This window comes from Henckelia pumila, chromosome 3 (genome assembly GCF_033568475.1).
Source record: "Henckelia pumila isolate YLH828 chromosome 3, ASM3356847v2, whole genome shotgun sequence".
Classification (NCBI taxonomy): Eukaryota; Viridiplantae; Streptophyta; class Magnoliopsida; order Lamiales; family Gesneriaceae; genus Henckelia; species Henckelia pumila.
In genome coordinates this window covers 159,873,138-159,944,970 of record NC_133122.1, presented here as the reverse complement: position 1 = coordinate 159,944,970, position 71,833 = coordinate 159,873,138, and the positions used below count along the sequence as shown (strand labels likewise).

Here is a 71,833-nt window from a genome sequence, read left to right as displayed (position 1 = left end):
TGTACCAAAAATAATTAATTTCATAAAATCTGATTTAACGGATAAAATCTATAAATTTTCCAAAAATTCAAATTTATCCAAAAATCAATTTTAAAATTTTCGGACTCGAACAATTCGATCCGACGCCTCGTGGACCAATCAAAAACAATTTTCGATCGGACCAAAAATAGAATTTTAACATATTAAAATTTTAATTAAAAATTAAAAATTAAATTTTCCCGGGCCGCCCGGGACGATCCCGGGCAGCCCGCGCCCCAAAAGGGGCTCGGGCAGGGCAGCGATCGTCGCTGCCCTAAGATTGTTTGTACATAGAGTCATCAAAGCCCTTAGCCACAAGTTGGCTCACCGGGCACCTACTCTTTCACTGACTGAGATTGCCAGCGGGTATTCATGCTTATATATTGCATTTATGCGTCATGATTGTATGTTATTACATTAATATATTATGCGGCATGTGCATATCATATTGAGTCTGTGTTTCCTTGAGATGAGTCGTATAGGGTCGCTCAGCCCTTTTGATGGGACGTTGTGACACTGAGGGTCCTGTCAACCGATGGATTGCGCTGACTCTAGTGATCAGAGGACATTTTAGATCTGCGTATATTTAGAAGTGGGTGGATGTACCCAGTGGTTTGATTCCCCGATTGGTATTGCTCATATTCTAGGCACCAGTCTGAGCAGTTTGGATTTGTATATCCCAGATATGGATACCCAGACATTGTACTTGTGCATAAATCATATTTTTATGTTTACCCGTACTAGCGTGCTGAGCTTTAATGCTCACGTCCATTGTTTTCTGTGTTTTCTGAACACCCCATTCGACGGGGCAGTTGCAGGTGTTCGACCAAGATTTGGGACTAGGTGGTGAACAAGAGCTGCAAGAGCAGTAGCTAGGTTATTGAATTATTTGAATTGGAGTGTATATTGGTTTTATTTAGCAGGTTGTATTCTGTCGGTTTAGCATTTATTTACATTGTGCAGTGTATCTCTAATTATTGTTTATTGCAAGCTTATTTAAAGCTTAAATCTCTTATTAATAGTGGATCCGAGTTGGGTCCACTACATTTAATGTGAAAAAATACGGAAAATTTTTATTTAAAAAAACATATGACGTGATGATGAGTGCTATAAAATCAGGCATTTCGTAAATTACAAATATTCTATGTGCAAATGTAGACAACATGAATATCCATAAGGTAAGACCAAAACTTCTTAACCTATTGCAAAACTCGAACCAAAATGTATTCAATCTTAAAATTGACATATTAAAACATGAATCAGATACAATGTGCATGACATAAATGGAATGCAAAAACTTAATGAGCATGCTATGGAGGTTCTCGAACAACCGTGTTATGCAATCCTCTCGCTCTCTTGACTACTCTGCCCCTTGACCGTCGTCTAAATCTTACTTCATCGCTATCATTTGTACCATCCAAACACAGTGAGCCTAAAGGCTCAACAAGAATATTCAAGTACTTATAATACATAATAAAATCTTATAACATGCGTAGGAAATGACCATAATATAAAGGCATAAATTTCTTTGCTTTGAATGATCAAATATGATACAAAGGTTGTAACCATCAAAAGTGCACATGCTTAAAGGTCCATCATCATGTAAGTAGTCTTGAAACCTAGGTATATCATTTGGTACAACCCACTCTAGCCAAAGTCAATACCCATACCATTCATGCTTGTTGGAAAGACCCTACCCGAAGCTTTTCCCAAGCACCAGTCCTGAATGACACCACAAGTACACATAAACATCATAAAATAATATTTTCATGATCATTATTTTCATGATTGAAAAAAATTCATGCTTACACATGTTCCATAACTTTTCATAAAACATCATTTCTTCATACTTATAATAACTTTCATGGATTGAAAAACTTAGACCATCATGCATTGCTTATAGATAGCGATCCATGTAAGTCATTCCATATATTCTCGATGACACTACATGCACCATGTACACAAAACCATGCTAGAACCCTTACGTGCATGCCTTAGGACATATTGTTAGGATCGATTTCGGACTACTCTTATGTGTCTTCAGTGAGCATTTCGCTTGACAAAATTCTTATATGAGAGTAGTTTTTGTTAAACAACTAACTCTATTCCTTCTCACGTGTCAATGTTAATTGGTCAAAAAATATATGTGCGGAAAGAGACCAAATAACATATTGAACGATGATAAATATGGCTTGATAGAAATATAAATAACACAGAGATGTTTAGGGATGTTCGAAGATAAAACTCCTACACGTCACCCCTTCTTCCAAAAGTGAAGGATTCACTAGAAGACTTTTACTTATACAACTTCTTGTATACAACCCACTCCAATCGTAAGACATACCCTTTTCCTATATCGAAACTCCTAGAACACAAAAAAGTTAAGACACCCCGTCCTAACAATAAAATTACAATGATAAATGAATCCATAGGCTCAAACATTAGATAAACTCCTTATAAACAAATAAGTAGTTGAGAGTTTATTATTGGCCCTTGACGATCCTCAGAGATCAGATGAATGACTTGTATATGCGGGCACGTTGAGCAGATTAGATAATTTTTTTTATGAATGCTCAAGAAGCTTTTTATCTTCGTGTATCTTGCTGTTGTATATGTTGTAAGATGTTTTCTCTCTACTTGACTCCGTCAATTTTTTCTGAAGCTTTCACATGCATTTATATATGCATATTTTCAACGTTCATGTTTGTAATAAATGCATGTCTTCTCTGCCTCTAGATCTTCAATAAGTATTTATGAGGACTTTAAGGTTTCTTGTTCTTCAATAAAAATGTATGGATCTTGCAACGGTCTATATATTTGAAATATATCTTGAATCAATCAATTCCTCAGTATTTTTGATATTTTAACAGGATATATGAACTGGTCTTGAACTGTATCTATATAATGTTCGACTTGATTGTTTAGTCTTGGAATGTTCGCATTTCGACTGCTCGCATCCTGACTGCTCCGAAATATTTTTTCATGTTTTGTCAACTACCAAAACTTATCCCAAAAATTTCTTCCTTTTTGGATTTTTTTACAAAACTAAGCAGTTGTTAAATTTTCAAGAAATTCCCCCTTAATGTGATGCACAATGACTTCAACTATTTTTCTTGAGAATCCTCTTCATTTCTTGCCTTTCAAATATTTTTCTTATGTCTCCTCAATTTTTGAAATTTCATTGAAAGATATCAATATCCTCAATTTCTGCAATTTCATTGAAAGATATCAATATAAATCTTCATGTACTCTAATCAGTCTGAGAGGATCGATTTGGAATTGTTCTCATTCGAATTTATTGAGTAGTTTACTCAACATCTTCTTAAATGAGAGCAGTTGCTGTTTAAAAACTAACTTTATTCCTTCTCATGTGTCGATGTTAATCAGCCAACAAATATATGTGCGGAAGGAGGCCAAGTAACAGATAGAATTGTAATAAATATGGCTTGACAGAAAAATAAATAACAGTGAGTTTTTTATGGATGTTCGAAGACAAAACTCCTACGTTGACCCCTTCTTCCACTTAAAGAAGGATTCACTAGAAGAATTTGGTTTATACGATGTCTTGTATACAACCCACTATAGTGACCCTGCATTGAATTACCTACTAACTGGAAACTATGGCATGCATTTAATCTTAATTAAACATTATTACTTACAGAGTAAAACATGCAGAAACATAACCCATAATTTACATATCAACTTAGTACACAAGTTCAAAGCTTAAACTCAGTAGTGATACAACCATATCGAATAACTTAATATAAACTGTCATAAAACATTATACAGCTATATCGAATTCTGCTGTATAAAATATCCATTGATAGCTCCTGTCCCCTAGTCCTGCCTCGAACTCCCAGCTCCGTCCATCCTGCGACCTGCCCTATGGAATGGGATGTTCAAGATAACACTAGGACATGAGCGATTAACGCCTAGTACATAAACATGAGTAGACATATAAATATGATGCATGCACTCGTGATGACGGGTAATAAGTCATCTGAAAGTCATGCTAATAACCAGCGCCAATGATTGTTGTGACCGCTCAGATCAAACCTCGGGGTACAAAAACACTCGTCTAAAACCCCCCACTATAACGGTACATCCAGTTCTAGAATATCTCCTAGAACCCCCTGCTATAGTGGTACATCCGGCTCTACACTAAATAAAAGTATAACAAAGAAATAGGCTCAACGTGTATGCACACATGAAATATGAATATGGAAACCAGTAAACCATACATCATGCCACATAATAATGCAACCGAAATGCAACATATAAACATGTATGGCAATCTCAGTCAATGTGTACGTACCTCTAAGCTAGTTCGAGTCTAGTAGGACCTAGTTCCAAGCCTATAATCAAAATTTCACCGTATCACTACACAAGTTCTATAAGCCTTAACTAAGCTAATAAATACTCCCAAAACTTAATAAGATTCTCGGACCATACCTTCGTCCGTAGTAAGCCCTTTGGAGTTGCTCGTTCTGGAGGACTATAACAACACCTTTGTTATTCCAAAATCTCTCTAATAATCGATACGGCCCTCAAGTGTATACCTCACACTATATTTAACTGAATAAGAATCGAATTCGAATGACTCCTATTTATAGTTCAAAGTTCGGCCACGATTGGAACCACCAATCTCAGGATCGGAGCTTCCGATCCAGCTGGATACATGCATGCGTGACACGTCGAGATCGAAAATTCCAAACTGGGATCGGAGCTTCCGATCTGGTGCATGTTCGACACTTGTCAAAACTTGTGGTTGAGTCATAGAGCATTGCTGGAAGCTGGAGATCGGAGCTTCCAATCCTGCCTTAGTTCCGAAGTAATCTGGATCCATTTTGGTGCTTCCGATCTACCGGGAGCTTCCGATCCTGTCCATGCTTGGAAGTCTAATTCGTGCTCTGGAAGCCCAATTAAGCCCTTGATTTTGTTAAATACTAACCTTTAATCATGTTTATCATATTATTATCTTAAAATGGGTTCTGGTTACTACACCCACTCGGAACGTAGGACTTATCCTTGCCTAGATCGAAACTCCTAGAACACCACAAAGTTAAGGCACCTCGTCCTAGCAAACAAAATACAATAATGAATGAATCCGCAGACTCAAACAATAAATCAACTCCTCTTAATCAAATAAGCAATAGAGAGTTGATTCCATGCCCTTGATGATCCTCAGAGATCAGATATATGGATTCTGTAAGTGGGAACTTTGAGCAGATTTGATATATCTTTCATGATTTCTCAAGCATCTTGTATCTTTGTGTATATTGCTGCTATTTTCTTGTAGATTATCTTTTGTGTATATCTCTGTATAGCTCGTTGACATCCCATTTTTAATTTGAATATCTTCACTCATATATATATATATATATATATATATATATATATATATATATATATATTATATATATATATATATATAACGTTCTTCAATAGAAATATCTAGATCTTGCAATGATCTTTTATTTGAAATATATCTTTGAATATATATTCCAATATCTGATTAAATCATATCCTTAGCAGTCTTGATTTTTGGACTGGTTATGTGAACTGGTTTTGAACTATAATGACTTATTGAACTGCTTGTAGTTGGACTGCTTGTGTCTTAACTTCTTGTGTTTTGACTGGACTGCATGCATCTCGACTGGTTGTATTTCAACTGCTTGCATTTTGACTGATTCGAAATATTTCTTCATGTTTTGTCAAATACTAAAACATTATCCCAAAAATTCTCCCTTTTTGGTCTTTGACTAAACTGGACAGTTCTTTTTTCCTTAGAAATATTTTCTTTGAATACCAGAGTCTTTTCTTAATTATTCTTCAAGAAATTTCCCCTAAATCATGATACGCAAGAACTTCAACTGCTTTTCTTTAAAAATCCTTGTATTTCAAGATATTTAATATGTCTCTTCGATATGCAAATACATTAAAATTATCAATATAACTCTTCACATACTCTAAATCATTCTATAAATAGACACCATTTGCACATCCTTAATTATCATTTAGCAAGTTCATAACTAGTAAGGTTATCATGAAAAAAATTCTTAAGGAGTGTAAGCAGTTATTGCTGAGAAAATTTTATCTCTTAGAGCAAAGTTGAGAATGCTACAGGTTCACAAAGTCACGTCTTATTCATCAGCTATAGCTGGAAGGCTGACAAGAATTGAAGCAAAACTCAAGCCACGACTTGAAGTTTCTAGATTTGAAGACATTTTTACTCTAAAGAGTTTTTTTCTCTTGACTCATATGAAATAACTTCAAGCCCTAGAAAAATTATCTCTCCCTCATAATTTTCAAGATATGTTCCAAAGGAAAGTTGGCCACAGGGATATATTTTTGAAAATTCACTGTAGATTCAGAAATATATTTTGTAAAAAATGATCTATGAATAAATAAATAAGTTATTTCTTTATTTTGTTGTCAATTATTTAAATGCAAGTTATGATGATTCTAATTGTTTTTTTTTTTTTGGAAACCTCCTTTTAATAAATGCAGTTCACGCTTTTTAATATGGCTCATCGATCTCCTAAAAATTCTCATTAATATCTATAACTCTTTATATTCTACCACCAAATCTATAAATTGATTCAAATTTCTTATATTCGAACATATCAACAAATTCTTTAGCACATAAGTCATGAAAGCAATCATCAAAGGATACAAAGCCATTGTTGATTTGAAAAAAAGTTCTCTCGAGGCCAAAATCAATATGATGAAGATGCATGAGATTATACCATTTCCACCTCCCATGGCTGATCAACTAGCTAAGAAAAGAACGAAGTATATGCAAAAAAATGGTTCTTCCAGTCTTGAAGACATCTTCTCAAAAGAATGTGTTTTTCATTTGAAGCTTATCAAGGAGCTTCAAGTACTGAAGAAAATCACCGATTCTTCCATCTATCAACAGTCAACATCTGAGGAACTGGTCACCAATATGTCATATAGGATGATGGCTGTTGATTGAGAGCCGTAACAATTAATTTTATGAATAAAATTTATATTTTGTGTTTGTATGATTTTATTTATTTATTTCAAAGCACAATATCAACCATTTAACGTATAATAAATTAGATATAAGGATAAGAAATCTTATTAATGTTTTTGGCATGTTGAAAAGATGCTTCGAAAAGAATTCCAACTCGCAATCTTCTTGAAGAAGTTTAGAAATTCCTTCTTTCTGCAGTCCCCCCTCAAAATGATCATTCTTCTTATTTTTCCTGCAAACACTATCACAATCTTGTCTATGGTACCCAATTTTATGTTGGTCCTTGATGGATTAGTGTAAGGGATCGTTACCTTGTGCCCGAAAACGCAGCGGAAATTTAAAAATTTATTAAAGAAATCGAACACTTGTGTAGCATTCAAAACATCAAACATCAATAGGGTGTTTAAGAAGTTTTTACATATCAATCTCAAAATATTGATTTATGGCTCCAACCAAGTTGTGAAAAACTTAGCTTTTGAAATGGTAGATACAATCTACAAGCTTTCAACATCACACCTTGCTCAAATGGATTCAAGCATCCAAGAACACACTTTGTTCGAAAATGGCCTCCTCTTCGAATTAGGTCCACGACTAATCAAACTAGATCCACCCTAAATATGCACTAGAATATTTAGAACATTTTTCATTGAGATTTTTCTTGCATTTTCTCTCAAAAGTGAAAGACAAAATTGGAGAGAATTTTTTTTTTTGAATTTCACGGCCATATGTATATATTGAGGAGGAATATTGATTATCAAATAATAATGGTCAAAGAATAATTAAGCAATTAAATCATGCATGGAAAATTGTATCCAATCTTTTAACCTTTCATATTCCCTCTCACATATATATTGTATGTATATATATATATATCAAATATTTACATACATGGCTCATGAACATAATATTTATTAAACTCAAACCCATTTAAGTTTAAATAAATAATTAAATCTAACTTGAACTCATTCAAGCCATATAATAATTATTCAACACTATTTCTATTTGGGCTCTACAAGACCCAATAGTGTTTAATTAATCCAACACTTGAATTAATATAATTATTTGGACTATAAAAAATCCACTAGTGTCAAACTAATTCAACTCTTGAATTAATTTAATTAAGTTCATAATAATATTTTTGAAAATCACCATTTTTAAAAAACTAATTATTTATTCAAGTCAACTTTTAATCTTGGAACACATTTACAAATTAAAAGTTAATTTTCCTTTTATTCTCTATTAGAATTCATACTTCTAATTTATTTTATTATAAACTCCTTTATAAATTGTTCAACACATTGAACTAATTTTAATCTCAACGGGATCTAGAAATCTAGTACTTGTGTGACCCTCAATGGTTCAATGATATAACTAACAATGGGTTCACATCTCCATGTGATTCGGGATCAATAAGTCCCTTATATGAGCATACCCTATATAGCTTCATTCTTATTTATCAACCCCTTGATAATAGAAACGTCAGAAAACTCAAGTCTGATGGTACCCAACCAGTCATGTTAAACGTCTAGCAGCACCGCTTACATGACTCCCTAGGTATTAAATAATAGTGCCTGCAAGAACCAATCAATTATGGTTAGCGTACAGTACGGTCCCTTCAACTCATATATCCCGACCGATTCGACAACCATTGGTTTATCGAGAGTTGTCATTGAATCGATAACTATGTGTCATGACGTAGTTGCATCGAAGGTGTAATTCAAAAACCCCTTTCTTAATTACCACCTACTTTGATCAGAGATTTCAATCTACATATGCATGAGAACACATTGGATATCCATACCCGAAGGTAAGCGGTGAATCCCCGACTACAATGCATCGACTCATATATGTTTCGACACAACACCCAACCTTGCCACCTGATGACCCCAGTTGAATCGGTAAACAAGTCAAAGTGAAGCGCTAGCATATATAGTCTCCATGTTGTCCTGGGTCATAAAGACTAATTGTGACGTCCCGTATTTTATAACATTTAATAAAAGAGTTGCGGAAAAAGAGTGAAAAAAATTTTCTTTACTAAAAATAATACAGGGAGTGCATCACACTAACTCCAAAAGAGTTTAAAATATAAATTTATAACAATAAAACTCGTGACTGAACGTTCACGAAGTCAAAGAAATATCGATGCAATCCTACAACAAATATCTTTAAAAATACGACATGCAAAACCTACTACTAATATTTAAATGGGATAAGGTAATGTGAGTTACTATAAACAAACTACTACATTAAATACATTTCAAATAATCGAGGAGCTTCCATAACAAATATCAAATTGAAATGAACATTTAAAAGACGAAACATTTGAATCCCTCTAAACTCAGAATTTAAAATATTGACAATGAAAATAGTAAAATCTTTACTTTTAAATATTGTGCATAAATATTGTAACAACATTATGTAAATAAAAATATGAATATTTTTCTTTAAAAACATCAGAGCTTCAGAACTTTCGTTCCATGCAGTGTCTTCGCCTCTTGGACTCTTTAGCCATGCTACTAAATCTTTTTAAATCAAAAATGCTAAACCATCTGCACCATTCAAGTATAGTGAGTCTAAAGGACTCAGCAAGATTAAAATATGCATATCGATATCATTATTGCTTCAAAATACTTTAAACTTAAAATAGCTTGAACATACATAACATGATACCTGGAACTTGAGGAACTTTAACGTAAACACCATGGAACTTTAAACTTAAAATCTTGAACATGAACTTCAAAACTCTTAAAAGATTCAAGGAACTTAAACATAGACATCAACTTACTTAACTTTAAATCTTGAAAATAGACTTTATGCATATTCTCAAAACTTTACCATTTCATTCTTAAATAAACATTTGCACTTAACATCTAATAAATAAAATCATGCAACTTGGACAAACATTAAATCGTGAACATAAATCATGAACATAACATAAAAACTTATCATTTTGAGTGATGAATTATGTGAAATTGTGGCAACCTTCATAATGGGCACATTCGTAGGTCCTGTTGATCAACAAGCATTTCTTTCTTTTCGGAGGCCCCTCCAGAGCTCATCCTGGAGTACCTAAACCGTACATTGAGCCATATGGCATTACGCCTCAAAAAATTCGTTCAATCATTTTCGGAGGCCCCTCCGGAGCTCATTCCGGAGTACCTAACCCGTACATTGAGCCATATTTGGAAAGGTCCCTCTGGAGCCCACACCGAAGTACCAGTCCCGTGCTGCCACCACAAAGACACATAAAAAATCAAAATATTTTCATGCATCAACATATCATACCATGTTTCATTTTAACATCATTCTTTCATGTCTCATCATTTTATCATTTCATCATAACATTCATTCATTATGAAGCATCATCATCATCGTAACTTCCTTCATAAACTTTCATTCATGAACATAAAACTTTACTCGATAACTTCATGCATGTCATAAATGATAAAAATCATACTTTAATATTGAATATAGGTTTCATGAATGAAACTTAAACATGTACATGCATCACATAACGTAATCGATTCCCGTAAGTTGTTATTTTCGTTCTTGACTTAAAACTTGAAATTTTTTGCATAAAAACTCTTAAATATATTTTAGAAGCCTTAAAAGATCATAATCATGAATTTAGGACCCTAAAATAACATTAAAAAATAAGGAATTCCGAAGGCAAGGCGTGGCCGTGCCACTTCTTTGGAGCGGGTGCGCATGCCCTGCGCAGATGTGTCTACTTTCTTGCACACAAACTCTATTTTACCATCAGAATTTAGAAAAGTGGTAAACATAAAAGTTGTCTCCCTTGCTCTTTTCTTTCTAATGCCAAAAGCCTCACCTTAATTGAATTTTTTAGTAAATAGTTATGCTCATTCGCCCGAGATGTGTCAATGCCAAAAATTCAAACCACTCGACACACTTCGGGGCAATTTTGGCCAATCTTTCAAAATGATTTTGACAAAACTTAAAACACAAAAGTTGTAGATAAATAAGTTATTTTTCAAATAAAATATGTCTCATATCATTTGGATTACTACACTAATTTTTATCTTCAAAATCATAACAAGTATTGGTAATCCAGTGCCACCAAATACAACTTCAACACTTCAAACATAAATCATCAAAACTCATTTTTTTGTAATTGAACATGGGTTAACTAACTTCAAACACTAAGATTTTAAATGATTTTGCTTCAGAACCTTTAAACCGTAACTACCATCAAAATTGCTCAACTTCTTCAAAATCTCAAAAATTCATTTTCTTTCAATTAAACATCAATTTCTCACCTTTAAAACTTTTAATAGCATCATAATCTTCAAAATAATCATTATTTTATACACATATATAAAAAAAACTTGCCAAGAACGACCACGCTTCACAATTTCAACACTTCACAACTTGATACTCGTAATTTTATGCTTATTCAAAATCATAAACCATTAAAACATGCACATCAACATACATTTTCATATTAAAATAATTATAATCTTGAATGAGTTTCAAAATCTTAAAATACTTGTTGAAAAACTTGCCTTAACCGTAGATGGAGTTTATCCGGATTCTTGGAAACGAGCTAACCTTGGCACGAGTGGACTTGGAAGCTTGAATTACCTTGGAAGATGAAGAACCGCAGGAGAAAAAGACTCCAAAGAAGAAGATAAGGAAAATGATAGAGGAATAGGGGAATTACGTGAGGTAGAGAGGAGACAAGAGAGTAATGGAGTGGGGTAGAGGGTAGATAGATGGAAATGATAGAAATTAATACGACAGGTGTGGTGTTGGCTACATAAAACATAGTCAGTTCAATACGCCTAAAATCGGATTATTGAGATATTCTCTACTCGAGGTTAAAAATAAAACTATGGCAATATTATACTCAAAATACTCGTAAGAATATTTTCTATGATCTCGTGCATAGGTTAGTCTCGTTCCTTCTCTCCAAAATTAATTCAATCGTGAAAAAATTTAAAAATCTTGTAAGGCATAAATATATATATTAGGTATATACCTAAGATCAAATAATTTAAATCATAACTCTACACTTCATAATTAAATTGCATAAAACAATTAAAATAATTTAACATAATAAATAAACGTATATTTAAACACATAAAATATCAACTTTAAAATTATTTATACAACACATAAAATCTTATCATTTAAATAATAAATAATAAAATAAAGTAACTTAAAATCCATTTATAATTCAATTAATAAATCATGAATAGATTTATGGATTTTTCGGGTATTACACTAATGGAGTACAACCATAAACTAGGAGATTTCCACTCGATAAATAAGAACCACTTGAAAAGTCCTTTAGGGAGGGTTGTTCAGTGCACTCTACAAGGAGCACTTATTTGCATGCTTGGACATCACCATGTTCCCTACCAATGAAACGTGGTAATCACATCGCAGATACTAGTCTCAAGCTCAAGCGACCTTTATCCTTATTTTTGGCGGCTGAATCGACTAGGAACAGTTTAGAATATATAGTATTCTAAATATGAGTTTCATGATAGTCATCACATGACCATCTCATATTCTTTCTACTATTTATATATTCAAGGCTTTATCTATGCAGTTAGCATGGGTATACAGATAAAGATGTGCAAAATTAAATAATTCAATTATTATTAAAACAAAAATTGTCATACAAGATTTATCTCAAGGACCATCGGCCAACACTTGGCTCGACGGGCACCTACTCTAACAATCTCCCAAATCCAACTACCCATATGATTCAAACCCATTGATTCACGATGCTTTTTGAACAATGGTCCTGATAAAGGCTTAGTTAGTGGATCAGCAACATTATCTGTGGAGGCTATTCTTTCTAACGACACCTCTCATCTTTCCACAATTTCCCGGATGATGTGGTATTTTCTCAGTACATGTTTGGATTTCTGATGAAACCTCGGTTCTTTCTCCTGAGCAACGACGCCCGTGTTTTCACAGTACACCGGGACTGGATCAACTCCATTAGGAATAACGTCCAACTCTTTGATGAAATTCCTTATCCAAACAGCTTCCTTTGCTGCATCGGATATAGCAATGTATTCGGCCTCAGTGGTGGAATCCACAGTGTTGTTTTGCTTGGAACTCTTCCAAGAGACAGCAGCACCATTGAGCATGAATACAAACCCTGAAGTTGACTTCGAATCATCAATATCTCTTTGGAAGCTAGAGTCGATATAGCCTTTCAATTTCAGTTCTCCACCCCCATAGACCAAGAACATATTCTTAGTCCTTCTCATGTACTTGAGGATGGCTTCACAGCTTTCCAGTGTGGAAGACCAGGGTTCGATTGATATCTACTTGCAAAACTCAGTGCAAATGCCATGTCAGGACGTGTAGATATCATCGCATACATGATAATACCAATAGCAGATGCATATGGAATGTGTGTCATCACCTCTATCTCGACATCATTCTTGGGAGACATGGACTTGGATAGAGGCACTCCATGACACATTGGTAGATGTCCTCTCTTGGTCTCTTCCATCGAGAACATCTTCACGATGGTACCAATGTATGCAGACTGGGTGAGACCAAGCAATCTTTTCGATCTATCCCGATAGATCTGTATTCTCAATACAAAATATGCTTCACCCAAGTACTTCATCGAGAACTTACTCGCTAATCATAATTTAGTTGATTGCAACATTCCTACATCATTCCCAATGAGTAGAATGTCATCAACATAAAGTACCAGGAATGTCACAGCACTCCCATTGACCTTTTTATACACACAGAGTTCCTCAGGATTCTTAGTAAATCCAAACTCTTTGATTGTACCATCAAATCTGAGGTTCCAGCTCCTATATCCCTGTTTGAAACCATAAATAGATCTCTGAAGTTTGCATATCTTATGCTCACTTCTGATAGATGTAAACCCTTGAGGGTGAGACAAGTAAATCTCTTCCTTAATATCTCCATTAAGAAAAGTCGTCTTCACATCCATCTGCCATATTTCATAGTCATACCATTCTGTTATGGCAAACATAATCCTTATATACTTGAACATTGCGACTGGAGAAAAAGTTTTCTCAAAGTCAACTCCTTGTTTTTTAGTATACCATTTTGCTAACAATCGTGCCTTGAAGGTCATCACCTTCCCATCCGCCCCATGTTTCCTCTTGTAAATCCATTTACACCATATAGGAACAATTCCCTCAGGTGGATCCACAAGATTCCACACTTGGTTCGAATACATAGAATTCATCTCAGATTCCATAGCTTCAAGCCACTTGGATGAATCCGCATCAGACAACGTTTTCTTGAAGGTCCTTGGATCACATCCATGGTCAGGCTCATCTTGGCCCTCTACAATAAGTATAGCATACCTCATAGGTGGACTCGATATCCTCTCGGATCTTATAGGAGCTTGTATCTCCTCTCTTGGTTGTTCGGGTATGGGCTCTAAAACTGAGTGTTTCTCGAACCTCTTCAAGTTCTATCATCTCCCATTTTCTATCCAATAGAAATTCCTTCTCCAAGAAGGTTGCATTCCTAGAAATAAACACCTTTGTTTCTTTGGGATGATAGAAATAATATCAAACCAAATTCCTTGGATATCCCACAAAGTAGCATAAAATGGATCGAGCATCCAATTTATCTCCCACTGTCTGCTTCACATAAGCAGGACACCCCAATATTCTAAGATAAGAATACCTAGGAGGCTTTCACATCCATATCTCATATGATGTCTTATCAACTGCCTTTGAATGGACATTGTTTACTGTTTCAAGTGCATATCCTCAAAAGGATGGCGGCAACTCCGTGAACCCCATCATATACCGAACCATGTCCATCAAAGTCCGGTTATGACATTATGAAACACCATTCAACTAAGGTGTAGGAGGCGGAGTCCACTACGAGATAATCACATTCTCCCTAAGATACTCTTGGAATTCAGCACTCAAGTACTCACCACCTCGATCCGATCAAAGTGCCTTGATGGTTCGTCCCAACTGGTTTTCTACTTTATTTCTGAATTTTTTGAAATTTTCGAAAGCTTCAGATTTATATTTCATCGAATACACATACTCATACCTTGAGAAATCATCAGTAAAGGTGATGAAGTAGGACTGTCCATGCTTAGGGGTAATGCTAAATGGACTACACATATCTGTATGGATCAAATCCAACAGTTCATTGGCTCGCTCCACATGGCCCTTAAAGGGAATTTTGGTCATCTTTTATTTTAGACTGGGTTTACAAGTAGTAAGAGAATTAATATCAGACATATCAAACATGTCTTCTCCCACTAGCTTGTTCATCCTTCTTAGGGAAATATGACCTAATGGAGCATGACACAAGTGTGTCGGATTCAGAGTATCTAGTTTTTGCTTGTGTGTTATTGATATTTCTTGGACATTATAACAATGGAATATCTTTAAATTTTAAATTATAGAGATCGTTTTCCAAAATGCATGTACCAATTAAACATTCATTCTTGCAAATATTGCAAACACTTTTGCCAAATAAACAAGAATATCCATCTTTATCAAGCATAAAAATGGAAACAATGTTTTTCACCAAATCTGGTACAAACAAAACATCTCTCAAAATTAATTTAAAATCATTGTTCAACAATAAGTAAACATCTCCCACAGCTTTGAAAGCAACTCTTTCCCCATTGCCCATCCTCAAGAAGGTCTCACCTTCTCTGAGTCTCCTACTTCTTGTCATCACCTGCAAATCATTACAGAGATGTAAGCCACAGCCGGTATCCAATACCCAAGAAGAAAAGTTAATTGAAATGTTTACTTCAATGTAGAACATACCCTTTCCAGAACCATTCTGGGAAAGATATTCCTTGCAGTTACTCCTCCAATATACAGGCTTCTTGTAGTAATGACAGACGTCAGTTTTCTTGTCAGCCTTAACTAGTGTGGCTGCCACAACGGGACTCAGAGCTTGCCTCTTCAAGGGCACGTTCTTCTTGGGATGATGGAAAAAACGCTTATTTCCCTTCCCACGTGGTCCTCTCTTCGCACCAGATGAGGAACCCACATAAATAACCGACTTCTCTTTCTTGATCGTGGAATCATACATAAAAAGCATGCTAACCAACTCCTCAAGGGTCGGATCTAACTTGTTCATGTTTAAGTTCACCACAAAAGGGTCAAACAAGATTGGCAGTGACAAGAGCAACATGTATGTGGTCAACTCGGCTGGTAACACAAAATCCATGCCAACGAGATTTTTCCACAAGCTCAATCATCCTTACACCATGCTCATGGACCGAAGTCCAATCTCGCATGCGCAAAGTGATCAGCTCCTTGACAGTCGCATGTCGAAGCGGGCTTGTTTGCTTACCAAAAAGTTATTTGAGATGCAAATGAATTTCAGCAGCATGCATTGCACCCTCAAAACGCCACTGCAGCTCATCATTCATAGAAGTCTGTATATAACACTTGGCTTTCAAGTCATGGTCACACCAATCCATGTAAGTCTGTAGCTCCTCAGGGCTACATCCAGTCGGAGCCTTTGCAGGGGGCGACTCATCAAGTTTATATGCAATCCTCTCCGAGTTCAAGATGATTTTCAGATTTCTAAGCCAAACGAGGTACTTTGGACCAGACAGTACATGTTTGTCGAGTATTGCAGATAACAGATTGCGAATTGATGACATGTCAAAAATTTTGTACTGAAAAATAATAACAGATAAATGTGAATGACTATTTTAAAATATTTATTAAGATATAAAGTATGAAATTTTACTTTATAAATTCTTGCTCCCACTGTTTTGACATTTTCACTACCCTCTAGTGAAAAACGGGAAACACATTTTCTCAGTAGGTACGTAAGGTCCAATTAGCCAATCATATTCCCGAATAATATCAGCCAATCACAATTCTTAAGAGGTAGTTTCCAATTGCATCTCTATGCAACCCTTGCGTAAACTTTTTTCTCACGCTTGATTAGGATCCAATAATATGGCGTCGTTCAACTTTACGTGTCAAGCCTTACCCATCGATATTGAACCTTACTGGACGATTTCCATGAGTTCCCCCAATAATATGAGCCGAATTCATGGGAGTTTCACGTAGTTCACATCACCATTTCAATGGATGTCACAGCTTTCCGGCATCCAAGCCCCCCCAATAATATGAGTCGAGCATTGAATACGGGTACAGTTCATCATGCACCAATTGTCGATGAAAGACAAGGAAATTATAAACAAATTTATAATTCCTCTTTTCGGGCTTAATATAAATTTTGAATCTAATTCAAAATGAGGGTTTTAATTTCAAAATGCTCTCATCATTAATTTTTAAAGCTCGCCATGTTTGTTTGTATGATTATCGAATTCATGCAACTTTGTTATTATAAAATAATAACGCACATACTCATTATTTATAATATATCATGCATATATTATAAACAGTAAATTAATAAGGATGATCAATCGCCCCAATACTATTTTAGGTCCAATCCTAAGAAATGCACGGGATGCAAATGCAACAATTACATAAGCTTCCAATATTTACATGTCTTGGATCTTCATAATTCATCATGGCCCACCATATTCCAATCTTGATCTTCCAATATCAAATATTTTACATTAAAATATTCATGGCAAATAGGGATAGATCTCATGGAGTGGGAACGGGCTATAAACCAAGCCCAATTTAAATTTGATAATTATTACAACTTATTCAACATAAAATATCCTAGCATACATCTAGAAAATTGGGCTTGGGCTTTTGATCATCCTTCATGCATAATATCACATATCATACACCATCAATTAATTATCACAATAATAAATTGATCAAATTATATTATATATCTTAGTCCAATCACTAACCGCCACAATTATAAATTAAATTAACAAAATTAAAAAAAACATATTTGTTTACGTTCCAATTAATTTATTTATAACCGAATTTCTTGTAAATCACAATTTACTATAAATAATCAAAGTCCCACTTTAATTATTTATTTTATGAGAAAATACATAATTTATAAAATTTGATTTTTCACAAAAATCAACCACTTTAATTCTAACTTAGGGCCCATGACACTTGATATCCTGAAACACCTTTTGGAAACCCAAGTCGTCATAGTCGTTGTCGGAGCTCTATCGTCGGATTCCCGCCAATCAACTAATTTTTTTATAATTATTATTATAAGTGGGCTGCCCGTCGGGCAGATGAGGGCTGCCCCTTGCTGCCCAAAATGGGCAGCCCCGTATTTCAAAAACAATTTCTTAAAAACAGCCCCTAAGTCGATGAAAATGATTCTCTCATGTGGTTAGAAATTGACCTCAACATAATATTCAACAAATTCTACACAAAAGAGTAACCTGGCTCTGATACCACTGTAGGGGATTGGTTACCTCGTGCCCGGTAAGGCAGCGAAAATTTAAAAATTTTATTAAAAAAATCGAGAACTTGTGTAGCACACCTTGCTCAAATGGATTTAAGCATCCAAGAACACACCTTGTTCAAAAATGGTATCCTCTTCAAATTAGGTTCACGACTAGTCAAACTAGATCTACCATAAATATGCACTAGAATATTTAGAATATTTTTCATTGAGATTTTTCTTGCCTTTTCTCCCAAAAGTGAAAGACAAAATTGAAGAGAATTTTTTTTTTAAGTGCACGGACATATGTATATATTGAGGAGGAATATTGATTATCAAATAATCATGGTCAAAGATTAATTAAACAATTAAATCATGCATGGAAAATTATATCAAATTTTTTAACCTTTCATATTCTCTCTCACATATATATATTGCATGCATATATATATATATATATATATATCAAATATATACGTACATAGATCATGAACTTAATATTTAAATAATTATTAAACTCAAACTCATTTAAGTTTAAATAATTAATTAAATCTAACTTGAACTCATTCAAGCCCACTAGTATAATAATTATTTAACACTATTTCTATTTGGGCTCTACAAGATCCAATAGTGTTTAACTAATCCAACACTTGAATTAATATAATTATTTGGACTATACAAATCCACTAGTGTCAAACTAATTCAACTCTTGAATTAATTTAATTAACTTCATAATAATAGTTTCAAAAATTACCATTTTAAAAAACTAATAATTTATTCAAGTCAACTTTTAATCTTGGAACACATTCACAAATTAAAAGTTACTTTCCCTTTTATTCTCTATTAGAAGTCATAATTCTAATTTATTTTACTTATAAACTCATTTATAAATTGTTCAACACATTGAACTAATTTTAATTTCAACGGGATCTAAAATGCTAGTACTTGTGTGACCCTCAATGGTTCAATGATACAACTAGTAGTGGGTTCACATCTCCATATGATTCGGGATCAACAAGTCTCTTATATGAGCATACCCTATTTATCTCCATTCTTATTTATCAACTTCTTGATAATAAGAACATCAGAAAACTCAAATCTGATGGTACTCAACCAGTCATGTTAAACGTCTAACAACATCGCTTACATGAATCCCTAGGTATCAATGATAGTGCCTGCAAGAACCAATCAATTATGGTTAGCGTACAGTACGGTCCCTTCAACTTATATATCCCGACCGATTAGACAACTATTGGTTTATCGAGAGTTGTCATTGAATCGATAAATATGTGTCATGATGTAGTTGCATCAAAGGTGTAATTCAAGAAACCCTATTCTTAATTACCACCTGCTCTGATCACAGATTTCAAGCTACATATGCATGAGAACAGATATGATATTTGAGACGACCATAACCCTCTAAAATATAAATAATAAATAAAGAATCTGCGGAATTCTTTAAAACAATTCCATGACTTACTTTAAAATATTGTAAGCCTAACTGACACAGTCAGCAATTCAAATCAAAATAAAGTAAACACGAGATAAAGATCCAAATACGATAGTATAGAATCCAGAAAAGGGAAATTAATCCCACACAGTTGCGAAAAAATAAAATGTTAAGTTTACATGCCAAATACTCTAAAGCAGGAAAAACACATCCTGCGAATGACTGATAGTGTATAGAATAATACAACTCATGAATAAAATTAAAAAAAACATCAGAGTTTGCGAAACAACTAAAAGCACGCTGGTCAAGGGCCTGCACCACCGGTGGCCTCGCCCTGGGGATCCTGCCCCTCGATCTCAGTGAAAAACTCCTCACCTGAAAAACAATATGTGTAGTGAGTCTAACAGACTCAGCAAGAATATGGGGGGATAATGAGTACTACATAAATACAAGCACAGACAGATTAAAAATAACTTGTAATAAAATAATTTTGTGCCCTTGACTTAAATAAATGATTTCTGAATGAAATGAGTGAACATGAATGAAACATATGCTTAGCTAAGTCGAACATAAGAAATATAACTGAGTAAACTTTACGGAAACATAGACATAAATATGTGAACTTAGATCCATGGATTGTGACTCTGTAATTTAGATCATGATCATGGCTGCAGTGCACTATGCCGCAAGGAGGTCAGGTAATACTCAACCCATCTTGCACATACTTGGTAAGGGAGGTCAAGATTTCTCTCAACCCCACACACATAGTTGTTAAAAGCGTAAAGCGCAAAAAAGCGCTCAAGTGCCTTTGGGATTAAAGCGCAAAGCGAAGCGCACGCTTCATGGAACAAAAGCGCAATAAACAAAACATTATCAAAATAATAAGAATAAAGTCAAGAATCCTTGCAAATGTGATAGATAAACATCAAATATCATAAGAGTCATCATCTTCATTCTCCAAATCTACGTCCTCAGCCCCATCGCTTGATTTGTATCCATCGGTATCTTCTTCTTCTTCAGTTTCATGATCAATGTTCAGCTCTTCTTCCTCAACAAGTCTAGTTCGAGCTAAAGATTGCTTTCTTTTTGCTGAAATGGATGATGATGATGTTCCTTTTGAACTAGATGCATTTCTAGATCGAAAGCCATATGCACTTTCACCAACACCAGCCGCTTGTGCTACATCACTCCAATGCAAATCATCATCTTCAAAGACAAAATCATTATCCTCATTGGCACTATCACCATCATCCAACTTTCCCAATAACCATTCATTACTATCATCTATTTCTGACAAAGAAATAGGATCAATCATATCTCGCATGACATATCTCCGCCTCAATGCTCTGTTATATTTGATATATACCAAATCATTCAATCGTTGCTGAGACAATCTATTTCTTTTTTTCGAATGTATCTGCCAAAGAATTAGAATTAAGAAGTTACACTTCATACTCCATAATCTGAAATTTAGTATGTATTAAATTAAATAATCAAAAACACTTGAAACTTACATGTTCAAATACACTCCAATTACGTTCACAGCCTGAAGAAGAGCATGTAAGATACAAAATCTTCATTGCAAATGCTTTCAACTCAGGTGTTGATGCACCATAAGAGGACCACCAATCAGCTTTAAAGTTGAAACAAAAAAATTAAATTTCTTACCTCCCAAAGTTTGTAACTTTGTAATGCTTGAGAATGTAAATTGAGATTGCACTAAATATTATTACCTGGTGATTTTGAAGCTCTTTGTCTGATAGCCATAGGTAAACCAAAAAGTCCTTTTGCATTTTTGTATTTCTCCAATTTATTTGTGATCTTATCTTGCAAATCTTCACCTCTCACCAATCTAGCTATGCATTTGTACAAACCCTCCAACACTTCTGCATCATTTTCTATGTCAGGATTTGTGTAAAAAAAACTCGGGATTCAAGAAATATCCAGCGGCATGCAAAGGATGATGGAGTTGAACGTTCCATCCTCTGTCAATGATTTAAAAAACACCACGATATTTTTCTTCGTTCATATTAAATGACGCAGCGATAGCTTCTTTGGCTCTGTCCATTGCCTCATAGATGTAACCCATAGGGGACCTTTTTTCACCATCTACCAGCCTCAATACTTTCACCAATGGACCGCCAACTTTCAATGCAAAAACTGTAGATTTCCAAAAAGAAGGCATCATCATCACTTCTGCAACACGTTTCCCAGCCGCCTCTTTAGAATATCGACTTGTTGCCCACTTTTTAGATGTAAACATCTTTCTCAGATTTGCTTGATGTACTTGAAACCGCTTTAAAGTCAAAAAAAGCGGTTGCAAAGTGAGTCTTTGCAGTTCTTATCATGTCTCTCTGTCCGGTAAACTCCCTCATCATGCTCAATAAATGTGGTCTATTGTAAATATAATCATTCACCATCAATGCCCTTTCATGCAAACTTTTGAGACGAGGAATTTTGAATATTTCCTCAAGCATCAAATCATCATGCAATGTGCTGCACATGGAGTCCAATACAAGTATGGAAAATTGTTTTCCAAAAGACGACCTGAATATGAAATAAAGTAATGTCACTCAAAAATTTTAAAAAATTCAGAATTAAACATGAATTTACAATTTAAAATATTACCTGCTTTGACATTGCAGCTTGCATTATCCGTCACAATCTGAACCACATTCTTTTCACCAATTCGATTCACAAATAACTTAAGTAACTCATACATTTTGTCAGCAATGTGTGAATAACTTGAAGCATCCACTGATTCAACAAATACGGTTCCTTTAGGACCATTAACCAAAAAATTTATCAGACTTCTGCCATTTTTATCCGTCCACCCATCTGCCATGATTGTACACCCATACTTAGCATGATCTTCTTCATGGGATTTGAGACACAAGTTCGTATTTGTCAACTCCTTCTTCAAATACTTAACTCTTACTTCATGATATGATGGAGGTTTCATTCCCACTCCAAAAGTCCCAATAGCATCAATACAAGGCTGCAGAGAATCATATTTAACAGCATTAAAAGGAATTCCGGCATCATACATCCACGTAGCAAATTTCTGAACCGCATCTTCTCTTAATTTTTTTTTATTCTCATCATATTGGCCTTTATTTTTCGCACGCCTTTGTCTGACAATTTCTTCTACATCTTTCGCAAAATAAAGGTCAATAGGCCCTGCTTGTTTACTCTTTTTACCTTGCACCATAGGCCCAAGCCCACTGAACCAGATATTGGTCGTTTACCTTTCCGTTTAGTTTGAAGATCATCTTCATCTTCATCATCTTCCAAATCAACAATGTCATCTAAATGAGGAATATCATTCATTTGATTCTTCAAATTGCTCTTTTTTTTAATGAACTCTTTGATTTCTTCCTTAACATGCTCCGGACATTTCGAACACTCTTTCACATTCTTATTGCCCCCAACTAAATGTAATTTATGCCGATAAATTCCACCATTTGTTAATTTACCACAAAAACAACACACATTATTTGGGTTTTTAGGATCCGGAAGAGTTGCATAATTCCAAGCAATATCCTTTCGATTCGATGGAAGTGTTGGATTTGATTGTGACATTGTTATAACAACTGAAAAAATAAATAACAATCACAAATTACTAATTAAATTAAAAAAAACACATTTGAATACAATTTACAAAAATTCATAAAATTAGGTGGGGAGCGGCAGGGCGGTGCGGCGGCGACCGGCGAGGCAGGCACGACGGCGAGGAAGAGGAGTAGAGGAGCAGAGCGTGAGGCAGAGAGACGCAGTGTGAGGGCCGTGAGTTTTTATTGGGCTTAATATCAGATCTATTAATATTATATAAGTTATTTGGGCTTAAAAAACTTAAAAGTGCACTTTCAATGTGCGACTTTAAGCCTTGTTTAAAAAAAAATTGAAATCTGCCTGGCTTCTAAGAAGCGCAGAAGCGATCGCTTTGCGCCTCAAAGCGAGGCGCAATAAAGCGACCGCCTCGAAGATCTGCTGCGCTTCAGATGAGCGCCTCGCGTCGCTTTGCGCTTAAGCGACCGAGGCGCTCGCTTTTAACAACCATGCCCACACATACACGTAAATATTTGGTAAGGTAGGTCAAAACGTCTCTTAGCCCCACACATACACGTCAGGTGGTAAGGTAGGCCAGAACGTCTCCCAACCCCACACATACACGTAAATTTCTATAGTCACAATCATCTCACTTCGTTCGTAAAAAGTAATTTTTCTTTCATTCTTGAATATGGGAGTTAGCATGCATATGTAAATATGATGTACATGTAAATATTAATCGATAATCATGCATATAACTCACACATGGATGATCGAGATGGTGATTTAGGAACTAAACCAAAGGGTGGAAGATTTAACCCATAATTTGCACTTACGCCTAATTTAAGCGGTTAGCCCGAAAAATTTATAACTTGCTCGTTTCTTAACCAAAAAGGATTCCGCTTGAAACCAAGACTCCAGACACTTAGAACTAAGTATGAAAGTCATCCTCGAAATTTATTTCCTAAGCGATCATTTTTCAAAAGGACGATTTTCGGGCAGCAGCCCCTTTGTGTTCAACAAAATTCTGCACCTTAACATTTATAAATCTAAAACTCGCCCCAAACTTAACCGAATTGATTCCCGCTTGGACCAACATATTCCCAACATCATAGAATAATTCCTAACCCGAGCCCTTGGCCAAAACCCGAGTTTAACCCCTGTTTAAAAATCGATTTCCGGACAGCCCACTCACTTTACAAAAATTTCTGCTCATAACTTCAAGTTCCAACCCAACCAATCCTAAATATATTTCTTCCAATATTCCAAGACTCTAATCCTAGGACCAAAACCAATGTTCAACCTCATTCCCAGCCCTTACAACTCAAATTGAATCGCCTTAGATTCAGCTCAAAGGCAGCACCTCGAGCACCCTCATAACCGAGCCCCTACTCCCTTTAGACATTTCGAAATTCCTTCATTCCCAACTCACATTCTTCTTCACACATCCTAATACTACCATGTGAACTACATATCATCCATGGTAGCTCTAAATCACCATCTGAATCAACACCACAAAACATCATATATAATCGAACCAACAAGCTAAGGGAAAAATTCTGGAAATTGTTCGATCATCATGCTATGCAACAAATGAAACTTTCGAACTCAAGGAATGAAGGAGAGCTGGAAAAAATGCTCAAATCATATGCTATGCAGCCTCTGAAAATTTGAACATCATGACTCGAAATAACCTGGAAATTTTCGTATTAAACCATGTAAATAAATCTGGAGATTTGTTGAGCCGATGCCAAGCACATTTCTGCATTTTTGAAAATCACAAGCATGGAAAAATTTGGAGTTTTCGATGGTAATGTAGCTTTCTTGACACCCCTTTTTAAATGCCAAACAACTTTTCACACTTCGCAAACAAGGATTAAAGCATCATAATGTAAGGAAGTCAAAAAGAAATCTGCTCATTCACGCTTCAAAAAAACAGGGCACATTCATACATAGGAAATTTCAAATGCTCAAAGAAATGCAACACACAACACATAATAATCACATAACGAAGCAAGAATCCATATCCTTGCCTATCCAAAGAAAATCGAAAGAAATGAGAGCCCGAAGCCAAAAAATCGAAACCACAGAATTGAACAGCTCGAGCTAGAGGAAGCTGAAATCGAGCTCAAGAATCACGACCAGCTTGCCCAGGAATGATTTGTCGGGGAAGAAATGAGGATTAAAGGCTTAGTGAAGAAGGGATTGAAGAAGTCGATGCCTCCCTTGAAGAACAGGGCAATCTCGGCTGTGTGAGTTTGTGTGGTGTGTGTTTATCATGTAGTGTGAGTTTTGTGTGTGGCTAGGATTTAAATCTTGAGTTCAAGTGCTAGAATAAGTAACCCTAGAAAAAAAATGTGAATATATGAAATTCATGAAAAAGTACAACACACTATTAAAAAGTGCTAAACCAAAATAACAATTAAGACTACAAATTAAGTCGCACTAATTAAAAATGCAAGCTTAATAATCCTAAATTAAAATATTAAATTTGGTTTACTAGTCCGGGATTTAAAATACTAATTTTCGCAAAAGTTAAAAATAATAAATTCTAATGCGCGAGAAAAATATAATATTTAGCCAATTAACACAGAAAAATTAAAATAATTAGAATCATAAATATTAAAGACTAATTTAGGCATGAAACTTAAATTAAGAAATTCTAGGCGTCACAATATTCATACCCGAAGGTAAGTGGTGAATCCCCGACTACAATGCATCGACTCCTATATGTTTCGACACAACACCCAACCTTGCCACTTGATGACCCCAGTTGAGTCGGTAAACAAGTCAAAGTGAAGCGCTAGCATATAGAGTCTCCATGTTGTCATGGGTCATAAGGACTAATATTGGTGTACAATCATAAACTAGGAGATTTCCACTCGATAAATGAGAACCACTTGGAAAGTCCTTTAGGAAGGGTTGTTCAGTGCACTCTACAAGGAGCACCTATTTTCATTCTTGGACATTATCATGTCCCCTACCAATGAAACATGGCACTCACATCGCAAATACTATTCTCAAGCTCAAGCGGCCTTTATCCTTCTTTTTGGCGGCTGAATCGACTAGGAACAGTTTAGAATCTATAGTATTCCAAATATGAGTTTCAAGATAGTCATCCCATGACCATATCATATTCAAGTAAGTTGTGACTTTGTCGTGATGGTCAGTGGAATGGATGTGAAGGTGATATACATCGATGTTATCCGGCGGTGGAATGGATAAAGAGATAGAGGACAATGGGGGTGGTTGTGACTATATCATTGGTTCAAGAAAACAAATTTCATAACACTGAGTTTGAAGTTCAAGTGTGTATGCAATGTTAGATGAATTGTGTTTTTACCATCATGATTTTTTTGGGGGGGTGCATTCTTAAAAGTGATCAATTTTTCAAGTTTTTTATCTCCCAATGTTTTGTTCGTGTGTTGCAATTATAGGCCTATTCCTTATATGCTAGAGAAATTTAGCATGCTATCAACTGCTTATAGTATCATTGAGTTTCAAATTTGTATCTATTTTGAAAATTTTTATTTACTTTATATAAAAGTTGTATTGTGGTAAAATGGTCATTTGATTGAATTGAATTGGTTATGGACTGATTCCTAATCAACCTAACATGTTAATCATCAAAATTCATATACGTCGTGGTTATTATTTTATACACATGCATCGCGTGTGCATCGTTGCTAGTATATATATGGCTCTGGGATGAGGTACAATAATTGTCCCTATTGGGTAGAGCAATCGAACCATGACCTTGGGTTGTTGTGTGGTTTAAAAGATTTGAATTGCATCATTACTACCAGCTATAAATTTTGGTAAAACGACAAGCGTTCGTTCCTATAATTGGTATCATAGTCGAGGTCATGAGTTCGATTCTCATTGATTGCAAGGAGTTCAATTATTGGGAAAGAGGTTGTTTGGGTTCAATAATTTTTCCTGCTGGGTATAGCAATTGAACCATGTCGCTTGGTGCGGTTTAAAAGACTTGAGTTGCACGATTACCACTTGGTGCGATTTAAAAGATTTGAGTTGCACGATTACCACTAGTTATAACTTTTGGTAGAAAAAACAGCTTGGTGCGGTTTAAAAGATTTGAGTTGCACGATATTACCACTAGTTATAAATTTTGGTAAAACAACAAATATTTGGTCTTATACCCTGCCAATTATTAACGTGGCTCCGCCACTAGCTCCGAGGGTCTCGTTCGTCCAATGGCCTTGCTTGGGCCAATTTCGCGGCACACGAACTTTTCAGAAAAAATTTCGATTACAAAATTTCAAAATTTTGTCAAAAAAATGAAACACTACCTTTATAGGAAGCTATTTTCTTATACTTAGAAACCTTTTGTAATGGTTGATTTGATGTAAGTTAATCAAATCAATTTCATTTTTTAAAACACAAACAAACAAAAGATTTTGCGTAGGTTGATGATTCTGGTTGTTTTTCTTCACATTTGGCCGAATTGTTTGCTATTAGAGGAGGAGTCAAGTGGCTTGAACTTCTTTTGGACCAATTGGATTATTGAATCGGATGCTTTAATACCAACACATGCCATTCACAATCCTTCTCCATTCTCATGGATGAGTCGATTATTAGTGACATTCACAGACTCTGTTTTAGTGTACCGGGAAATATTATTCAACACTTTACAAGATCAGCCATCTAAGTGGCTCACGAACTAACCCGTAAATACTATTTTTTGGAAAACAATTTATTGTACTCGAATGCTATTCTGCTATCTCTCATCAACTTTGCAACGCCAGACTTGAAGAAGTTTTTAATTGAATTACTCTTTATGTTAAAAAAATAATAATAATAATAAGACTAAAACTAAAACTAAAAAAAAAAATTCAAATAAAATAAAATAACTAAAAAATTGTAAAAGGTAAAATAAACCCGCAGGCCGATCATATATATAAATATATCAGTATAGAGGGTGGAGTGTTGACACTCAGGGATCAAACTACGGCGTATGATCCTTTTCTTGCTTACAATGCTGTGATCGGTTGGAAATCGAAGATTGTGATTTGGTGAAGTGAATTGCGACGGCGGATGGTTGGATTTGGATATGGCGGAGCCACCTTCACGATGGAAAGAGAAGAAGCTTTTGAAATTGTTCTTTGCGGTCGCCGGGATCATGTCCACACTTCTCATCTACGGAGTTTTACAGGTTAAATCTCTTCACATGTTGTTTAATTGTTGTGTAATCACAGATTTAGGGAAACACCTTATATAGAAAGGTGCTATTTTATCGTCGCAATTGATCGATTGACGTAACCGCCACTACTATTTAGAGGCATAAAAATGTGTGCTTTGGAGCTTGATCAATGACTTAACTTGCGAGGATTACTGGAGAAACTATTTCACTTGGAAGTATATTTCATAAAGTTCGCTTTGAGCCAAACATTATCGTCATCTGGTTCTGCTGACCAACAATTGGGTCTTCCCCTATATCGCTATTGAAAAGAAGAGTGCAAAGGAAATAAGAATATGCTTTGTTACCAAGCATTTTTTTTATTTGTCCCCGTGCCTGCACAGTATAGTCCACCATATGATATTATTTTATGATGTATGCCGGCTCGAAAAATAATGTTTATGTTTGGCATGACCTGATTTAACTTTTTTGGTTTTCCTTGGTCTGATAATTTCTTGGTTAAGATAAATTTCTATTTCTGCAGAAATTGATTGAAATTAGTTTGTTACAGGAAAAGATTATGAGAATTCCGTATGGGCCAAATAAAGAATATTTCAAGTACTCGCTGTTTCTTGTCTTCTGCAACCGCATTACAACTTCTGCCGTGTCTGCTGGAGTTTTACTGGTAATTTGAATATTTAGCTTTGTTGGTTTGATTTGTTTAGTTATATGGATGTTTTCATCTACGTGTCTGTATCCGTGGGTGTACTTTTTGTTTGATGACCTCAAAGTTTAACGATTTGTGTAGACGTTGTTGAACATAAATTCGATACATGTCGTTTGTCGTGTAACTTTAATACTTTATCAGAATATACTATAGCAGGCATGATTGCAATTATTCATTGCCAGACTTTGTACACGATATCTCAAGGTTCATTGCTTTAGCAGCATAACTGATGAGCTGCTTGTGTTTCCATGTTTGACCTCTTAAGCTTTTAATAGTTCATTTTTATTGGCTTTCTATTTTTTCCAGGTAGGTAAAAAGGCTCTGGAACCTGTTGCTCCGATTTACAATTATTGTATGGTTTCAGTGTCCAATATACTCACTACCACCTGTCAATACGAGGTAAGCTGTATTCGGCTCTTGAAAAGATGGATCCTAATTCAATTGCTTGTGAATCTAACCATGAAGTAACATTCATTAAAAATTTTTTTTGTTTATTTCTAATATCTGAAGATAATGCCTTGTTAAGAACCTCTTTTTTTGCTATGCTTGCCACAGGCCCTTAAATATGTCAGTTTCCCTATGCAGACGCTGGCAAAGTGTGCCAAAATGATACCTGTAATGGTGAGACATTTTAATATCCTGCTATAGTTTCTTGTTCATGAGAAATAAGAAATTAGAAACGTAAGTTGCCATTTCTGGTATTAGTTGGCCAAAAATCTCAACTCTGGAGAACTCCAGGAAGGATTTGTTTTTTCATCTTTTCCATGTAACTGTATGTACAGTAATCGTCCTGATTCAGATCATGACTGTACCGTGCCAGCAGTCAGGTGTAGCATGTTACTTCACTGATGCTAAAGTAATTGGTTGTGCAATAGACAAACTGAGCATTGTTCCAGAAGATCAAAGAAGCAGTTAGTAGTATAAAAGGGAGATTGAATAGACCGGTTGGAATATTTGGGCAACTAACCCCACATATATATATATACATATATGTATATATATCATTTATCTACTTAATTAAATGGCCTCCCCTAGTGTTAAAAATAAAACTAAAGATGGTCGTTTTCTAAAAAACTTTTTTGTGCAGGGTCAAACTCTGAACTGTCCCCCAGTCAGAACCCTTGGGGAAAATTAATGTTGCGTCGGATCGTTGAAATCAAAGAATTTCACATCCAAGATTTAAATCCATTATGGTTACTCGTGAATTCCATGAATTAGAATTTCAACCTTCCTTTTTTTGGCTTGTTTATGAAACAACATAGTGGATTTTAAATTCTCACAAAATAAATTCACCTCCATCCAAATGCAACTTCAGTCAATTTAGTACTTGATTGCCCAAGCCTGCAAGCACTTGAGTTGTTCTCGAAGACAGCTAAGACAAGCTATGCCGAATTTTCTGAATCACAACTTAATGGACTGAGAATATTTTTTTGTGATTGCGAGTTAGAGTATGTATAAACTATAAGCAAAGATAATCTGACAAATAAAGAACTCAGGATTTTATACTGGTTTGAAGGTGCTATATTTCTCTCACGTCCTCTTTTCATACTCATGAAAGGAATTTGATATTGTCTTTGATCTACACAATAACAACAGCCTGAACCTCTCATTTATCATAATACTGGACCAGTAGCTGCCATACATAAATTAAAACATAGTTTCATACCTAAAACTCGTCTTTCACACCGATAGATCTGTCTTTCAAGTTTTGTCTGGTGAATGAATTACTCGAAAATTGATTAAAGTATTACTCTTGTATACTGTTAAGCACAACACAGTGATATGAGAGTGATAAGTGCTCCTGAAAGATATCATATTTATAATTTATAAAATATAATGGAGTTCGAAGTTGCGCATTGAGTTCTGGAAACGTGATAGCCTGATAGATAGGTGAGAGATAATGTCTGTTCTTCAGTCTTCATGTCTCGAGCAATTTATTGATGAGTGGAGTGAAAAGTCTCTTATTTTCAAATGCCTCTCGAATATATTTGAATGGGCACTGGAGGGTATTCAAACACTCTATTCTTCTAATACTTTCACCCTTCTTTTCCAATGTGAACGCAGATTTGGGGCACTGTCATCATGCAAAAGACGTACTCTGGACGTGATTATCTATTTGCCTTGTTAGTTACACTTGGTTGTTCAATATTTATTTTATATCCGGTAAGGTCTGTGCATATTTAACTAGTTACCAGCCTTTAAATGTATCCGTCGTGCCAAACAACATTTTTCAGAGAAAAATTATTCACATGAAAATGTGCAACCACATTTGATTTACCGTGGGCATCTCTACCATTTAATTTGTTATTCTTCTACTTCTCATTTATGCTTTTGGTATTTTTAATGCATATTTTCATTACTCCTTTCAATTACTTAATAGTTAGTTAAAACTTTCTACTGATTGGTGTGATGATTAGGAATAAATTGTAATGGAAGAAGAATTAAGTATGTTATCTGAGAGTTTTTTCAAAGGGAAGCAAACAAGTTTTGTGTTATAGAAGATGTTTTTTAATTTCTAGGTGCCAGTTACTATGCTGGGATTGTTTTCAGACAGCCAACATTGAATGAACTATGTCATTTCTATTATTGTCTTGTGCTGTATTTGTTCTTCACAGCTTACAGGATCGAACTGACACTCAACATGGATATTACAGATCTTATAAAATGTCTGTTTGCATCATTTTTCTTAACTGTGATGGTTGTTTTTGACTGATTAAATCATTAAAGATATGGGTTTGCAGTTTGCTTTGTAGTGTGAAAATCACTTGTTTCGATTTGTGGAGTTGTTTTGTCGATGGTTTGACTAAAGTTTTGTTTTTCAAAAGCGTAGACAACGGGTGATATCAGCCTATACAGTCAAGGAAGAGAAAGCACGGTTTGGGGTGTTTCCTTGATGCTTGGTTATCTTGGGTATGAGAACTTAACTCTTACGGTTAGCTTGTTACCATTTGGTCGATTTATTCAACTTTCTATTGACAAAAATGTCGGGCTACGTCTACATTTGGTCACTATTAAACTGTTGGGTGTGTTAATCATGGCATGAATCTGACCGAGCAGTTGGTTTATGTACAAATCTCCGAGTACCCTCGACTATTTTCCAAAGTTTCAACATTCTACTGCATCTAGGGTAACTAGCAATGTGCACCATCCGAATATGCAGTTTTGGTACCACATACCCTTAAATTGCATTTTTGGCATTTAAGACCTTTTTGTATGATTTTTGTTGTAGTTTGCACCCTTAACCAATTTTTTCATCATGGAGCCTACCAATCGGAGGTGCAATTTGGTTGTTGTATACAAGGTTCTCAAAAGTGCTAGGCAGTAGGTAGGCGGCACCCACTGCACACCGCCCTGACGGCGCATAGGCGGTTTTTTTTAAATATATAAAATATTTTATAATATATAAAATTAGTCAAAATATGTGTAAATTGGTTCGATATTTTCATTTATATTTTTTTAGTAATGCTTATTAATATGAATAAATTTTGCTTTACGCATATATTTCAACAAAAATATGCATAAATTTTTTTGACTATTTTTTTAAAAAAAATATATAAAATATTTTAAATTTTAGTTTTTTTTTATAAAAAAATTTGAACCGCCTAGGCTGTTTGTTATTTGCCGAGGCGGCCGATTTTTTCAGCACCGCCTGAGGCTAACGATTTTTTAAAAATCGGGGCGGTGGGTCACCGCCCACCGCCCAGGCGCCACCTAGGATCAACTTAGAACAGAGATTGTATGTATATTTTCTGTTCCCATATGTAGCATTAATTACCTACATTGTTGCATATTAAACAAATAAAAACATCATCAAAATATATAATGGATGACATTTTTAAAACAAATAAAATTTATCTTAGTCAATATCTTATTGAAATTACTGTAGATTAATATGTTTTCTAGAAAACTTTATTGCAATCTTTTGTAAGGTGGATATAACATCACATATCTTCAAATAAATATTTCTTTTGTATTGTAAAAGATAATGTAATTCAATGATAAATTTTATCATTCTTTTATGAGAATATATTTTGTTTTGTTGCCAAGTTTGTAACAATTATTTTTTCTATCAAGCAGGCATATTACTGATTATGTCAATTTATAAAAAACTATTTAAGGATTTTGTGTGCCAAAGGTGTGTGTTTAGGGGGTGCACATTGTCAATTGGCCCTAATTTTAACATCATTATTTCATAAAATGAATTATGATTATCCATATGCAATGTCTATTTGAGGGAAAGTTTTGAAACTTTGGATACCTATTGGAATTCAGAGTAAATTTTAGGTATGTCAGCTTTCTTCAAATTCCCATCGGCCTTGAAATTATTATAAAATTTTGTTAATTAATTTTTATTTTTCTTTAAAACCATAATTTCTGTTGGAATAAATGGCTGGAATATCGTGTCAAACTTGTGGAGGCATCAACAGCCTCCAACATGAAGAAATAAAGCATTTTTTAGAGTGTCAAAGTACAACCAGTAAAATGTAATGTCTAATAATCATAGAAGATTTCGCTCTCTCATCTTTTTTTGTTCCTGGAGTGAGGGGTGCTTTTAGAAGGGATGTTGAATGGCATTATGTTCTTCTAAAAGGCAACTGTTTTGTGAGCTGCATTTTTCCATGGTTGAAACTTTTCTACTGGGGTATTAACTCTCATTATGCATGTGTGTCCAGAATATGTAGCTTTGACCACAGGCTCACCTGATATGGCGTTCCATCTCATGACTGTTCTACTCTATTATCAGTTACCTCTATGCTAAAGAACCAAAAATATTTTCCCATTGAAATGTCGTTTTATATTCTCTCACACTCTTTTCACAGTTTACCCTGGTGGGAAACAAGCTAAAAAAGTGTTTCTCTAGCACTCACTCGTTAGATCTTTCTCATGACCAACATAGACTGTGTCGCACCCTAGAAATATGATTATGACATTATTCTATTGTGTTAAGTTCGGAACTGAAGCGGATTTTGCAATGCTAGCCAGGATGTGACGGATTCATTAAATTTAAGTTGAGTTGGCTGCTAATCTACGTTGATGAGTAAAGTTGTGTTTCTAACCTCATATTTTTAATGTTACTTGATTCTGCAGGTTTGATGGCTTCACAAGCACATTTCAGGATAAACTTTTCAGAGGCTATGACATGGAGATTCACAATCAGATATTTTATACAACACTATGTTCTTGCATGCTTAGTTTTATTGGTAATTTAAAATTTTTATTGGATTTCTCACTCCATGTGTTCTCAAGCTTTTGCCCTCCCTTTGGAGTATCCTTGACTATTAAAGCTGAGACCATATTTTACTTTTTATATGTTAGCCGTGAGTGATGCTTGCTTATTTTCCTATTAATATTCGCCCACAGTCAAAGGAAGACAAATCCTATGTAATTTGACAACTTGAACTTTATTTTCGATTATAGACCAGATTTTGGAACTCAGCTTTAGCCTTTAGGTTGGCTATCTATTAGACTCTTGATCATTTCTTTTAATTAACAGCAGTAATGAGATAATGGCTGCCATGATATGCTTATATTGCTTTTTATTGTTTTCCATATCATGCACCGAATTATGGAAGTTTGTCAATTTTAGATTGCTGTCTTCTAAGTTGTGGCAAAATATAAGAAAATAACCTCATCTGGATTCTGGAGGAATGTTGTCTCGAAATGTGGCATTTACATTTGGATTCTTATATTTTATGTTAGAACATTGTTTAAAGATTTTCAATTCATTTGATATGTTTGGCACTGTTCCTGATTTGGTATGTTTGTCATTCCATGGTATAATTAGTTGTGTGATTTTTGACGAGATCTGAGTTTATCGGGCCTCTGTAGATTGCTATTTTTCCTGGGGTTACTTTCCTTTTATTTAACCCCTGCGCGTAAATTATTTCATCTGAATCATCCTATTTTTCTTAGCTATAATATTTGGTGTTACTTCTGTTTATTATGTCTGCCAGTTATCCTGGAACTACTTTCCTTCATCAAACATCATACATGACATTAATTCTTTGTATTTTTGTAGTTTAGCTGCAATTACTGATAATAGGCTCTGTTTGATTTCAATATAGGTCTAATCTTACAGGGCAATCTTCTAATGGCCATAGATTTTGTTTCTCGGCATAATGACTGTTTCATTGACATTGCAATTCTTTCAACTGTAAGTCATAATGACATACTTTACCTCTCACAAACATTTATACCTCAATAATCAGATCTTGTAGTTGCTTGGATCGTGTTCTTAGTATATTTGTCTTATTTCCGCCTAGTAAACATATGAAGTCCAGTTACCATTCTTCGGCTTGACTTGCTCTTGTTTGTAGGTAGCAACAATTAGTCAGTTCTTTATTTCGTACACCATCCGCAATTTCGGTGCTTTGACATTTGCCACGATAATGACCACAAGACAGGTATGAATTATGATAACATTTTTTGAAAAATTTATTTAATTGTGTACGTATAAATTGCATAATCCTAAAATCCTAATCCTTTGGAATTAAGGATTTTCTTGAAGAAAATCCCTGTTGCTGTTAGTTTTTTGTGAACACCTGATCTGTTATGTAAATTTGTTGTTACAGTTGGTGAGCATTCTATTGTCCTGTATTTGGTTTGCCCACCCACTCAGCCCAGAACAAGTAGTTGGAGCAGTAAGCATCGATGCTATGTTTTTTTGCACAATACCTTGTCACAGTCCTGATTTTGTTTTTTCCGTTTTCTGGATTTTGCAGGCTATTGTCTTTGGATCCATATATTCAAAAACCTTCTTCAAAAGTAAGCAGAGTTCGCCAAACACAGAACGCACAGAAAACGGAGCAGTGCCTGATCCACCGAGGCCAAATCCGTAGTGTGCGGCCTGTAGGCAGTGAAATTTACTAACTCGAGTTCTCTCTCTTCAACCATGCTGCGAAACTTGACCGCCCTTTACATAGCTGGAGCAATGCGAGAATACTCAACACAGCAGGTTAGCTTTAGAGTAATTTTATCTTGACTCTGGCCAACATCCCTCAAACAGGTTTTATTTGATATTAAGTAGTGCATCGGCCATTTGTGCTGAATGTAGATTCTTATTCTATAGGAGGATTTGTTTTTAATTGAAACCACATATCTGATTCATCAGCCAAATTTACAGGGACATTGTTTTAAAACCCCTTTATTTATCTAAAGTTTGTTGTGGTGTAGAACATGAGAGTTTCTGCAAAAGAAAAAAAAAAGATTTCTCGAGTTGTCTTACTTTACATGATTCCTCATTTTGTATCGTGAGCCAGAACGAGCACCTATATATAGTGTTCCTACGTTAATCTTTTCGAAGTTCCAAATTTTAATATAATCTATAAATTTCGATAGAAAGTCACTTGACAAAAAAAAAAAAGAATATAAAAAACTAATTATATGCACATAAAGTGTTTATATTGATTAGATTAGCAGCTTTAACAAGAACTAGCCGTCCAAGCAAATAATAATGATGACAAGAAACTGAATTTTGTACAGGAATGATTAATACTGGTGAATCGTGAACTTCACATGTATTTATCTATGTTTCCCACTTAATTAACTGATTTAACATCCATGTCACTTTCAATAAATTATTTATTTAATTTGATATGTTAGAATAGATAAAATAAGTATGCCACATGAAACTTAGCTCTCATTTAATTATCTTTAAAGCTTGTCAAGAATTAAGCAAATAAGTTACATAAATGAATCTAAAAATTGTGTAAAGATCGGAAGTGATTATAGTCTGTATTAACCCTCCAAAATAGACATTAAAAGGTATACGATTAAATCATAAATGAAAAATTCTTATGAAAAATTTAGTATCAACTCGAGCAAAAGTTGATCAAGAACATGCGAGGTTAGATCTTTACCAATCTCTTGGAAATGATCGAGGTGATTTTTAGACACTTCGGCGCATACCCAACTCGATTTGATCATGTCATGTTCGGCCAGTTCGCGAGTTTCGAACCACTTTTCATCACGAACCTTACTCCTCGGTCTAATGTGACCACAGCTTCTGTTGATGTACAATGTTTTGTCTTTGGGGTATGTGCAGTTCTCAAGTTCTTCAGACAATGTTCTTTTCAATTTTGAATTTTTCAATCTTGAAATATCTTCCGCTGCCAATTGCAACTCAGTTAGCTAGCATCACGCAAGATCGATAAAGGTGATGCCGAATTAAAGAAATCTTGCATCCACAGAAGTTCGAATGATAAACCACGATGGAGTTTGCATTCAATTTCCAAACTATATCTCTTCATCAATCTGGTGTAATGATGCAACTTTCTAAATCTGGTATGTGATGATAGTGAAAATTGTCTCTCTCTCTTTTTCATTCTTTTTTTAAAGAACATTAACCTGAATCCAAATTATCGGTGTAAAAATGAAACTGAAACAATATGTAAACTTGAGCTTTGGGGATATATAGAAAGGCACTGATATATTTTGTGGGTGAAATTCAAGTGAACTAACATAACTACAAATCAATGTTTTATGTGCCAAAGGTGCAGCCAATATCATACCTGAAGAACTGGGGCTGGGTGCCGATTCGATAAAATCAAGAACAGAAATGGGGCTTGAATTTTGTGAATTTCCTTCTGTTTCCGGTTTGATCACTGCCAAGTTACCATCCCCTTTCGCCTTTTTCTTCCTTTCCCTTCCGTGGGTGTTTGAATTTTGATCCGAGTTGCCGTCAACATTTTGTTCATCCCTTTCCTGCAAACTCCCTCTTCTCGTGCCTTTCTTCTTGCACTTGACTCCCGATCCTTGCAACTTCTTTTTACCCGAACCTGAACCCGACCGCGATCTCCTTGAGAAATCCATACTTTCAAAGCTAAGAATGAAGAAGTTTTCATCTTCAAGTACTTCTTTGTATGTGGGAATGATCCGATGATACCTCCCATCTGGCGATCTCGGTTTCCTAAACGGCTCAAAAGATTTCAACACGGGGCTTCGCGCTATCGACTCCATAAATGGCAACGGTTCTAATCCCATAAGCCTTGCCACAATTCCAGGAGTACTAGCTGATTCAGTGCACGCCATTGGAGGTTCCTTTTGCTCTTCTTCCGGAGGTGGCGAGCGGATGCTGTTGATGCAAAGAATGCGGCGTAAGAATCTACCCATGCAACCTCCATGTCTTCTGTTTTTGGAATTGTATGGCAATAGACTATGATCACAAGAAGAAGATGATGAAAATGAAGTAAAGGGCTTCATGTAATAATTGACCTTTTGAAGCTCTCTTTGACAATTTAGCTATATATGAACACCAATAATATGCAAGAAAAGATTGAACTTTTTGAAATTATTGGCAATTTGATTTAGTGTGGGGAAAGAAGGTGGATTAATTTGAACGCAGTTGATGTCATGATGGCGGGATTTTGAGTTTGAATATGATAATTAGAATTTTAAAAAAGAAAAAGTTTAAGGAGAAAGAAAAAGGTTCGTGATGTTCCCACTCATAATGCAGTAGTCAATTTTGCGATTTGTCCTTTTCTTGTGGACAAACGTATCATTCTTTTTGGACCAAAAACATGCATATTGTTATTGCCACCACTCACTGGATATGTTTGCACATTCATGGACACAAGCATACTTTCGGTTAATTTCATTACTCTTTTTTCCTCCCAAATAATCCATTTTGTTAATTCCGTTATGTAACTATAAGGAAGGTTTGCAAATTGTTATGTTTTTGTAGAAGTGACTAAAATTATAGATTTAAAAGATTTGGAAAAATAAGAAGTTAGTTGTGTATGAAAATAAAAGTAAAACGATCGTTATTATATATTAAAGTAGAATGTTTGATAAAGAATTTATGTTCATACTACTTTTTAATAAAATAACAAAAATACTCTTATTAGATAATTCAAATCTCTCTTCTTTTATTTGAATGGATGAAAAATATAATTTTGGATTATACAAAAATATTGGGGTCTCGGGATAAGAGTATCCAGAAAATTTTTATTTATTTTAAAGAATCAATATAAGCATGATATCATCTTTGAGATTTTACTTGAATTGAGTATATGCACCCATGTCGATTGACACAAAGGCATGTTACATGTATATCGTATAAAATAAAAGTATCAACAATTATATGCTCGCCCTTAGTTGGTCTTGATCTGATCACGGTTAAGAGAAAAATACTTGTGCCAGAAAATCTAGGATGCAGATTAGAACTACCACGTGGAGCTGGCGGATTCCACGGTTGAACACGAGAACTAGAGCTGTCAGGGCGGATCAAGGATTTGGATTAAGGTCGGAGGGGTCGCTTATAAGTTAGACTAAAGATCAAAAGAGAAAACAACATATTATGAAACAAAATATTGATAACTTAAATTAAAGGAATTCGACATTCATTAAAATTTTCAAAGTCTTTAATAATAACATCAGTATAAAGATATACATTCGAGCGAAAAACATCCTTCAATTTGCTTCGAAACCTAGTTTTATCGACATTCATAGCTGAGAATAATCTTTTTTGTTGTAGATGTAGAAACTAGAATAGCAAACACAAATATTTTATTTACTTTAAAAAATGTTTCTTCTCAAATATATATATATATATATATATATATATATATAGACACGCACACACACACAAATATCTTTTATTTTATAATACATCAGTCCCCATATATATATATAAACTTACTTTTTTCATACATACTAATAATTTTTTTGGAAAAACCAATTAGTAAATAACGTTATAAGTTTACCCCTATTTAATGAATACTTATATGATGTTAAAAATTATTGAAAAAGTAACTAATATTTTTAATATCAAGTCTAATTAAATAAGAGCAGATCTGTAAGAAATAGAAAAATATTAATAATTATCATACAATATTATATTGGTACAAAAAAAACGTGATTACTATATATGAGATGGAAGGAGTATAATTTTAGAGGATAAATTTTAAAGATCTTAGTAAATATATAAATAATTTAAATATTTGGACTAAATTTTTGATTAATTGATTATCTTATTCTGCTTTATTGTTATTATAATGCCATTTTATTTTATATAATTTTAGACAATATATTTTAAAATTTTTAGTAAATAAATAATTTATCATTAATAAAAATAATAATAATTTAGATATTTGGTAGTATTAGGAAAAAAGGAGAAGGAAAAAATTTAAGAAAAAGAAAAATATAGATGGGAGAAAGAAGTTGCGGGAATGAACCTAAGCCTCACAAGTCACAACTCCCTTCTAACGTGTCAAAGCTCCTCATACCACCAGCCAAAATTATATATTTTTTTCAACAATAGGAACGATTTTATAAATATACATATATAACATATTCAAATTATATATAGTAAAAAAAATTAGGAAAAATACTTATTTTGGTCCATTAAGTTGTCCATGTTTTGATTTTGGTCCATTAATTTTTTAAATTTTGGTTTTGGTACACTAACTTTTAATTTTCAGTGATTTTGAAAAGTTAATGGACCAAAACCAAAACATGAACAAGTTAATGGACCCAAAAAAATATTTCCCCTTAAAATTAATTTTTTGGGGGGCCGTGGCCCCCTGGGTCCTATGCTAGATCCGCCCTTGAGAGCTGTCAGATGGGCCGGTCCTCCCCGACGTGCGGCTCGTTTGAGATAATAACCCCAACCGGGCCCCGCCCCATCCCGCCGCTGATTGCGGACTAGCGAGTCAATCCGCCAATTTTTTTAAAAAAATAATTAAAAAAATTCAAAGAACAACATTAGTATTTGAGTTTGAAAAAAATTATATCAACAATGTTACATAATAACAAATAATAAATCTCACAATCAAACAAATCATATAAAATTTTGATGTTAACTAGAGGTGCAAACAAACCGAATCGATCCGAATAATAGTAAAAAAATAAGGCTCGAATTCGGCTCGATTTAAGTATATTCGAGTTCGAGCTCGATTCGAAGCTCGAAAATTTCAAATATTTTGGCTCGAGCTCGGCTCAAAATGAAGTTCGAGTTCGAGTTCGGCTCAAAATATTTGAACCTATTCGTGAACTATTCGAACTATTGCTCGGATATTATGGTTCAAAAATCTCGAAATGTATATATATTTATTATATAATTATATTATATTAATAAAACATTAAGGCTCGCGAACAATTCGTGAACTATCGAACAAAATAATTTTGGCTCGAGCTCGGCTCGAAAAAAAGTTCGAACATGTTCGAGTTCGGCTCGAGTTCGATAAGTTTGAATACGAATCAAATTTTTATCGAGTCGGCTCGAAATGCTCGCGAACCGGCTCGATTCGTTTACATCCCTAATGTTAACTATTATATTTTGGATAAAAAATCACATTTCCAAATAATATGAATAATATAAATAGATAGTTGACCATAAAAAATAATAATGTAAGATATTAAAAATACATAAAATACTAGTTTTAAAACTTTAAAATCACATTATTTAAATATAAGTGTTTTTATTTCCATAATTCAAAAAATTAAAATTTTATTTTTTAAAAAAATTTGGCGGGCCACCCTGTCCTGCCCTGCTTTTACCCGTGGCCTGTTTGGGTTGGCCCGTTTATGCCCACCTTCAATACTCCTGATACTTTGAGAAAAATTATGTGGTTGTGATGTAGAATAGATGAATAAATTCCAAACTCTTGTGTTTTCACCTGACACCGAAGTCGAGTGTTGCTAATAGAGACATGATTTAGGTAATTTTTGAATTATTTGGGCATGTGTTCTTGCATAATATATTCATTTGATGCCCTTTGAGCTTAATTTAAAAAGAATGGAAAATTTTGAATTTTTATTTTTGGCCATTCACATTTTATTGGTATATTTTCATGAGACATTATTGAGCACTATGATCAGTCTGCAAGATTTAATTGTGAATTGAGAAATTATCTAGAACTTTCCTGAATGCCCTTCGAAGTGAAATACGGATAATGTGTTACTTAGAGATGATATAAGCAATTTTTTTGAACCGTTTGAGTCTTTTGAGCCACCAATTAAATACAATATAATCCTTAGTCACTTCATTTGAGCTTATTGAAAACGAATGAAACACGTGAAAGCATTTGATTGACCCCCCCATTCGGTATATATTTTTTTTTGAAATCCCACACTATCCAACTAAATATCTTATACACTATTTTCTATCTTTAAGGGAGTAAGCGTTCAAATGTCAAATTTTAAAGATTCTCTCTATTGGAAAACAAAAAGAGAGACAAAGTGTATGAAATAAAAGAATGGTTGGGATGAGGTGTTGAAAGAAAAAAAAAGTGATGAATCGAATGAATAGGAGTTATAAATTGAAAGGGGGCATGTAAAAAGGCAATCTTCAACTTAATCCCTTTCTTGAATCCTTATCTTTCAGTTGTAGCCATGAGCCGATTCCTAACGTTATAAGCTGAAAGTCCTACTGACCGAGTCACACATGTCCAAGTGGAGAAGGGTTGCGAGGGTTAAGTCTATGGATACTCGAGAATCACTTTTAATAAATATTGTTCTGATCTACATGAACACACTCATTGCATTGATTTTTTTTGGGCTAATCTGACTTGATATATATTTCGAACTCAATATTGACCGAAAAAGTTCTTTTGATCTATGTGAGTAGAAATTGAACTTGGTTGATTATGTTTGAATTGAGTACGAGATTAATGAATTTTGAAGCTCAGTGGTTGCATAATTTTATCTCGGTGTAGGTTAAGTAGATGAGATTGACAAATCACACACACGAGGACTCTTGAAAATGATGTGTTGAACACTTAGAATGAAAATTTGGAATGTGAATTTATGATGTTGACTGTAGTTACAAAATCTTGTGACTTGATTATTTTTATGTGTTAATTGTTTTGTATTTTATTTTTATTTTTGTTTTATTCTATTTTGCTTGAGACTAGCAAAAGTTTAAATTTGGGAAGATTTGATAAATGCAAGTTCTGCACTTCTATTTTATATGATTTAACTTGAATTTTTTTATTTCTTGATCAATATTATGTGTCTTTGTCATTGTTTGTGTCGTTTGAAAGATTTCGGATAACAACCATTTTTAGTTGATAAAGGTGTGAATAGTGATGACAAAGTGGAAAGAGAGCGTGAAGAACCGAATGAAAGATCGAGATTGGGGGAAAAATTATAAATATGAAGTGCAGGGTAGGGCCTTCATGTTGTTGAAGTGGAGAGCATCCGACAATTGCTGATAAAAAATATTCTGAAAATTCAAAGATGCAGCGCCTCTGCACTAGACCCAAAATTTATGGGGCCTCTACGCTGATGGATAGCACCTTTGCGCTCGTCGCCAAAAGAGTACAGTGCCTCTACGCTGATGGAATAGCGCGGCCACACAGTTCAGTCTTTCAATATTTTTGGAAATTTTCTTGGTTGTTTAAAAGGGAACTTGGGCGTTTTTAGAGGACTTTTCGAGGGTTTTTGAGAGGAGAGACGACTGAGAGATCGAGGAGAATTGAAGAACAAGAAATCTTGACGAGAAGAAGGATGAAGCGACTTTCGGGGACAGAGAAACATCATCTTCCTTCGTTTTTATTTATTTCCTTACTCCTAATTTTTTAATGATGTTCAAGAACATGATTTATTTGATTTTTTTTTCGTTATGAACTAATTTTTTTGTCTAGAGGGACGACGTATCTTGACTTGAGACCATATTTTTTTATATTTTTATTGATATATTAGAATTATCAGTTTGGTTTATTTGTGTTTTATTTAATTGATTGCGTTCAATTAACTGATAAGTAGTTGAATCTTTATATTTATTTGAAATCTAGAACTCGGAAGAGGTGATTTTGAATAAGAGCGTAGGAAAATACATCGTTGGTGTTTATAAAGTTCGAGAGGCCTATGACTCCATTGAAGTCATTACAAGAATTATTATGTTATTTATCGGATTTAATATTCAAACTTTGATAGGAATATGGAGTTTGATATATATTAGAAACGAACTTCTACGTGTCACTTGAGAAAGAGAGTAGAAAATATTTAGAATTCTTGACTAGTAAACTTGAAGAATTTATGATATAGATTTCTTTAGGAATTAATCTGGTTGATAGTCAAGTAAAATCGAACCTCTAGAATTTTTCTTTCATTGATCTTTCACCTTGCGAATTCATTGTTAGTTAATTTTATTCTTTGAAATTTTTAGTTAATTAAAAATTCAATCATTTTCGTAGGTCTAAATAGGATTGAAATTTTATTAGTTTAAAATATTTAATATAATAACATATAACTAATTCTCCGTGGGATCAACTTTGACTCCAATCCGACTATATTACAGCTTGAAACCGTATGCTTGCGAGCGAAAATACCACAACCTCCTTCGACGCAAAAGCCGATGAAGGAATATTTATTGGTTATTCATCGTTCAGTCAAATTTATAGAATCTTTAATAATAAGTCTCTGACCGTTGAAGAAATTATTCATGTTATTTTTGAGGAAAATCTATTGTATGTGCAGCGCAACAACATGTGACATAACTAACTTAAGTCAGAGTTGGAGATTACAACTCTCGTATGAAAGTGACAGTGATATTGAGATCAAGCGACACACTGAGGAAATCATTGCAACCGGTCCTCACACTAATGAAGAAAATATTACCTGGCGAAATCCAATGTAACTGGTCGAGGAAAATGATGCTCCAAGAGATAAAGATGTCATCATTTCTGATGCAGTAGCTCAACCTCAACAAGATCCAAATCCAAATCCTCTTGGACCCTGTTTTCGATGGAATAAGAATCATCCACCTAAGCTGGTCATAGGTGACCCTACTGCTCCTCTTAAAATTAGGATAAAAACACTTGATGAATTTTGCATGAAGCTTTCATCTCACAGCTAGAATGTAAGAAGATTGATGAAGCATTAGAAGATGCCAACTGGATAGAAGCCATGCAAGAAGAACTTAACCAGTTTGAGCGCAAAAAAGTGTGGCATTTAGTCCCTCGTCCGGAAAGACAAAAAATCATAGGGATAGATAGGTATTTAGAAACACACTGAATGAGAATGGAACAGTGGTGAGAAACAAAGCTATCCTGGTGGCTCAATTTTATCACCAAGAAGAAGACATTGACTTAGATGAGTCATTTGCACCAGTCGCAAGTCTTGAAGTCATTCGAATATTTCTTGTATATGCTACTTTCAAAGACTTTAAAGTTTATAAAATGGATGTAAATTCAGCATTTCTCAACGACTTTTCATAAGAGGAATTATAAGTTGAACAACCTCCAGGTTTTGTCAATCCAACTCATCTTAGCTATGTATTCAAAAGAGATAAAGCTCTATATGGCTTGAAACAAGCTCATCATGCCAGTTATGATACCCTTTTGAAATTTTTACTCGAACATGATTTTGTAATAGGAACGGCCGACAAGACCTTGTTCAAATTCACTAAAGGGGATCTTATCTTGCTTTTGAAAATATATGTTGATGATATGATATTTGGGTCAACTAACTCCAAATTGTGCGAGAGATTCTCTAAGTTAATGAAGGAAATTTTGGGATGAGTACGATGGGAGAACTTAACATTTTCCTTGGACAACAAGTCCAATAACTTGAAAAGGGCATATTCATCAACCATTGCAATTATACCAAAGAGCTCATCAAGAAATTTAGCATGGAAAACTACTCTGCAGCAAAAACCCCCATGAGTGCATCAATTAAGTTTGACAAAAATGAAGGGGGAACACCGATCGAGATAACAATGTATCATGGTATTCTTTACCTCCATTTGTATAATGAGTAGTAGGAGCAATACCTTGTGCAAGTTTGGAGAATAAATCGGACACCTCCAACACATTTATATAATTATTGGATCCGGGCATACCAAAATATGCATACCATATCCAAAGATCGTAATCAACTACTGCTTCTAAAATGACTGTCGGAGAACTACTAAGACCTGCATATTGGCCTACCCAATCCGTTGGGCAATTTTTCCTCTTCCAATGCATACAGTCGAGACTTCTCAACATCCTTGGGAATCATCGTTGTTCACCAATATAGAGTAGTTTGGAAACATCATCGGAAGTAGGTTATCTCAAGTATGGTTATGCAAAGCTTCCAGTATAGCCCGACAAAACCGTTGCATACACTCAATTGCAGTAGATTCTCCAATTAATTTTGATTTATTCATCTATGTCGCAATACAACTGTTGTTTTTTGCATAGTCGATAGACCAAGCCGCCCCACACCATTATTTCGTTGCATGAAATAAGAATCATGATTCTTTACCCCATTAACGATACTAAGGAACAAATTTTGAGACATTTGGAATCGTCTTCGAAACATTTCTTCATTATATGTTGGATTTTCAGCAAATTAATCATTAAAATGGTTATGATTGGTGATTTTCCGATCATGATGGATGACTGCGTGACCTGGAATCGAACTTCTATGTTTGGCTCCTTGCTCTTGTTGGACGATATACGCAGCAACCAACTCTTGCTCTTGAGCTATAACATCTAAAATTTCTTTTCTTTTATTGTTAAAATTCTCAAAAACATTCATCCAATCGTTCTATGTTTCATCTTATTTTTACGACAACGAAGATGAGCTAGAGGAAGATACATGCGATTTGGATTGAGAATTCATTTTCAATATAATTAGAATGTAAATTGTGTGGTGTGGGAAAATAGGATAATTCGATCACATTTTATAATGGTTTTTAAGAATATGACAGTTGGATGGATTATATTCTTATATCTATTAGAACCTTTGGAGTAGATTTCCTATCTATATCAGGACCGTTGGATGGATTATATTCAGATCTAAATCATGATCGTTGAATTTAGATTTCCTATCTATATCACGACCGTTGGATAGATAATATTCAGATCTAGATCATGACCGTTGAGTTTATATTTCTTATCTATATCACGACCATTGGATATATTTAGGGGTAGTTTTTTGGTATACCGTATCAAAAATATTGGTATGAAAAAAATTCATACCGATACCAATATCAAAAATATGAAATTTTGGTACGGAAAAAATCCATATTGATACCGTATAGATACTGAAAAAAAATTCAATATACCGAAAAAATATCTGTATATCGAAAAAATTTTGGTACGAAATGTCGAAAACTCGATATTTTGATCTGGTATGTCAGCCCTATATATTATATTCATATGTGAATCATGAAATTTAAATTTAGATTTCCTATCTATATCCCGATAGTTGGATGGATTATATTCAGATCTAGATCATTACTGTTGAATTTAGATTTTCTATCTATATCATGATCGTTGGATGGATTATATTCAGATCTAGATCATGACCGTTGAATTTAAATTTTCTATATATATCATGATCGTTGGATGGATTATATTCAGATCTAGATCATGACCGTTGAATTTAGATTTGCTATCTATATCACGACCGTTGGATTGCATATATTCAGATCTATATCAGCACCTTTGAATTTAGTTTTTCTATCTATATCACGATCGTTGGATGAATTATATTCAGATCTAGATCATGACCGTTGAATTTAGATTTTCTATCTATGTCACTACCGTTTGATAGATTATATTCAGATCTAGGTAGATCAGGATCGTTAGGTTTAGATTTCCTATCAATATCACGACCGTTGGATAGATTATATTCATATCTTGATCAGGACCGATGAATTTAGATTTTATATCTATATCACCACCGTTGGATGGATTATATTCAGATTTAGACCATGACCATTGAATTTAGATTTCGTATCTATATCACGACCATTGGATGGATTAAATTCAGATCTAGATCAGAACTGTTGAATTTAGATTTTCTATCTATATCACAACCATTGGATGAATTATATTTAGATTTAGATCATGTTCGTTGAATTTAGATTTCCTATATATATATATATATATATATATATATATATATTATTCAGATCTAGATCAAGACCGTTGAATTTATATTTTCTATCTATATCACGATCGTTGGATAGATTATATTCAGATCTAGAACATGACCGTTGAATTAGATTTCCATCTTATATTAATTTTTGGATTAGGTTCATTCTTATTTACAAAAAGACCGTTGGATCAGATTACATGTAATCTTGACCGTTTGATAAGATTACAATCTTATCGTCTTTTCGTTATAAATAAACTATATCAGGCTCATTATCATCACACCTACGAACTTTAATCTTATCATCTCTTCCGAGCAAGCCAATGGCATCCAATGCTAGAAATTCTTCTTATATCATTGAAGAAATCAAGATTATTTGTCATGTGTATCTTGACGTAACACAAAATCCTATCATAGACATCAATCAATCCAAAGACTTGTTCTGGACTCGTGTTGAAGAAACTTACAACAACACCAAACCAAACACCCTGCAAAGGCATAACTAAAAATCACTGGTGTCGCATGAAAGCTATACTCCGTCAAGTTGGAAGATTAAGAGAATGCATTTGCCAAACCGAAATTCTCTGACGAGGATATTGTGAGTATGTTTTTTTAGATTATTTTGTTTATTAGTTTAAACTCTTATACGAGTTGGGTATTTTTATGCAGTTGAATAGAGCAAAAGATCTGTTAATGCAAGATCCTAATTACATAAAAGAATTCAAATTTGATCATGTATGACCTATTATGAAAGATCTTGAAAATTTTTCTAGTGACATCCATCCATCGAGCTCAGTACCTAAAATCCATGTCACAAACTTGGATTTGTCACAGTGAGAAACTCAGAGCTCGATTACAATGATAATAAGTGAGTGCAATAAGGCACACTGTAAGTTTATTTGTAAACTGTCTAAAATATGTTTCTGAACAAAATACTTGTTGGGATTTGAGTTTGTTAGGAGTTTCATCTCATTAGGGTTTTGACCGAGCTTTTGACCTCGTGTGTACAAGAATTGCATTGATCAAAGTTTTATAGTGGAAACCTTCGTGCAAAGAAAGAAGAGGGATCTAGAAGATTAATATTCGAACTTTCATAAAATAAATTGTGTTCTTTAAGTTGCTTTTACTAGTTCCGTTTCTTTAATAATCCTAGCTATTTATCCAGCCGGTTACCTATATTTGTTCACCAAATTCAATTCACTTTTCTGCGCGCAATAATCTATCTTTAGTTGTTTGATGAACTTAGGCTTTCAAGAATCCAGCTTGAGCTTTGTTAGCTAACAAGTGCTTATTCACCTCAATCCCCAACACATTATTTTATCCTAGCAAATATAAATAAAAAATTTAATTATTATTTAAAATTAACTAGTATGATATATTGTATAATGGCAAATTTGAGATATATTAAAATTAATAAGGATAATTTGGTCTTTAAGGATGTTTAAAAAAGATTTTATAAAATATGCAAGTTATGAGTTGTTAAATCGCTTATTTTTTTTTACGGTTTATAACCTGTTTGACCAAATTTTTATAGTCAAATTTGAAAAACTTACAAGGTTTTTAAACTATTTTGTAGAGTTTTCTGCCAAACAAAAGTTTTGATTCCACTGAAAGTAAAATTTACAACTTCATCAACAGAATTTTTGGTAGTAGTTTCTAGTCTACCACAAATCAAAAAATAAATATGACCAAAGGTCTTAGGATAAGAAGAATTATAATATATACCTATGGCTGAAAATATACCTACAAATACGAAATGTTATACTGGATAAACTATACACAAAAACTTGAGGCGCTCTTTTCTGATCAAATGTATATAATCCCATCAAAAGATACTGTAACAAAAACAAGAATCAGTTTCAACAAATTCCAGATTAAAAATTTCCCAACATGGATTGCATTCTTTTTCAGCACACTTTGCTAGTTAATCCTCGTGTTTTTGCTCAATATTCTGCAGTTTCCCGTCATAGAAACAGGGCATGGAATCTGAGCTGCTGGGCTGTTGGGTTATCGGGAAACAAGTGGGATAAGAATTCTTTCAGCATAAACGGTTCACTGTTTGATTCTTTCAGCGACGAGTCTTCCCCGGCTGTCTCCTTTGGAGCAGTTGATGCAGAAATAACTCAAGAAACCATTGATTTCTTTGTTAGTGATGCCGAGAGTGATCCCGATCGTCCGTCTCCGGGCTACTCTTCCATCGAACAAGCTCTTTCTTCTTTGCGCCAACACAAGGTATTGATTGATATTGTTGGTTTCGATACGTTAATTTGAGGGCCGTGGTGAGTGATTAATTGACGTGAAATTGTTCAAGTTTGTGATTGTTGTAGATGATGAAAGTGGGAATGCCGAAGGGAACCTTGTCATGGCCGCCTCCCACGCGAATCCGGCTGCTGTCGCATTCTTGATCAACCACGGATCAGGCATAGTTTCTGTGGGCATGACAGGGGACGACCTCAAAAGGCTAGAGCTCCCTCTAATGTCACCCGAAACAGAAGACAATTCCTTGGCTCCTTCTTTCACAATCACAGTGGTATGGGGTCTAATCTACGTAATTTTCTTTTCGTGTTTTTGCTTCGGTAGAGGTCTGACTACTTCATTGTTTGGTTGCAAAACATTTAGGATGCTAAAGTTGGAACTACTACTGGTGTATCAGCTTCGGACAGGGCTACAACGGTCCTTGCCCTCTCATCTCCGAAATCTAGACCAGAAGATTTCCGAAAACCGGGACATGTATTCCCCCTTAAGTATAGAAATGGTGGTGTTTTACGTCGGGTTGGTCACACTGAGGCTTCGGTGGATTTGGTCACACAAGCTGGTTTGCCGCCAGTTTCAGTTCTCACGGCTATAGTCGACAAACAAGATGGTTCTATGGCCTCCATGTCTAGTTTAAGAAAGTTGGCATCAGATCATAGTATTCCAATCGTTTCGATCACTGATCTTATTAGGTGAGTTCGTGTCTAATAATGCTTGGTTTGTATAGAAATGGTATACTAGTAATGAGTCGTTACAGCATATATGAATGACGCTCGGCTAGAATGGCTCGAAAACGTGAGAATTACTGGACATCAAGCATGGCGTTTTCTGATAGTTGCCTCAGAATGGATACTGATTTGAAATAGTTTTCTCAGGTACAGAAGGAAGAGAGAAAAGCTTGTGGAAAGAACAGCCATTTCGCGTTTACCGACCAAATGGGGTACGTTTCAGGCTGTTTGCTATCGTTCAAAACTTGATGGAATGGAGCACATAGCCATTGTTAAGGTAATAAAACAATTCCCTTGCTGATATACGAAATATTTGGAAAGAAACAAAGTTATTTTTTTCTTTTTTTATCTGTAGGGAGAAATTGGAAATGGACAAGATGTTCTGGTAAGGGTTCACTCAGAATGCTTGACAGGAGATATATTCGGTTCTAGAAGATGCGACTGTGGAAACCAGTTAGATTTAGCAATGCAGTTAATTGAAAAAGCTGGTAGAGGTGTTGTAGTGTATCTACGAGGTCACGAAGGGCGTGGAATCGGGCTTGGTCACAAACTTCAGGCATATAACTTACAGGATCTTGGACATGACACCGTTGAAGCCAATCTTGAGCTCGGTTTCGCGGCCGATGCACGTGAATATGGGATTGGAGCTCAGGTAGCTAAATCTACTTTTCCCCTTGGATTGGTCTCTTAGGCTTAAAACTTCAAGAAGAACATTTTCACATGTCTGCAGCTGTGCTAAAAATCATTGTAGCAGTGGTGCAACCTAAATCTTTAAACGTACAAGTTTCACGTCTTGATAGTGAGTCGACTTTTATCGTAGCTGCACAATCTGACAGATTGACGTTTGACAGATACTACGAGATATCGGAGTTCACACGATGCGTTTGATGACAAACAATCCAGCCAAATTTACTGGTCTGAAAGGCTACGGCTTGGCAATCGTGGGACGAGTTCCCGTACTCACTCCTATCACAGAGGACAACAAGCGTTATCTGGAAACGAAAAGAACCAAAATGGGTCACGTATATGCATCGGATTTACATGGACCGTCGACTGAAACCATTATACCAAAGAAAGATAAACAAGACGACATATGAACTACGAAGGACGTCCTGTACATTGAGCTAAAGGTACCAGATCATTTTGTCATTCTGTATAGATCGGTCTTTCAGCCATCAATAACAGTAAAGAAACCTGGTGCTGCCTCGTTCCAGATTTGCAGATAAATGGTAATTATGAAGCTGAAACAACTAGTTATGTTGATTCAAGAATCATAAGTAAAAGGAAGATAACAAGTAAACATTAACCTCATACAAAAGAAACTAGAGAAATTAAACCAAAATTCGTCGTGCCATTTACAAAGCCGCACCTTATACTTGTACAAGTATTGTAAAGACTATATAATCACCAAGACTTGGTAGTGATTCAAATATTTTAAACCGTTCAACTGGAAAAGCGCTACATTTCTATTGCTACCGCTCAAGAGAGCCATTTCTATCAATAGATATCGTAAAATTCCTAATTCCTTCTAATTCAGAAAAATTTTTGTCTCTTTGGCGAAGGGACAAAATTATTAGCATTTATCTCAGAAGCTATATTAGTAAAATTCAACAAAGGTGTTGACAGAACTTGAGATGACCCACAAGACATCTGAGTGTAAGGCTGCAAATTAAGTGATCTTGAACCAAGTTGTCCCATATTCGCCAATGGCCTCTGAGCAAAAATCTCGGTACCATGGCCTTTAATAGACGCGGTAGGAAACTCAAATGGCTGAAGCTGTGGAGGATTTCGCCACCTAGGAAGCGGCGCCGAAAGGATAAGTGTCTGAAGAAGCGGCCCTGATTCAAGAACAGCCAGCAAAAACTTCCCTTGCTGAGGCAAAGATTTTCCTCTCGAAAGATTGTTTGTAACCAATGAATACCGATCAAATTTCACCTCAAGTTCAAGATTTTCAGAAATCACAGCATTGGATTCTTGAATAAATGGCGCTGTGACGGAAAGGGAATCGACAGAAGACGATCCATGTGAGTGGCAATTGTGTGCTTCTGAAAGACTCTTTGATTCTGTCACGCTTGAAGTAGCCTTTACAAGTTTCACAAGAGGGATATTGCCTTGAAAATGAGGGGTGGAAGAAAAGTTGTTTTCAGCTATCGTAGTAAAAGTCGACATAGCTTTGGTACTGAGTAACTTTTGAAGTTGATTTTTGGCTTCATCTCTTTCTATGATGGCAAATTTGAGGAGGTGAATCAACTCCTTGTTCTTCCTCGATTTCTCATTCGCCTCCGCTTTTAACCTTTTGAGCTCGAGAGATGATAGAAGAAGTTTATGCCCCAATTGCTCCACATTATTGAGCTGCAATAAAATTACCAAGATGAAAAAAATATAGATTACAAATCATAGTCATCAAGTTTTGGCAGAAACAGGATCCAAGAGTGGAATCAATCTCAAAAGCTCGTGTTGGTAATGAGAGCCAGCAATGATGAAGCTATGCCTTACTGTAATGCTTAAAAAACTTGGAAATTTAAGGTAGACCATTCATTCAGGTGAATGCATAAACATCTGTGAACAATACTTAAAAACCAAACAAAAGTTCATTGATTTTAGAGACTGCATCAGCGTGGAATATGATCAAATCTATACAAGCTAACCAAAAATTCAAATCAGTTGGGAGAAAAAAATCTCAATAAAAATGGAAGGTAAAAGCATACTAATTTAATGATAAATCTCGACGAATGTTTTCAATAAACCAACAATAAATAAACTGAAATCTCAGATTAAATATCATTTACTGAAAAACCCAGGATAAATTGCATCAAATGGATTCAATCCCAGAAGGAAAATACATGTGTATTGATGAAGTTATTAAACATTCCAAATGCAAATCAAAAGGTATCTCGGAGCAAAAGGAAAACACGAAATTAATGAAGAATAAATTCAAAGGAAGAGCCAGTCCACCTCTTCGAATGCCCACAAAGAAGCCATATCCCCCATTCCTAGTCCCTCGCAAATCAAATCGAATTTCTTGAAAGGAAATCTTTCTTATAGAGAAAAGGGAGGTGCAAGAAAGAAGAATTTGTGACTAATATAAACTAGAAAGCAGCCAACTTAGAGAATAAAACAAACAATGGACCAATTCATGTTCATATTTATTATTTTTGGACGAGAAAACAAACCAATATGGAATCTTGAAAACTTTCAAACTGAAGAAATGGGACCCCATTACACATTACGTACTCGTTCACTGTATTATTACAAAAAAAAAAAATGATGGAAAATTGTAATTCCACCGTTTGCGGAATGCTGTATTCTCTTGCTATATAAAATTCAAAAGCATATTGAAAAGATTATTTTAGTTCTTCGTGTGCTGCGGTCAATGACTAAAATCCCATTAGATTTTCCTTAATAATTCCCCTAGACATTAGCTTTCATCCAAAGATGAATGCAAAAGCACGCGGTTTTGTTAGTTGTATATGGTTACTTTCTTTGTCTCTTTGCATATATATATATATATATATATATATATATATATATATATTTCTTTTATGATGTCCAACGTTATATGCCCACTTCATGCCCACCATGTACAAGTCAAGTCATCTATTGTACCGGTCAACTCATCTATTATACATGGTGGGCATGAAGTGGGCATATAGTGTTGAACACCATAAAATAACTCTATATATATATATATATATATATATATATATATTCTATGAAGGTGCACGTGCATGTGGGTGACTAACGGATGAAAACATGATTATGAAATATGTTCACACAAATGTTAAAATAAAACCACTAAAATGTTGTTGAATTCAATATCATTTATGTTTGTGCTAAATTTATAACTATGGCTTTTGTTTATCTTTTTCTATTTGTGTTTTAGAATTATATATTCTATATAGTTAATTTTGTATAAAATATTTGTTTTGTAAATTAATATTGACGAATATTAATTTCTATTGAACATGATATGAATCGAATCAATAAGTGTACAAAAACACATATTTATAAAAGATAACACACTAAATAATCTACATGTGTTTTTTTTAAAGATGAAATAATCACAAGTAAAAAATTAATCTCTAATAATGCTAAGAAACTGTCTCTATAATTCATATTTATTATAAAAATTATCTCATACATTATGTTTTAAATGGTAATATTTCATCTATTTTTTAAATATCTCGTTAATTTCTTTTTTTTTTTTATGAATAAGATTGAAAGTAAATAAAATTAATCAAATTATATAATGTAAATAAAAAAATTAGAAAAATTTACAAAAGAGCACTTAAAATTCATCTCCTCAATGCTGAGTTTCATTGTATAGGCACTATAGAAAAAGAGAGAAAATTATATTGATCTTATGTTTTTTTTTTTTTTTTGCAATTTTGGTCTTCTATGTTATCAAATATCTGGTGTAGTCCGCTATCTTTTTTAGTTGTTGAAATTTTAATTTAGTCTTTTTTCAACTGGAAGCTGACATGAAACCAATACAATGATGATGTCATGCAGATGTTTAATGTGTCACCTCAGCACTCCCAATGAAAAATGACTAAAATTATAAGAAAAATAAAAAAAATTATAGAAATAAATGTGAAATTTGACAACATAGAGGGACAAAATCTCAAAGTGACAAAATTACATGACAAAGTTGCAATTTTTCCTAAAAAATAAAGGACATTTATTGAAGTTTTTCAAGTGAACTTATGGAAAAGTATTGTAAGCTTTGCATGCTGAATGAGATATTGATAGGACGGTTTAGGGGGGTGATCTTGCTAGACTGATAGTGTTTGTGTCCTTGTAGCAGTTGACCCTGAAATCTTTCAAGATGAGTTCAGTTGATCTATTTTTCTCGTGTGTTTATATTAATCAACCAACTTAGATAAGTGCGGAATGAGGTCGATTAACAGATTGAACATGTTATGGATTGTATGTGATGATGAACTGAAAGTAAGAACGCTAAAGTTTGTTTATGGATGTTCGGAGATTTCAACAACTCCTACGTCACCCCTTCTTCCACTTCGGAATAATTCACTCTAGAAGATTTTGACTATTACAATCAACTTGCAACAGCCTTCTCCAAGACCAGGACTTACACACACTGCCTATCCCAGAACTCCTAAAAACACTTCAAGGACACCGTTCACGATTGCTCCTTGTTACAACGAGGTTTGCAGAACCTTAACTGATCACACTGATACAACAATGTTTGCAACACAACACTTAGCACTTGATTGATCTTTTAATCACAGAAGTTTGCTAGTGTTCTTCAGCTTGCTTGAGCATTATCTTCAGTAAGCGTTTTTTTTCCTCGACTGATTGTGTATGGGTAAACTGAACTGAATGTGTTCAGTTTACCCTTTATAGTGAGAGTATACTTGCGAGTGTTTTTTCAAGATGTCGGATGTCTATGAAATGTCCCGAGGATGGGTATTTATATTCCAACAGATAACGGCTCTATTTTGAATTCAAATCATTTTTTCGTTGTCTTGTCTTTTCCGCGACATTCTTGGCAACATCGTACACTAATGTATTTATGCTTTCGGCGCTTTTGTCTTGTACGAGAAAACCTTATCCACAAGAGTTCCGTTTGATTTGGATTGACTTACACAGATTCTTGATCGGCTTAGGTTTTAGTTAAGCCCAATTGATTCAGTTTATCTCTACTAAACTGAATCGAGTTATCTTCATACTTTCAGTTGAACTCTGCTTAACTGCTCCGATGACTGATTAAGATCGATTCTTCCTCAACTGAGCGCAGTCATTTCTTTTGCAATGGTCAATGGTTAACACAGTTGATGTCTCAGTTTAGCTCGTCAGTTTATATCTTGCCTTTGTTTTTCTTGATGAATTGCAGAATTCAGTTTGGCTACTTTTTGAACGAATAGTTTCGTAGATATCAACACCTTGAAAGTTCTAACAGACATTAATTAAAAAACATAATTTTTAAAATTAAATAAAGTCCCATATTAGGGTATTTTTTAACATGTTTAGTCAATTCAACCAAATAATTAAGCAAGGTTCTTCCAACATTGTTGTGACCACTATCATGACCAAGGTCAAAAAATTATTTTCTTTCAATAAAAATTAATTTAATAGAACTACTACCATTACGTGTAAATTGAATGAGTTATTTTGTACAAATAAATATATTTGGTGAGAAATAAAAATAGAAATAAAATAGATTATTTTTTTGTAAATATTCTCTAGCACTAATATTTTTTAAAACATTTCACAACATTTTTATGCAAATATTTTTCAGAAAGAATAAGAAACAATTAAAAGACAAATTTGATAAAAAAAAAATTTTAGTTTAAGTAAAATAATATCATTGTTATAATAGTATACAATATTTTTTGCTATAATATATAGATGATAATTAATAAAAAAAATTAGTTTACGTAAAATAATATCATTTTTATAATATTATACAATACTTTTTGCTATAATAGATAGATGATAATTAATTAAAAACCAATTAAGTTTTCTAATATTTAACATCAGAAATAGAACGGAGAGGAATTATGATTATTAAATAAAAAAATAATTGAAAACCAATTAAGTTTTTTAACATTTAACATTAGAAATATAATGGAAAATAATTATGATTATGAAATAAAAAAATAATTAAACAAAATATTACTTTATACAAAAATCATTCAATTGAAAGTCAAGGAAAAAACATGAAAAATGATCTTTGGGATATCTAGTATTAAGTATATTATATGACTCTTTTAAGCTAACATAGAGAGGACATCTTATATATTCTATATAGTTAACTTTGTATAAAAAATATTTCTTTTGTAAATTAATATTGACAAATATTAATTTCTATTGAACATGTTATGAATAGAATAAATAAGTATACTAAAATACATATTTATAAAAGATAATACACTAAATATCTATATGTGTTTTTTTAAAGATGAAATAATCATAAGTAAAAAATTAATCTTTAATAATGCTAATAAATTATCTTTATAATTTATATTTATTATAAATATTATGATAGGATCGGTTACAAATGTAGAGGGGGGGGGGGGGGGGGACGGGGGTGAATACACTTATGAACAATCTCGTAGGAAAAAGGTTGAAGTCGATCGGTTTAGTGATGAAATTCTAACTTATCTTGGTGTCTAATGTAATCCGACCAACAAAGGGTGTGCGAAAATATGCCAAATTACAGATTTGAACACTAATGATTTATCAGTTTAGGCTTGGTAACAGTAATAGGTAAACTGAAAAATAACACGAGCAGATGTTTATGGATGTATGTTCGGAGATTTCAAATACTCCTACGTCACCCCTTCTTCCACCTCGGAAGGATATCACTAGAAGACTTTGAATTTTACAAGTAATTTGAAAAATCCCGATCCAGTTTAGGTCTTATACACTGCCTAAACAAGAACTCCTAGTACAACAACTTAGTTTCAGTCCTGGACTGATGATAGAACATAGATAAATACAACTCGATATCTTTATCACAAGGTTGATCCTCCAATGATCAGAATGACACTCAGGTGTTTGTGCTTCGAGTTCCTTGATCGATTCTCAAGCTTGTAAGACTTTGAATGTTCTCGTGAAGAGCAATATAAGCAGAAATTGCAGTGCGCAAGCAGGCTCCTTCGATCGATCAGGATCTCTATTTATACCTATGGATGTTAACGGATTTCAAATTGAGTCTTCGATAGGATTTCAAATTATTTCCGTTGGATTTGTCACTTTCAAGAACAAAAATCTGAAGCCGACATTTCCCTTTGCATCGCGGCACTATCTTCTACAGAGTGTGCCAGAGTACGGACGATCTTATCCAAATGTGGTAAGGTAGTAAACTGGTGATGGTAAACTGATGAAGTCAGTTTAGCGAGAGTAAACTGATTGCGTAGCGTCTCCGGCTAGTTGAGCGAGGCAGTTTAGCACGAGGAAGTTTATCTTCCACAAATTAGTTTAGTGCCTTTGGTTGCTGATCAGTTTTAGCCTTCTTTTTAGATCAGTTTGAGCTTTGTAATTGTAAACACAAAAACTAAATTTCCCAAAAATTTCCCTTTTTTGGTGTTTATCAAAACTTCGAGATATCATGAGATGAACTGTAGTAAAAATTGATCTTGTCAATATGAAACATGCCAATTTTTTAATACTTTCAAGTTCTTCTAACTCTTCCCCCTTTTTGATAAACTAACAATAAAGAGCTGAAGTTTAGATACAAATGTAGATAATACTTGTAATCACATAAAACGAATTAGCTTCGATCAGATGAAGTTCTTGGTAAGGAAGAGTTGCGAGTAGATGATATAGGCGAGGTGCTGGGATGAGATGTCCGGATGCTTGAGCAACATACTGAGATTGCAATTTATTCTGAGAGAGATTGGTCAGGTTCGCGATTTGCTTATTAAGACCTTGAAAATTTGATTGAACGGATGTGTGAAAAGATTGAACAAATACGTTCAAGTTGTCAACTTTTGTCTCTAGCGAATGATGAGAGTGCATCAGTTGGGACAATGAACTGGTCAGTTGACTTAAATCTTGCAAAACTTTGTCCAACAGTGTAAGTTTTTCTTGAAGTTTGATCAGTTCGAAAATCAGTGATTGTCTCAGAAAAAAGACGCTGCTGCTAGTTTCTCGTTGATTTTCCTTGAGAGAAATGACATCTTTAGACATTTGATACAAAGAGGTTTCCAGTTCAGAGATAAGCTTATACCAATCATCTGCGTGATTTGTTTTGGAAGATGGGATATCTTTGCCACTGGGAGGATGATCTGTCTGTAGAATACTGAGAAAATCTGTCTTTTGTCCCTTAAAAGGAGATGGAGGATCAGTTAAGATCAATTCAGTTTTCTATTTCCCTTTGTGTTGGTGTGATGACGATCCAGGAGAAGAGTGAACAACCATGGCTAGAGTTTGACACAAAGTATTAACCTCAATAGCTTTATCATTATGAGATGTTGCTCTGCTGATATGTGGATTTGTTGGGGAGTCTTTTGATGGTTCTGTGTGCACATCATCAGTTGCAGTAAGGAGTTTTGCTTGTGATACAACAGTTACACTTGATGGGTTGGCTGCTTCCTTCGTACTTGAACTGGATGATTTGAGTCCCAGAGATAGATTTTCAGGCTTACTAAGGACTGAAGCAGGAATGACTAGGTTGTCCATTTTAAAATTTTGAGGATGCATGATGAGAGCCAGTGGCCGCTTTTGAATAAGGTCAGCAATGGAAGGTGGAATATCCGAGACAATGCATGGTCTCTTGATTTTGTGAGTGCTGGCATAGTAGAAATTTTAGTAGATAAGTCTTCCAGTAAAGTGGTCTGTTGTTCATCAGACTCAATATGAGACAGAGTTAGTGTCTCATCCTTGTCTTCAAGAGTTTGAAAAGGCAATGCTTCCAAAAGAAGAGGTTGGGACTCCTCAATTTCATTTTGATGAGTAACTGAAGGAACAACTTCTTCCATAGATGTGTCGGTTGAGAGAGGAAGTTGTTGTTCTTCATTCTCAATGTGAGAAATCATTTCATCAACATTCATCAGTTGCAGTTCAGGTAGAGTTGTTTCAATCCCTGAGGTATGAAGCTGCTGCTTAATTGGTATCTGTTGTATTTTGAGCAACTGAAGTAGCTCTTTGAAGCTCTTCAAATACCTGATCAACTGAGTGATTTGAAGATCTAGTTGAGGTATGACTCTTCTTGGATTTCCTGTGTTTTGAATGGGACTTCGAATGAGATTTGTGTTTCTTCCAAACAAAAGGTTCTGGGATCTCAAATGTTTTGTCCTTTTCCCAAAACTGAACTTTCATGTGCACAGTGATGAGATCACTTTGAAGTTGAGTGAAAATCGATCTATCTTCATAAGAAGTTTTGGCATGTGGATCATAATTCTTCTGAAATTCACCAACAGTTTGACTAAGTTTCCTGATTATCATCAATTCATAGAAGTATTGTCTTCTTTCCAATGCTTCTTGAACATCTGCAGTTTTGACTATCCTTAGCACAATTTCTTCAAGTTTAACAAACTGATTCAGTTCATTTTTCTTCGTCAGACATCTAGCCAGTGTAGAAGTCCTGTATTTATGCCAAGTATCAAATATTTCATTAGTGTGTCATTCAGCATATTCAAGTACTTCGTCCATGGTCAGGTCTATCTGTGTTTGAATTGCATTCGTCGGCCTGTCAGGATCTGAAGAAGAAGCAATTTGAGAGCTTGTTGTTGCCAAGTAAAGTCCTGAGTGAGTGTACGCAACTGTTTGGTTTGATTATAGACCGCCTAAGGGTCTGGCTGGAGGCAAAACTACCAGCTGGGAGATAGTTTTAAGTAAGGCCTTTTGAGTTTTAACATGTCCTTCTGAATCCTCATTGGCTGGAATTTCTTGTGAGGGTTTTAAACTCTGAATTGGTTCTACAATCATTGGTTGTTTTCCCTTTAGGTCAGTTTTATGACCTACTCATCAACTGCTTCATCAAAGGACTGAGTTTCTTCTGTAGTTTCCATATGTGCCGATTTGGGAACTACAGAGATGATCAGCTTAGTGGGAGATGTAGTAGCCTTTGTCTGTAGAGTTCTTGGCCTTTTAGTCTGTGGTTTCACAATCTCTTCTCTATCGGTTTCTTTACTGTCATAAATGACAAGATTTCTCTTCTTTTTAACTTGTTTTTTGACCACTGCTTTGGACTTTTTTGAAGTAGTAGAATCAGTTGACGCCTTGGAGTAAAAAAATTTCAGATATTCCACATTCATTATTCGGATCTTGTGCAGCTGAGAGGTTCATTGAAGAGTGACTCCTAGATTTTCAAGGAGTCTATTGATTTGTAAGACATATCCTGAGGATTGTTTTGTAGCAGTCATTATTTGAACGAAAATTTTGAAGAGAAGATTACTCCAGTTAATCTTCACACCCTTCATGATTGCAGTCATGACCTTGAATTTTTCAACAGTCAATTTGGCGAAGGATCCTCTTTTTGCCAGAATACTTTTTGCAACAATATCGGCTAAAAGTTGATATTCAAGTTTCAAGTCTCTTTTGAATCCAGACAGAGAGATTGGTTGATCCGAGCCAGAGAAAATAGTTTGCATTTCTGTGATATCAGTGGTGGATATAGCATTGAAGTCAATAGTACCCGATGCAGGTAAACCAAAGGTCTTGGCAAAGAAGTCTTCACTGATTTGGACAAGATGTCCTCCAACAGAGAGTAAGAGGTGTCCATCAGCTTTGATCATACTCTTGTGGTATAACAAAATGAGATCCTTTTGATGGAAATCCAAAGATTTGATGTCATGGAAAGATCGAATACTAGATTGTTCAAGTGCCTGAAACACCTTGGTTATGCCCTGCTTGTTCATCCCGTAGAGTGATTCAAAATTGACGACGAGAGCATTGAGAATGTATACTGCTGATGAAGCAGATGGAGTAGCCATTGTAGTGATCTACTGGTTCGCATCGCATCTGATGAGCTTATGGATCCTTCAGTTGCCTCTCTTCAAGAATGCGTGATGAACTGGATCTATGAAATATTTCTTATAATGAGAGATCATAAGAATTTGTAATTGTATTTCTCAAATTCCTATGAATGAAAAAAAAATTATTAAACTGAGTATGTCAATGAAATGTGTACCTAAACTGGTGTAGTTTATCAAATAAACATATTATAAGTAAACTGCAAACGTAATATAAGGCACGAAAAGCGATGTGATCAGAAAATTATTACAGGAAATCAAGTTACAAAGATTTTATCATAAATGGTGTCTATTTTCGTGAAATACACGCAAGTGACTCTTCATATTTCCTTTTAAAAGAATTTAGAAAATAAAGATGATAAACATAAGAAATTTTTCGTTGTCCAAGATGTAGTACTATAAAAGGAACCAGGTTAGATCATAGAATCAAAATCACATAAGCAAGAGAAACACACACACAAAATGGATAATCTAAGAAAAGCATATGAAGAGCTGGTGGAGGAGAAGGTTGCTCGACTCCGGGTAAAAGCTGTGTATCTGCAGTTTAGAGGGTTAGAAGCCCTTGGTACCAAATATTTTCAACGCCTTGAAAAGTATAAGCAGGTGTTGGGAAACAACAATTCTGCTTATGTTCTTAGCCGTGAGGGCATACAGCTCCTGCTCCTGAAGAAGGAGTTGAAGGTGGTGTCCTTCCTTCATAGCTTAGAAGAAGTAGAAAAGGGCGAGTTGGTTGAGAATTTGTACTTATGGAAAATGGCTGTAGAGTTTGAGATTGAAATTGTACTAGGCCATTTCTGAAATAAAATGCTCCTTTTCCTTTTGCATTGTGTTTTATTTTGATGGATGCTTATACATAACGCTTTTTGATAACCTGCAAAGAGATAATCTGTTAAAATAACAAAGTTCCCCCTTAAAATATGTCCAAATGGATAGTACTTTAGTATAAAACCATTAATCAAAGAATATGATGAATTAAGTTGTCAAATAAATATTGGAGTAAACTGTCTAAATATCGAACAGTTTAGGACTCGAAATATTTTCAGTTTACCCCATGCTAATCTGTTGGAAGTTTTTCAAGGTATAAACTGTTTGACGGTACTAGTTTAAGGCAGTTCAATAAGCCCTAAAATATTTCTAAAGTAAGAAAACTTAGTCTCTGGAAGTGATTTGGTGAAAATGTTTGTGGCCTGTTGCTCCGTTTGTATGTGCTGCAATCGAATGTGCTTCTTGAGGGCATGATCTTGGATAAAATGATGTCTAACTTCAATGTGCTTGGTTCTTGAATGAAGAATAGAGTTGTAAGTAATTGCGATTGTACTGGTGTTATCGCAGAATATAGGTGATTCCTATGCTTCGATTCCATAATCCCTCAACTGTTGTTGTATCCAGAGCACTTGAGCACAACAACTACCGGCAGCTAGATACTCAGCTTCAGTTGTTGAAGTAGCTATAGATTTTTTCTTCTTACTAAATCAGGAGATCAGTCTATCCCCTAGGAATTGACATGATCCACTTGTAATTTTTCTATCCAGTTTACATCCAGCATATTCGGCATCTGAGTATACAACTAGATTGAAGGAATTATCCTTAACATACCACAAGACAACACTCTGAGTTCCATTAAGATACTTCAGTATCCGTTTAGCGGCTACGAAGTGTGATTGCTTTGGATTGGACTGGAACCTAGCACAAAGACAAACTGCAAACACAATGTCAGGTCTACTGGCTGTTAAATAAAGTAATGACCCAATTATACCCCGATACATTGTTGCATCAACTGATATTCCCCCTTCGTCTTTGTCAAGTTTAATTGATGCACTCATGGGAGTAGTGGCAGCTCTGCAGTTTTCCATTCCAAACTTTCGGATGAGTTCCTTGGTGTACTTAGTTTGGCTTATAAATGTACCATTCTCCAGTTTTCGAACTTGAAAACCAAGAAAGAAATTCAGTTCACCCATTATGTTCATCTCGAAATTTTCCTGCATTAACTTAGAAAAGCTTTTGCATAGTTTGGGGTTAGTTGACCCAAAAATAAAATCATCATCATATATTTGTACTAGTAGTGTGTAATCATCCTTTGTGAATTTAAATAGGGTTTTATCAACTGTTTGCTGTTTAAGAAAGAAATTTTGATGTCCATTTGATAGACCTTGAAGTCTTTGAAGGATGCATAGGCAAGGAACATTCTTATGGCTTCCAGTCTAGTCACTGGTGCATAAGTCTCATAATAGTCAATTCTTTCCTCTTGCATATATCATTGGGCTACTAATATGGCTTTATTCCTTATGACCGTTCCATATTCATTGAGCTTGTTTTTGAAGACCCATCGAGTTCCTATGACTGTCTGGTGGGATGGCCTTGGAAATAGATCCCAGACTGAGTTTTTGATAAACTGATTAGCTCTTCTTGCATAGCCTCTATCCAGCAACTATCAGTCAGTGCATCAGCAATTTATTTGGCTCTATTTGAGATATAAAGGCTTCATGAAGAAGCTATTTAATCATTTGACCTCGTGTTTTTAATGGTACTGTAGGATTTCCTATCACCAAGTTTAAAGGGTGCTTCTTGGACCATTTGAGCCTAGGTTCAAGCGGATGCTCATTGTTCACATTTTCCTCCTGAGCTTGATCATTCACGTTTCCTTGACCAAACTTTGTATTCTCATTGTGTAAGTGACTTTCTTGCGCCTCAGGCAGGTGTGCTTCACCTTCCTCAACTGGTTGAGTTTGTTGAGTGTCAACTAGTTGTTTAGTTTCATTTCTATCAACTGCTGGTTCTACTAGCTCAGTTTTAGGAGTTTGAAATTTTCGGATGATTGGTGAAGATTCATATTCACTGTCATCTTCCAGTTGAATTTCCTGAAATAAATATGAGATTTGAGCGGCATTAGTGGATTTTTCAGTTGATATATCTTCATAAAATATCACATGGACAGATTCTTCAACATTCAAAGTTCTCTTGTTAAAGACTCTATAAGTTTTGCTAATTGAAGAATAACCAAGAAATATACCCTCATCTGACTTTGCATCAAACGCAGTCAGATGATTTTTACCGTTGTTGTGAATGTAGCATTTACATCCAAAAATTTTAAAGTAGGAGACATTAGGTTGTTTGCCATTCTATATCTCATATGGAGTTTTCAAAAATTTCTTACATATCATAGATCTGTTCTGAGTATAGCAAGCGGTGTTCACAACTTCTGCCCAAAACCTTTGAGACACTTTCGAATCGGCTAACATGGTTCTCGCAGCTTCTTTCAGAGTACGATTTCTTCTTTCTACAAAACCATTTTGTTGTGGCGTTCTAGCTGCTGAGAATTCATGCTTGATTCCATAATGCCCTAAAAAGGAAGAAAAGGTTTGATTGACAAATTCAGTTCCCCTGTCACTCCTGATTTTGTCAATCTTACTGGATTTTTTGTTGAAAAGCCTTTTAAAAATCTTGATCAGTTGAGAAGAAGTTTGGTCTTTAGATTTTAAGAAAATGACCCAGGTGAAATGTGAGTAGTCATCAATAATGACAAGAGTATATCTAATTCTCCCTAAACTTGTTACTGGTATTGGACCGAACAAATCCTTGGGCTTCCAGTCTAGTCACTGGTGCATAAGTCTCAATGAAGGATGCATAGGCAAGGAACATTCTTATGGCTTCCAGTCTAGTCACTGGTGCATAAGTCTCATCATAGTCAATTCTTTCCTCTTGCATATATCCTTGGGCTACTAATATGGCTTTATTCCTTATGACCATTCCATCTTCATTGAGCTTCTTTTTGAAGACCCATCGAGTTCCTATGACTGTCTGGTGGGATGGCCTTGGAAATAGATCCCAGACTGAGTTTCTGATAAACTGATTAGCTCTTCTTGCATAGCCTCTATCCAGCAACTATCAGTCAGTGCATCGGCATTTTTATTTGGCTCTATTTGAGATATAAAGGCTTCATGAAGAAGCTATTTAATCATTTGACCTTGTGTTTTTAATGGTACTGTGGGATTTCCTATCACCAAGTTTAAAGGGTGCTTCTTGGACCATTTGAGCCTAGGTTCAAGCGGATGCTCATTGTTCACATTTTCCTCCTGAGCTTGATCATTCACGTTTCCTTGACCAAACTCTGTATTCTCATTGTGTAAGTGACTTTCTTGCACCTCAGGCAGTTGTGCTTCACCTTCCTCAACTGGTTGAGTTTGTTGAGTGTCAACTGGTTGTTTAGTTTCATTTCTATCAACTTCTGGTTCTACTAGCTCAGTTTTAGGGGTTTGAAATTTTTGGATGATTGGTGAAGATTCATATTCACTGTCATATTTCAGTTGAATTTCCTGAAATAAATCTGAGATTTGAGCGGCATTAGTGGATTTTTCAGTTGATATATCTTCATAAAATATCACATGGACAGATTCTTCAACATTCAAAGTTCTCTTGTTAAAGACTCTATAAGTTTTGCTAATTGAAGAATAACCAAGAAATATACCCTCATCTGACTTTGCATCAAACGCAGTCAGATGATTTTTACCGTTGTTGTGAATGTAGCATTTACATCCAAAAATTTTGAAGTAGGAGACATTAGGTTGTTTTTCATTCCAGATCTCATATGGAGTTTTCAAAAATTTCTTACATATCATAGATCTGTTCTGAGTATAGCAAGCGGTGTTCACAACTTCTGCCCAAAACCTTTGAGACACTTTCGAATCGGCTAACATGGTTCTCGCAGCTTCTTTCAGAGTACGATTTCTCCTTTCGATAAAACCATTTTGTTGTGGCGTTCTAGCTGCTGAGAATTCATGCTTGATTCCATAATGCTCTAAAAAGGAAAAAAAGGTTTGATTGACAAATTAAGTTCCCCTGTCACTCCTGATTTTGTCAATCTTACTGGATTTTTTGTTGAAAAACTTTTTAAAAATCTTGATCAGTTGAGAAGCAGTTTGGTCTTTAGATTTTGAGAAAATGACCCAGGTGAAACGTGAGTAGTCATCAATAATGACAAGAGTATATCTCATTCTCCCTAAACTTGTTACTGGTATTGGACCGAACAAATCCATGTGCAATAGTTCCAAACATCGGGAGGATGAGTTATAATCCTTGTTTTTAAAATATGACCTAACTTGCTTCCCAAATTGACAAGCTGAGCACACTTTGTCTTTGGAAAAATCAATTTTAGGCAGTCCTGTTACTAGCTCAAGCTTACTCAGACTGACAATTGATTTGAAATTAAGGTGATTCAGTCTCTTGTGCCAAATCCAGTTGCGCTTAGAATTGGAAGCTACAAGGAAAACTGGGTTGCTAGACTGAAGGTTCCAGCAGACTTTATAGGTGTTTCCACATCTGTTTCCTGTCAAGATAATGTCACCAGCAACGTTTTTAACAAGACAAGATTGTTTTTGAAATTCAACAGAATATCCATGATCACACATTTGGTTGATGCTTATTAAGTTGTACTTCAAATTCTCAACTAGTAGAACATCTTGAATGATTATGTGACCGTGGATAATCTTACCCTTACCCACGGTCATACCCTGTGAGTTGTCACCAAATGTGATAGTTGGACCATTGCATTTAGTGAGTTCAGACAGTAGTTTATCATTTCCAGTCATGTGTCTCGAACAGCCACTGTCTAAATACCATGATTCATCCAATATTTCATTAGTATCTGTTACCTGCATTCACAAAGTTGAATAATTTTTGTACCCGCATCTATTTGGGTCCACGAGGGATTAATCCTTTAAGAACCCAAACCTGGAATACTTTGACTAGTTTACCAGTTTCAGTGTTCCTATAAGTTCGTACTAAGTTATGTGACCTAGATTGTGGTGTGTGATGTGCTTGTGAGACCATATATTGTTTTCCCGTTCCAATATCCTTTAATTTCCGATATCGCTTTTGAACCGATCGTTATTGGGATATTGACCTTGATTTCCTCTCATATGATTAGGTTGATATGCGTTAGTCCGTTCTAGACTTTTAACAGTTTCAACTTTAGTTTCCTGAGGATTGAAGCCGATACCAAATCTCCACCTGTTCATCTGCTCTATGGACTGCCAAGTCATAAGGATGGGTTTATCATGTTCATTTTCCCTAAATGCTCGTACAAAGTTTATAAATTTTCCTTTGCACATATTCAGTTTGGGTATAGTACTTAATTCACCAATGTCAACTGTTTTACCATACCATAGACCAGTTTTGTCATGCAAGGGTCTTTGTAAATCATGCATTACTATCAACATACTCGAAGATTTATTGCATGAACTTACTAACTCATCCATTCTTTGTTTTTCTATTGTAAGGTTCATGATATTAATCTTAAGTTGCTCATTCTCAGTCTTAAGCATAACAATATATGTTTCAAGACAACTCTTCTCAACTAATTGCTCCCAGTTGGATTCAGTTGAGACGTCTTGCAGATCCTTTTTCTTTGCTTTGACTTCATCAAATTCGATGGACAGTTTGTGGTACTCATTAGCCATCTCGTGAAGTGTTGTGATCAATTCCACTCTAGTGAACTCTTCAGAGCTAAAATCAAATACATGTTCACTGGTGGAAACTTGATCATGAGAATTTGCCATTAGACACTTTACTTCGACATCATCATCACTAGAGCTAGAAGAGTAGTAGGATTCCTTTGATTCACTATCCGTTTCTGCCCATTTGGCTTTGCTATCCTCTGCTACCAGTGCTTCATGCTTCCTTCTCAAAGTGTGTTTGGCATCTTGGTAGCTTTTCCTTCTGTCAAACTGCTTCTTTCCTCTTTTTGTTGATCTTTTATCTTCTTTCTTTGGTTGAGGACAATCAGCTATGAAGTGCCCTGTCTTCCCACAGTTGAAGCAGCTTCTAGGTTCTTCGACTGCATCTTTCTTTTTAAAGCTTCTTCTGTAAGATCCTTCTTGATTTTTTGTAATGAATTTTCCAAACTTCTTTACAAATAAGGATATAGCATCACTGCTCAGTTGTTCCGCAGTCTTCTTTGGTTGAGCAGGTGATTCTATTTTGACTGCAGCCAAAGCTTTGGTCAGTTGAGAGGTAGACTGATCTTCCTCTCGAATTTGCAACTCAAACTCATAGGCTTTCAGGTACGCAAACAAATCATGCAGCTCCAATTTATTCAAATCCTTTGATTCCCTCATTGACATTGTTTTCACATCCCATTCTTTGGGAAGGCCTCGAATGACTTTTAGAATGACTTCCCTATTGGGATATGTCTTTTCCAGTTCATTGAGCTCAATGACAATGCTACTGACTCTCTCATCAAATTCTGCCATTGATTCTCCAGGTTTCATCTTGATGTTGTTAAACTTTTGAGTAGCAACAAATAGTTTATTCTCTTAATTAGTCTGTTCATTTCCTTCTCAAAGTTGAATCAGTTTCTCCAAGATTTCTTTCCCTATTTTGCACATCTTGATCTTACTAAAAGTATTTTTGTCAAGAGTCTTGTACAAGATGTCTTTAGCTACATTGTCAAGATTTGCCTTCTTCTTATCTTCTGCAGTCCATTCAACTCTTGGCTTCTCAACGTATTGTGGTCCACCACCAGAGATAGCTACATCAGTATTAATCTTGGTGATTGTAAGAGGTCCATCAGTGATGACAAACCACATGTCATCATCTAAAGATGATAGATGCTCTTCCATGTGAATCTTCCAATCATCAAAATATTCTTTGGAAAACATCGGAATCTTGCTGAATGAAGACATTTTGATAAAGTTTTCAATGATAAGATAAGAACCACTCTCTGATGCCAATTGATAGGATCAGTTTCAAGTGTAGAGGGGGGGGGGGGGGGTTGAATACACTTATGAACAATCTCGTAGGAAAAGGTTGAACTCGATCGGTTTAGTGATGGAATTCTAACTTATCTTGGTGTCTAATGTAATCCGACAAACAAAGGGTGTGCGAAAATATGCCAAATTACAGATTTGAACACTAATAATTTATCAGTTTAGGCTTGGTAACAGTAATAGGTAAACTGAAAAATAACACGAGCAGATGTTTATGGATGTTCGGAGATTTCAAATACTCCTACGCCACCCCTTCTTCTACCTCGGAAGGATATCACTAGAAAAATTTGAATTTTACAAGTAATTTGCAAAACCCCGATCCAGTTTAGGTCTTAGACACTGCCTAAACAAGAACTCCTTGTACAACAACTCAGTTTAAGTCCTAGACTGATGATAGAACATAGATAAATACAACTCGATATTTTTAGCACAAGGTTGATCCTCCAATGATCAGAATGACACTCAGGCGTTTGTGATTCGAGTTCCTTAATCGATTCTCAAGCTTGTAATACTTTGAATGTTCTCGTGAAGAGCAATATAAGCAAAAATTGCAGTGCGCAAGCAGGCTCCTTCGATCGATCAGGATCTCTATTTATACCTTTGGATGTCAACAGTCATAATTTCAAATTGAGTCTTCAGATAGGATTTCAAATTATTCCCGTTGGATTTGTCACTTTCAAGAACAAAATCTGAAGCCTACATTTCCCTTTGCATCGCGGCTCTATCTTCTGCAGAGTGTGTCAGAGTACGGACGATGTTATCCAAAAGTGGTAAGGTAGTAAACTGGTGAGGGTAAACTGATGAAGTCAGTTTAGTGAGAGTGAACTGATTGCGTAGCGTGTCCGGCTAGTTGAGCAAGGCAGTTTAGCACGAGGCAGTTTATCTTCCACAAATTAGTTTAGTGTCTTTGGTTGCTGAATCAGTTTAGCCTTATTTTTAGATCAGTTTGAGCTTTGTAATTGTATACACCAAAACTAAATTTTCCAACAAATTATCCCATACATTAAGTTCTAAATAGTAATATTTCATCTATTTATGAATAAAATTGAAGTAAATAAAACTAATCAAAATATATAATGTAAATAAAAATTAGAAAAAATTACAAAAGAGAACTTAAAATTCATCTTTTCAATGCTCAGTTTCATTGTATAGGCATTGTAAAAAAAAGATAAAATTGTTTTTTGATCTTATGTTTGTTTTTTTCAAATTTTGGTTTTCTATGTTATCAAATATCTGGTGTAGCCCGCTATCTTTTTTTTGTTGTTGAAATTTTATTTTATTTTTTCGACTTGAAACTGACATGGAACCAATACAATGATGATGTCATGCTGATATTTACTATGCCACCTCAGCACTCCGAACGAAAAATGACTAAAATTGTAAGAAAAATAAAAAATATATAGAAATAAATGTGAAATTTGATAACATAGAGGGACATCGCAAAGTGACAAAATTACAATCGCAAAGTGACGAAATTACATGACAAAATTGCAGTTTTTCCTAAAAAATAAAGGACATTTATTGAAATTTTTCAAGTCAATTTGTGAAAAAATATTGTAAGTTTTGCAAACATAATTTTTAAAATTAAAAATTAAATAAAGTCTCATATTAGGGTATTTTTTTTAAACATGTTTAGTCAAT

General features: G+C 34.7%; 7 protein-coding genes across 10 annotated transcripts; 2 read left to right on the top strand and 5 right to left on the bottom strand.

Moving 5' to 3' along the window:
• Positions 1-20,613: 20,613 nt before the first annotated feature.
• On the bottom strand, positions 20,614-22,044 carry LOC140886338 (uncharacterized). Its single transcript, XM_073292875.1, has 4 exons — positions 21,789-22,044; positions 21,515-21,679; positions 21,296-21,414; positions 20,614-21,198 (listed from the first exon to the last, which is right to left on the bottom strand). Exons 1-4 carry the CDS (start codon positions 22,042-22,044, stop codon positions 20,707-20,709), a joined length of 1,032 nt encoding a protein of 343 aa, XP_073148976.1. The 3' UTR covers positions 20,614-20,706.
• A 213-nt stretch (positions 22,045-22,257) lies between these two features.
• LOC140886336 (uncharacterized) lies at positions 22,258-23,379 on the bottom strand. The gene is made up of 2 exons (XM_073292872.1): positions 22,410-23,379; positions 22,258-22,328 (listed from the first exon to the last, which is right to left on the bottom strand). The coding sequence occupies exons 1-2, from the start codon at positions 22,990-22,992 to the stop codon at positions 22,258-22,260; spliced, it is 654 nt and encodes a 217-aa protein (XP_073148973.1). The 5' UTR covers positions 22,993-23,379.
• Positions 23,380-28,277: 4,898 nt separating this feature from the next.
• On the top strand, positions 28,278-36,341 carry LOC140887853 (UDP-galactose/UDP-glucose transporter 5-like). Its single transcript, XM_073295386.1, has 11 exons — positions 28,278-28,503; positions 29,039-29,152; positions 29,501-29,593; positions 29,750-29,815; positions 31,259-31,357; positions 32,025-32,104; positions 34,283-34,395; positions 35,260-35,348; positions 35,512-35,598; positions 35,767-35,835; positions 35,917-36,341. Exons 1-11 carry the CDS (start codon positions 28,402-28,404, stop codon positions 36,031-36,033), a joined length of 1,029 nt encoding a protein of 342 aa, XP_073151487.1. The 5' UTR covers positions 28,278-28,401; the 3' UTR covers positions 36,034-36,341.
• A 514-nt stretch (positions 36,342-36,855) lies between these two features.
• LOC140887854 (uncharacterized) lies at positions 36,856-38,446 on the bottom strand. 2 transcript variants are annotated; one of them, XM_073295387.1, is made up of 2 exons: positions 37,705-38,446; positions 36,856-37,302 (listed from the first exon to the last, which is right to left on the bottom strand). In XM_073295387.1, the coding sequence occupies exons 1-2, from the start codon at positions 38,393-38,395 to the stop codon at positions 36,989-36,991; spliced, it is 1,005 nt and encodes a 334-aa protein (XP_073151488.1). In that variant the 5' UTR covers positions 38,396-38,446; the 3' UTR covers positions 36,856-36,988. The 2 variants fall into 2 exon arrangements, with proteins under 2 accessions (XP_073151488.1, XP_073151489.1); XM_073295388.1 differs by lacking the exon at positions 36,856-37,302 and adding an exon at positions 37,439-37,540.
• Positions 38,447-48,308: 9,862 nt separating this feature from the next.
• On the top strand, positions 48,309-53,235 carry LOC140887503 (monofunctional riboflavin biosynthesis protein RIBA 3, chloroplastic). Of its 3 annotated transcripts, none has more exons than XM_073294767.1 (7): positions 48,309-48,602; positions 49,975-50,236; positions 50,316-50,534; positions 50,624-50,949; positions 51,133-51,262; positions 51,341-51,637; positions 51,837-53,235. In XM_073294767.1, exons 1-7 carry the CDS (start codon positions 48,565-48,567, stop codon positions 52,080-52,082), a joined length of 1,518 nt encoding a protein of 505 aa, XP_073150868.1. In that variant the 5' UTR covers positions 48,309-48,564; the 3' UTR covers positions 52,083-53,235. The 3 variants fall into 3 exon arrangements, with proteins under 3 accessions (XP_073150868.1, XP_073150869.1, XP_073150867.1); XM_073294768.1 differs by lacking the exon at positions 48,309-48,602 and adding an exon at positions 48,715-48,872 and having other exon boundaries at positions 49,962-50,236; XM_073294766.1 differs by lacking the exon at positions 48,309-48,602 and having other exon boundaries at positions 49,632-50,236.
• On the bottom strand, positions 52,519-54,115 carry LOC140887504 (uncharacterized). The gene is made up of 2 exons (XM_073294769.1): positions 53,941-54,115; positions 52,519-53,337 (listed from the first exon to the last, which is right to left on the bottom strand). The coding sequence occupies exons 1-2, from the start codon at positions 53,974-53,976 to the stop codon at positions 52,519-52,521; spliced, it is 855 nt and encodes a 284-aa protein (XP_073150870.1). The 5' UTR covers positions 53,977-54,115.
• A 13,140-nt stretch (positions 54,116-67,255) lies between these two features.
• On the bottom strand, positions 67,256-69,676 carry LOC140889848 (uncharacterized). Its single transcript, XM_073297580.1, has 2 exons — positions 68,672-69,676; positions 67,256-68,077 (listed from the first exon to the last, which is right to left on the bottom strand). Exons 1-2 carry the CDS (start codon positions 69,674-69,676, stop codon positions 67,256-67,258), a joined length of 1,827 nt encoding a protein of 608 aa, XP_073153681.1.
• Between the last annotated feature and the right edge of the window lie 2,157 nt (positions 69,677-71,833).

Bases quoted from the DNA above. Each gene is read 5' to 3' on its own strand.
- LOC140886338 (XM_073292875.1), bottom strand. From the start codon at position 22,044: ATGTTTACATCTAAAAAGTGGGCAACAAGTCGATATTCTAAAGAGGCG. The intron at 21,680-21,788 runs GTGTTTTTTAAA...ATCCTGACATAG, and splicing joins GAACGAAGAAAAATATCGTG to AAAATGATGCAGAAGTGTTG. The intron at 21,415-21,514 runs GTAATAATATTT...TCAACTTTAAAG, and splicing joins AAGAGCTTCAAAATCACCAG to CTGATTGGTGGTCCTCTTAT.
- LOC140886336 (XM_073292872.1), bottom strand. From the start codon at position 22,992: ATGGTGCAAGGTAAAAAGAGTAAACAAGCAGGGCCTATTGACCTTTAT. The intron at 22,329-22,409 runs GTAATATTTTAA...TTTCATATTCAG, and splicing joins AAGCTGCAATGTCAAAGCAG to GTCGTCTTTTGGAAAACAAT.
- LOC140887853 (XM_073295386.1), top strand. From the start codon at position 28,402: ATGGCGGAGCCACCTTCACGATGGAAAGAGAAGAAGCTTTTGAAATTG. The intron at 31,358-32,024 runs GTAAGGTCTGTG...TCAAAAGCGTAG, and splicing joins CAATATTTATTTTATATCCG to ACAACGGGTGATATCAGCCT. The intron at 34,396-35,259 runs GTAATTTAAAAT...ATTTCAATATAG, and splicing joins TTGCATGCTTAGTTTTATTG to GTCTAATCTTACAGGGCAAT.
- LOC140887854 (XM_073295387.1), bottom strand. From the start codon at position 38,395: ATGAAGCCCTTTACTTCATTTTCATCATCTTCTTCTTGTGATCATAGT. The intron at 37,303-37,704 runs GTATGATATTGG...TGCAATTGGCAG, and splicing joins ACCCAGCCCCAGTTCTTCAG to CGGAAGATATTTCAAGATTG.
- LOC140887503 (XM_073294766.1), top strand. From the start codon at position 49,895: ATGGATTGCATTCTTTTTCAGCACACTTTGCTAGTTAATCCTCGTGTT. The intron at 50,237-50,315 runs GTATTGATTGAT...AAATTGTTCAAG, and splicing joins CTTCTTTGCGCCAACACAAG to TTTGTGATTGTTGTAGATGA. The intron at 50,950-51,132 runs GTGAGTTCGTGT...TAGTTTTCTCAG, and splicing joins TCGATCACTGATCTTATTAG to GTACAGAAGGAAGAGAGAAA.
- LOC140887504 (XM_073294769.1), bottom strand. From the start codon at position 53,976: ATGGGGGATATGGCTTCTTTGTGGGCATTCGAAGAG. The intron at 53,338-53,940 runs GTGGACTGGCTC...ATTTTATTGCAG, and splicing joins CTTTGTGGGCATTCGAAGAG to CTCAATAATGTGGAGCAATT.
- LOC140889848 (XM_073297580.1), bottom strand. From the start codon at position 69,676: ATGGCAGAATTTGATGAGAGAGTCAGTAGCATTGTCATTGAGCTCAAT. The intron at 68,078-68,671 runs GTAAGTTCATGC...TTGTGAATGCAG, and splicing joins AACAAAGAATGGATGAGTTA to GTAACAGATACTAATGAAAT.